General features: G+C 39.2%; 2 protein-coding genes across 2 annotated transcripts; one reads left to right on the top strand and one right to left on the bottom strand.

The window, feature by feature from the left end:
• The first annotated feature begins 9,091 nt into the window (after positions 1–9,091).
• Positions 9,092–24,803, top strand: CMAS (cytidine monophosphate N-acetylneuraminic acid synthetase). The gene is made up of 8 exons (XM_065940499.1): positions 9,092–9,443; positions 16,395–16,537; positions 16,696–16,851; positions 19,350–19,483; positions 21,217–21,311; positions 21,691–21,862; positions 22,984–23,137; positions 24,199–24,803. The coding sequence occupies exons 1-8, from the start codon at positions 9,184–9,186 to the stop codon at positions 24,387–24,389; spliced, it is 1,305 nt and encodes a 434-aa protein (XP_065796571.1). The 5' UTR covers positions 9,092–9,183; the 3' UTR covers positions 24,390–24,803.
• Positions 24,804–49,429: 24,626 nt separating this feature from the next.
• On the bottom strand, positions 49,430–71,680 carry LOC136165673 (sulfotransferase 6B1-like). The gene is made up of 6 exons (XM_065932037.1): positions 71,536–71,680; positions 69,643–69,827; positions 65,664–65,790; positions 55,761–55,855; positions 55,422–55,608; positions 49,430–49,558 (listed from the first exon to the last, which is right to left on the bottom strand). The coding sequence occupies exons 1-6, from the start codon at positions 71,678–71,680 to the stop codon at positions 49,440–49,442; spliced, it is 858 nt and encodes a 285-aa protein (XP_065788109.1). The 3' UTR covers positions 49,430–49,439.
• Between the last annotated feature and the right edge of the window lie 409 nt (positions 71,681–72,089).

Here is a 72,089-nt window from a genome sequence, read left to right as displayed (position 1 = left end):
GTTCTATGTAACCTGGGACTAGGAGCTGTCTTCTGCTCAAGGCAACATCCAGGGACAAAGATCTGATCAGATGATTCCCCCTTTTTATCCTCTGATCAAGGGACCACCCTGTGTTTCTACTCGCTATGTGGCTCCTTTTAAGATCTCTCCTTCCCACCCTTTTCCAGCTGTAGGGCCCCTGTACCAAGGGAGCTGTGGAGATTTCTGCCAGGAAGTAGTTTGTGAGGCAGGCACCTGATGATACCAGCACTGCTCACTCCTAAGATCTCATGGTTTCCACACGTTTTCCACCATCTTGGCCAAGAACTCTATTTGTATGAGGATTAGGCACACTGCAAAATCATCTGTCACCAGATCCCATTTATTCTGGAACTGGATGTGCTTCCCTCTCCCCATCAAGTCAAGCTTTAACTACTAAATCATTCAAAATGGGTTCTCATCATATGAGGGTCCAGAACCCAGATTCTAGAGTTCAAGATTCTACATGCAACCTTTAGACCATGAAATTTTTGATCCTTGCTTTACATCCTGGGATATGCTCCAGTGTCTCCTGGTTTATAGTCTATAGGAACTTGAATAGAATTTGTATCCTGCTGGTGTGTGAAAATTATATAAATTTTAATTATGTTGAAATGGTTCATAGTGCTTTTCAGGTTTACTATATCCTTCTATTCTCCCATCTATTCAGTCTATTAATTATTGAGAGTCTGACATTGAAACTCCAACTAAAAACCTGAATTTATCTACTTAAAAAATAATTGTAATATACAATGAAACTATATGTAACTTTGTTCTGTATTTCCCAAGTCTTTTGTAAATGTGTTATCATACTTTCATAATTTAAAAAGTAAAAAGGAAGGAAGAAAAAAAAAGATTCTGCATTCAAATCTCACCTTGACCACTTGCTAGTACTAGGGTTTTGAAGAGCTCTTAAAGTTCCTTAAAAAGCCAAACGGGGCTCAGTTTGCTTATCTACCATTGGAGATGATGTTAAGGGTTGAGGGTCCAGGTTAAAAAAAAAAAGGGTTAGGGTTGTCATGACCATACCAGACCACCTTACCTGCCTCCTGAGAAATCTGTATGCAGGTTAAGAAGCAACAGTTAGAACCAGACATGGAACAACAGGCTGATTCCAAATTGAGAAAGTAGTACATCAAGGCCGTATGTAGTCACCCCGCTTATTTAACTTATATGCAGAGTACACTATGTGAAATGCCAGGTTGGATGAAGCACAATCTGGAATCAAGATTGCCAGGAGAAGTATCAATAACCTCAGATATGCAGATGATACCACCCTTATGGCAGAAAGTGAAGAGAAACTCAAGAGCCTCTTGATGAAAGCTAAAAAGGAGAGTGAAAGAGCTGGCTTAAAACTCAACATTCAAAAACTAAGACCATAGCATTCGGTCCCACCACTTCATGGCTAATAGATGGGGAAACAATGGAAACAGTGACAGACTTTATTTTCTTGGGCTCCAAAATCACTGCAGATGGTGATTGCAGCCATGAAATTAAAAGACGTTTGCTCCTCGGAAGGAAAGCTATGACCAACTTAGACAGCATATTAAAAAGCAGAGACATTACTTTGCCAACAAAAGTCCCTCTAGTCAAGGCTATGGTTTTTCCAGTGATCATATATGGATGTGAGAATTGGACTATAAAGAAAGCTGAGAACCGAAGAACTGATGCTTTTGAACTGTGGTGTTGGAGAAGACTCTTGAGATCCCCTTGGACTGCAAGGAGATCCAACCAGTCCATCCTAAAGGAGATCAGTCCTGGTGTTCATTGGAAGGACTGATGCTGATGCTGAAACTCCAGTCCTTTGACCACCTGATGGGAAGAACTGACTCACTAGAAAAGACCCTCATGCTGGGAAAGATTGAAGGCAGGAGGAGAAGGGGACAACAGAGGATGAGATGGTTGGATGGCATGAGTTTGGGTAAACTCAAACTGACTCAATGGACATGAGTTAGAGTAAGCTCCGGGAGTTGGTGATGGACAGGGAGGCCTGGAGTGCTGCAGTGCATGGGGTCTCAAAGAGTCGGACACGACTGAGCAACTGAACTGAACTGAAGGATTGTCGAGAACCTGAAATGAGATAACACGTATAAAGACTAAGCAGGCTGCCTGGCACCAAGTTCTCTGAAAATCACTATACTTATTAATAACTACACTTAAAAATACATCCTTCTGTGCTGTGCTAAGTCACCACAGCTGTGTCCAATTCTTTGTGACTCCATGGACTATACCCACCAGGCTCCTCTGTCCACAGAATTCTCCACGCAGGAATACTGGAATGAGTTGTCATGCCCTCCTTCAGGGGATCTTCCCAGCCGAGGGATTGAACCCACATCTCTTATGTCTCCTGCACTGGCAGGCTGGTTCTTTACCACTGTCTTTCTAGAAAGTGGTCATTCTCTATTAACATCAAAAAAGTGGTGTGAATTTTTCATTCACCACATTGCACAGTGTTGTTCCAGAAACATTCTCCTTTCAGGATCTTCTCTAGTTGCTGTTGTTGTTCTTGCCTTAAATCTAGTCTCTGAGGGTTGGGTTCATAGCTTCATGGAACATAAAATCTTGGTGTCTTTCCGACCCTTCTCGTGCCCCTGCCTTGGCATCCTCAGTAACAGTGGACGGCTCCCTTGGTAGTTATAATTTACCTGCTTCCCTCCACCTTTTAGTCTCCAAAACAAGTCACAGAACCATGGTTGTGTTTGCCTGTAAATAGCTGATACTTGGCCTAGCAGACAGTTCTTATCAGATGTTTTGAATACCACAGGCAGCTCTCCCACCCTCCGGCCTCACCCTTATCGACTTCTTCCTCCCATAGAGTTCAAAGTCTCTAATAGCTGGAGGCCTGACTGGTTCTGAGATCAGGAGTTCTAAGGCACCTCCTTTTCCTTCTCCTAAAATTCTTAACAGATAAGGACCCAGGAAGTCCTTCAAGTCCACTAAATAATCTGAGCTTCCACAGTAACATTTCTTTACAGATGAATGCTTCTTCTTCTTGTTTCATGAAAGTTTTCAAGTTTATTTTCTATAGCTTCTTTCCAAGTTGCTTTTTGAGACCGTTTCCTTAGCATTAATATATCTATGTTTTTAAAAAACATTTGTCTTGATATAAATTGAAAAATTCATCTGTTCACTCCAGGTGTTACATGCCAGTTCAAATCTAAAGAAATATAAGGTCTCAAATACCAAATCATGAGCAGTTTTGTGGCCATGGAAGTCCTCTTGGTCAGGATTTTTCACTCTGTTTATTACTACTTCTGCTTGACAGATGTGTATCTTGGGCTGTTGTGGTTCAGTTGCTCAGTCATGTCTGACTCTTTGTGACCCCAGACCCCATGGAGTGCAGCACGCCAGGCTTCTCTGTCCTTTACCATCTCCTGGAGCTTGCTCAAACTCATGTCCATTGAGTCAGTTTTGCCATCCAACAATTTCATCCTCTGTTGCCCCCTTCTCCTCCTGTCCTCAATCTTTCCCAGCATCAGGGGCTTTTTCAATGAGTCAGCTCTTTGCATCAGGTGGCCAAAGTATTGCAGCTTCAGCTTCAACATCAGTCCTTCAGCATCTTGGGTTACATCCCAGCAAAGGGTCTGGCCAAGTTGTAATTTCTCCCCCACAGGTACTGTCGTCACATCTTCCAGGAAAACCTATGATTTGGTGACCATGTAGGGCTCTCTCATGGGCTGTAAAAAAAAATTCTACCAGATCTGTTATCTATTTGGGGTTATCAGTTGGGCTTCCCTCGTATCTCAGTTGGTAAAGAATCTGCCTGCAATGCAAGAGACCTGGGTTCGATCCCTGGGTTGGGAAGATCCCCTGGAGAAGGAAAAGGAAACCCACCCCAGTATTCTTGCCTGGAGAATCCCATGGACAGAGTCTTCGGGCTTCCTAGGTGACGCTAGTGGTAAAGAACCCGCCTGCCAATGCAGGAGACATAAGAGATGTGGGTGCGATCCCTGGGTGGGAAGATCCCCGGAGGAGGGCATGGCAACGGACTCCAATATTCTTGCCTGGAGAATCCCATGGACAGAGGAGCTTGCTGGGACACAGTCCATAGGGTCCCAACCCAGGAATCGAAGCAGCCTCTGTCTCCCTTAAGTCTCCCGTATTGGCAGGTGGGTTCTTTACCCCTAGCGTCACCTGGGATGCCCTTGATTGTGCTGTTTTTCACTCTCTCTTGAACCACTTGCTCTGGGAATGCAGCTGCTATACTGTGAGCTGCCCTGCGGAGGGGCCCATGTGGCTAGAAGCTGAGTGAGGCCTTAGGACACACAGCCAGCCAGCAAGGAACAGAGGCCTGCCAACAGCCAGGTGAATGAGCCACATTACAGGTGGATTCTCTAGCTCGGTCAGGCCCTGAGATAATCATGGTCCCAGTTGAGAACTTGACTGAAACCTCATGAGAAACCTGTAGCTAGAACTACACATTTCAATCCTTCCCTGAACCTCAGAAACTGTGAAATACAAATGTCTATTCATTTAAGCTGCTAAGTTTTAAGGTAATTTATTGTGTGGCAAGAGATAACTTATACATGAATGGTAATGTGGCCAACCTACCCAGATAAAGCACTGAATCTTAATTTGGATTCAAACGAAAATAATCACTACATTTTAATCGGGTAATTTCATTTATAGAAATCTGTTCCAGAAACTATTGCCTACATCATTACAAATTTATACACAAAGTTGTTAGGGATTATTACCTCACTTAAAATGTCTAGCAATAGGGAATTGCTAAATAAAGTATGGTCTGTCCATTGAAAGTAATTTTAAATAACTTCTAACAGAAAATTTAAAGACTTTATACTGTAATGATACAAACAACAAAAGAATATAAAATTGTATGTATATTATATTTATATATATATACAATTATATATATATTTATATATATAATTATATATATATATGTATATATATATACACACACACACACACACACACACACACATACAATTTTATATTGTTATATTTATGTCCCAGCTCCCCTGGTAACCCAGCTCCCCTGATAACCCAGCAGTAGGGAATCTGCCTGCCAATGTAGAAGATGCAGGTTCAATCCCTGGGTTGGAAAGATGCCCTGGAGAAGGAAATGGCAACTCAGTCCAGTATTCTGGTCTGCATAATTCCAGGGACAGAGGACCCCAGCGGGCTTCAGTACATAGGGTCACAAATTGTTGGACTGAGCAACTAAACAACAACAACAGTATACACATACACAAAGACATATAGTACTTACAACTCAAAAAAAAAAATCCATGTGTTAAAAAAACCAGTAAGAAAGTCTTAGCTGTAGCTCCAGAGAGAGAAGTAAGTCTGTGGGTCTCTAGCAACTGCAGTCACTGTAAGTCGCATCCAGGACTTTCATTTTCATGGGCACATGTAAGAAACTCTTGAGGACTCCCAGAAATACTAAGAGTAGGGCACTTTCTGCAGAGATGGGACTCTTACATCACCAGAGACTGACTGATCCCTAGATTCAGACACTGGTGCAGCTTCATTCCTACCCACTTGATGGTGAGATTCACCAACATTAAAGAATGCTAATGGTCAGAGCCAAACACCCTGCCACCACTCTTGCCTTCCTTCTTCTCTCACACCCCTCATTTGACCTGTCAGCAAATCCTATTCACTACACTTCTAAGATACACTTAGAAATTGAGCACTTTCCAGCACCTTCCATCTATTTCCAGGGCCCGGCAAAGTACCTGATACACAGTAGTTATGCGGTAATGCTTTGTTGGAAGAATGGAGTGAGTCTTATGCTCTTCATAATGTCCACAAGGCCTGGCCCCCAATAGCTTTATGTGCTGTAATCTGGCCCACATGATCCCCTCTATTATCATCTTTTATCACAAACCCACCAGTGTCATATGCTCGAATTATAGTAAACTACTTCTAGTTTCCTAGTTTCTCATTGGGAAGCTGTTTCATTCTTCTGTGACTTCTCCAATACTATTTCCTCAGCCTAGAAGAGATTCTTACACTTGGACAGTATTGCACGAGTCATCTTAGCCAGCAAAAACTCACTCTACTCTAAATACTTCTCCCATGTTCTTTGCCTACACCAGCACATGCATGCCTATCAAAGCACAAACTGCACTCTCCTGAGGTCTGCCTATCTCCGCATCCGAGTGCTAAGTTCTGTGCCTTGGCCTTCTTGCTTTGGCATTCCTGAAGTGTCACGCGACGCCTGGCTTGTGGAATGCAATAAATGCCAGCAAATCAATGAATTAAAGGACTTCTCTGTGTGTTGTGTTTGTTCACATACAGAATCACAAAACAAGAGGCACTACAAAGATATGTTCTTTCACTATAAATACAAATGAATTATTCTTTGGCAGCAATATACTTCACACTCATCTTTAAAGGAAAGATGAGTCTGAATATTCACTTTGAAAGCAGTTTATTTTTAACTCCTTCAGAGTAACCCAAAGACAAGCTAACATTTCCTCTTCTTGGCACAATCATTATCCTTCTCTTTTTTCAAAATTCCATTTATTGTGTTATGAATACATCTACCATCTTAAATTTTAAGTGTGCAATTGTTGACTACAGGTTATACAACGTTGTACAGCAGATTGCTAGAATTTATCAATCTTATTTGTGTGCGTGCTCAGTCTTAACTGACTCTTTGTGACACCATGAACTGTAGCCCACCAGGTTCCTCTGACCATGGAATTTTCCAGACAAGAATACTGGTGAGTTGCCATTTCCTTCTCCAGGGGATCCTGAAACGTTATGCCCATTGACCACACATAAGGGAAATATATTAAATGAGTACGGTCTTAATTTTATTGAAAAAAAAATACTATCAAACTTCCCTGTGTCATATATTGAACTAGATAACAACCTTCCACTTTGACTATCCCCTCCCACATTTCTCTCTTTCTTTCTCAAGGTTGGGAATCAACCAGCTGTCAGGTCTAACCAAAATTGCCCTGTGAAAATGCAAAGAATTCAAGGTACTTTATTATCGTAAGACTGCAACGGGATACAGAAGTATGTGTGGGCAGAGACTGGAAAAGTAACATGAGATGGAGTTCACTACCTATTACCAAGCAGATACTGCAACCCACACGCTGTTCCAGACGCAATTACAAAGAAGGAACAGTCCCTATCCTGGGGGAGTCCACAGTCTCAGAGCTTTTACGCAAATCGCTGTAATCTCCTTTGATAAGAAACAAGGGTGCCACTGTGTGGAGGACACCACTCTGCCCGAGGAGTTAAACCACTCAGATATCGGTGGTCCACAGGGTTTGCGGGCCTCTAGGGAATGACCGTGGAGCGTGGCAACTGTCTTATCAGTGGGAGCTAAAGTAATTATTGGAGTGGAGAAGGAAAGAGAGGTTTCGTGTGTCACAAGCAGTAGATGTCCTCCTCACATGGTTACCAAAAAAATCAGTGTGACTCTTTCTCACCACAATAACTGGGAAGGTCCCATTCAAAGAGCCAGCGCATTGAGGGCAAAATGACCATGTGGCCCGCAGGGCTGGGATGGTTCCTGGGGCCTGGCCCCTTCTCCAGGCCCCGCACTGATATCTGTTTATAGTCATCCTTCCCCATATCCAACACCTTCTCTCAGAACCAGACCCTAGAAGGGCTGGGCTACTTCACAGGCAAAAAGATGAGATGTGAAGTTTCCAGTGACCGTCTAGGACTCAAAACACTCCAGGCTTACTCTGTCTCCTTCAGAAAGGGCCAAGACCTGGGAAGCACAGGCACCTTCCGCCACTCCTGGGAAAGGAAAGGCAGTACCATCACCTTTCATTCATTCTGTCTGTCCTCCACCTAGGACAGACAAGCAGACTCTCTACTTCCAGATACAGGCTTGTAAAAGTGGTAAAATGCAACGTGTATGTTAGGTAGGAGATTTCTTTCTAAAAAATCACACAAAAAAGATATATGTGTGTGTGTACGTGTGTGTGTGTGTGTGCCTGTGTGTGTGTGTGTGTATGCACCTTTGAATCTTTTGTCTGGATCAAGAGCTTTTCCCTTCTCCCTGTGTGGCTTGACCCTGCTTTCTTCCATGTAATCATAAGCCTCCCAGTCAATTTCAGAACAGAAACTCTCCTCATCCCCCTTCCCTCATCCGGCCCTGAGGATTCAGGTTTAGAGGGTCCTTAGCATCCAAACATTCAGCAAGAAAAAGATCCTTTTTTCCCCAGAGTCTCTGGAAAGGACTCCAGGGGGATCTGCTTGATCATATTCCTGTCTCTGGGCCATGACTGTTCTCAGGAAGATGAGGTACTTAGATTGATCAGCCTGGGTCATACATTCAGTGCAACACTGCCAAAGATTTGTGTGAAATGCCCACCAGGTAAGAGAGCTAACAATTCCTGAAAGGAAAAGATTTCAGTAGTCCAAAAACAAACAAACAAACAAAACCGAACAGATGTCCGTTGCACTTAGAAGGGGCTAAGCAAGGTTGACTTCCAAGTATTTCCATCTAGGTGGATGGTGATGTTGGTAGAAAATGCAGACAGAAATATTCCCAATGTAGTGATCATATCTCACTATACACAAACACAGAATCACTACATTGTACACCTGAAATGAACATGTTACATGTCAATTATATCGCAATTTTAAAAAGGAAAGAAAGAAAAGGTAAATGCAAATACAGAAGCAGTTTGAGCTCATAGGCAGAGCTGTTTGTAAAATGCTGAATTTAAAGGGCCTGGAGGACATTCGAATGAGGTCATCTCTTAGAAACAAGGAGTCGGTAGCATAGCAGAAAAACGGACACTTAAATTTTTAAATGAAAATTGTTTCGAGTTAGGGTGCACCCTGAGGTGTGATGTGGGAAACCCACTACAATTTCTAATGGGGAAATTCTTCAGCAGAAGAACTGCTTGTTGTCCAAGTTGCCTATTTTATTAGTGTCCATACAATATCAAGCTCCGCGGAAGCCTTCCGGTCAGGACGGGGCTCTCGATGCCGGACTTTGGCTTGGGGGTCAAGCAGGCGGAGCCTACTGGCCCCGCGAGCGACCCACGGACTACAACTCCCGGCGTGCCCCGCGAGGGGGGGGCGGGATCGGAGGTGGGCGGGGCCGGGAACAGCCACCCCCGCGGGCAGTCGGGCGGGGAGATCGGGCGGCGCCGAGCTGAGGTGGCGAGACAAGAGCTCCCGGATGTGGAGAAGCTGGGGAGAAGGCGTGGGAGGAAGATGGACTCGGTGGAGAAGGGGGCCGCCACCTCCGTCTCCAACCCGCGGGGGCGACCCTCTCGGGGCCGGCCGCCGAAGCTACAGCGCAACTCCCGCGGCGGCCAGGGCCGAGGGGTGGAGAAGCCCCCGCATATGGCGGCCCTCATCCTGGCCCGGGGCGGCAGCAAGGGCATCCCCCTGAAGAACATTAAGCACCTGGCGGGGGTCCCGCTCATTGGCTGGGTCCTGCGTGCGGCCCTGGACTCGGGGGTCTTCCAGAGGTGCGCATGTGCGAGAGTGGGCGGCGCGGCCTGGGCGGGGGTCGAAAGGGGGAGCCGGGCCGCCGGAGGGGCCAGGGCTCAAGGGGCCGCGGCCCCCGGAAGGGGTGCACAAGATCCGGAGTGCCTGGGGCCCGGCTGCCCGCGGGGGAGGCGGGGCTCCAGTTTCTTCCTTGTTCCGTAACTGCTAATAGCCATGAACTTGGGACTGTTCCTGCCCCAGCCCTTGAGAATTGACACCCATAAAAAGGGAGATTTCCTCTTCTCAAAAGTCTCCGCGGCCCAGGTTGACCTCTTAGGGTAAAGGCAAGGAGGCCAGCCTTGTGAAACGTCTGCGATAATAACTCCTTTAGACGGAGGCCACTAGCTTTCCCCTGTTGCTCAGCGTCTGCTACCCACCTGGTGCTGATCGATTAAGGAGGCGTCAGGCTCATGAATGGAGTGGGATGTCAAGGCTTTTCTCATTTCCAGCTCAGCTTGGAGATCCTTTCCTGACCTTTGGAAAATACTCTAAGCCTGTTGTGAGTCAGCACAATCTAGAAAGCTGCCCACATTTGTACCTGGGTGCGAGACAGTGGAAAAGCGTACCGCGGGGCTGTTTCATGAAATGCTTCTAAAAGATTTGATCATACCTTTGGAACCTCGTTTGCCCTAAGGACGGTTTTAATTGTGCATCATTTAAGAGACATGGCCATATGCCATGTTAGTCATGAGTTATGTCATTCATAAAAGGGAGGAGGCTTTCTGTGCCAAGAATGAATTTACACATGGTAATTTCAACCTAATTGTGCTTGAATTTGTTCCCCGTGAAAAGTAAATTATCTTCACCTTTTGATTTTCGAGTTTTGGTTTTTAAAGAGATGGCTGTCTCTGGAGCATATTAATTACATACATTAATATGTGGATAAATGATTTTCATTTAACCGAACATGTTTACAAGGGAGATACCAAAATAGTATAAGTTTACTAATTTTCTTGATGTTTTTATCCAAAGGAAGTCTTGGGTGGTGCTGGGTGAATAGGAGCCTGCACACAAAGATATTAATAACAGTAATGTAACAGGAAGTGTGCAGAGGAGAGATAGGGAAAGACTTGGGGATTTCGTTCAATTCAGTAAACAATGAGGCTGAGTTTCTGCCATACACATCCAAGGGGATTACAAGATGACTGTGACGTGGTTCTTTCCCTGTGAAACTCACAGACTTTGGGACATTTTTACCTCCTTACAAAAGGTGCACACTGGAAAACAAAAAGGATCGAGAGAAGGTGCATCTAAGTAGTGATGTAATAAAACCCTATTTCTGTGACATAAACCAGAGATCAAAATCACATTCTTAATAGATTTGAGAACAGAACTCCTTTACAACTCCGATTGCATATGTCAGGGAACGCTTTTCAAACTGGCTTAACCTTAAAAAAGGTAGGGTGTGTTTGAGATACAAATTGAAGAGCAAAAATGATTCATTCATTCTGCAAATATTTATTGACTACTTACTATGTGACAGGCACTGTTATGTTTACTTAACCAGGAGTTTAGCAGCAGGGTCCATCTATAGACGGAGCTGCCATTATAATAGGAAGAAGATAGTTAATATACTGTACTGTATCAGGTAGTAATTCATATTTTTAAGAAAAAGAAAGTAAGGGGATGGTGCCCTTGATCACCATAATCCTCTATTTCTTGGTTCCTCTAAGGCTCTCCCTTTTATGGTATGGGGGTGGTTTTGCTGAAAACTGCGAAACTTTCTACACATAACAACTCTATCCAAGCCTCTGTGGTTAACCAAACTCCCTCATGGTTTCTAACGACTTAAAGCCCTTGTTCTTAGGATGATTCTAGCCCCATAAAAGGAGTGCTCAATGCTGCCAGGAGGATTTACCTTCTTTCTGGCAGGTAGCCCCTATACACCCTCCTTCAACAGTTAATTTAGGAAGCTTGTAATTATCCATTCATTCTCTTCCCTTTGAGGTCTAATCTACCACCCCAAAGGGGTAGGTTTGAATATAATTGACCTGTTCTAAAGCTGTAGTCAGTTTGGAGCAGCCTTCCTGCTTCTCACCTTCTACTTTCTTCAGAAATTCTATCTACCCTGTGAAGGAATTGGAGAAAACTGTAGCTCACCCGATTTGTATTTCAGGCCTGGAGATTACTTTGTCCAAAATCATTTTGACTTAATTGAGTTTCTAGCCTCCTTAGAATCAAAGTTAACAATACTTTCAAGGTTGCTAACTTTGCCCATTAACTTACATAGTTAACAGTCAAGAAAATATTGCTGAGATATTATTTTCATTTAGTAAAAAGTCATTGTGAGAGCTGAGTTTGTAAGAGCTTGGTTTTCAACAGTGGTTGAATGCTGTGTAAGTAAATCTTAGAGTGAATCGATTTTTTTACATGTTGCCTAATATACTTGTGAAAAATAAACATAAGTGTTGGTTTCACTTTAGGGTGTGGATTTATGATTAATGAAAGGCCTGGGCTGTGTTGTCCTTGAAATGGCAGTTTATGATTTGAAGTTTCTGTTATAGGGATCATGGTTGATACTCCTGTTCATCCTGTTAGATGTAGTATGACTTCATTTGAGGCTAAAGCCATTGGCATTCCACTTTGACGTTTACTTTATACTTGATTTTAAATTTTATTAAAAAGGCCTGTTTGTTCATTTGCTCATCCTTTCCTCTTGCGCTTGCTAATGTAATGATGCCCCTGTGGAAATGATTGACTTCCTTATGATGATGTAATAAATGATGATTATTGTATTTAAAGTGTACATGTAGGGTGGTGTTTTCATATTCATAGTGCCATTGCCTTACATAATACATATAAATTAAACGTTTGGCCCTTTGAAGGTCTGAAAGCAAAACTTCAGTTTTCCTTCAAACAGAGCTAGTGTGAGGATTAAATGAGACTGTCAACTGTTCCTTTATCACCATTCCTATTATTTTCAATAGCTATTACTTACTAAATATTTATTCTATATTGTGGTTTAGATTGATTTTTCATAACAGCCATATTTGGTAATTGCTGTCATTGTCACCTCTGTTTTAGTGAACATTTAGGCTTAGGGAGATTTGGCCTCAGGTCATATAACTAGCTTGTGGTAGAGCCAAGACTTGAAGCCCTTCCCTCAGAGTCCATGCTCTTAACCCTTTACTGTTTCATTCATTCAGCAAGTATATATTGAGCACCTGTTATATAGCAGGCACTATAAAAATACTTTGTAAGAAGTAAAGCATTATAGAAAGGCCAGTTATTGTTTCCTGGCCATTCTCTATTTCTACTAGTAGGTTGAGAATTTCTCATGTCTGAATTTTGCATCCCTGGTGTCCAGGGAAGGGCCTATAACAGACTATGCAGTCAGGAAATGTATTTCCATTTCATGAAAGAAGGAATGAATGAATAATGAAAGAAGAAACATAGGCAAACCTCTGTTTTTATTTACCTTTAAGCATTTCCAAAAGATCACTGAATCCTGAGGTGTTGAATGTTTATTGCAGTAAAGATCAGGATATTAAAGTAAATGGCTTCAGTAATTTATTTCAGTTAGTGATTTAACTAGATGTCAAAAGACTAGTCTCTTTTACTGTTAACTTTTTACTTTATTACCATCACCACCCTCCTTTTATCCTCTCTTTAAAAAATTTACTGAGTTTTCATTGGCACTTCAGTTTGTTATATACCTTTGTGACATTTTCCAGTAAAAAACTTATCCCAAAACTATTTCCTATTTTGTAGTGGAGGGAAATGAGGGCTTCTGTATTCTGCCTTTTGCAGAATGACATGAATAGATATGACACACTTGACCTCTAGTCAATGGCTCATCTTGTTTATTAGGCTTCCTCTGAAAAAAATTAAGGGGCAGGCTAGGGGTTTATTGACTTTATCTCTAGATTTAAATCTTCCTTCTGCCAATAGTAAAGGGAATTTCTTAAATCTAGAGGTGTTAGGAATTTTTCTTGAGTTTCTTTCTTTTCACTCTTGACAGTTGAGCATAGATGTTTGAAACATGCATTTTCTCTTTCATTCAGTAGATGTTGAATGAAAGGGGTGAAAGAAATACAGTTGACCCTTGAACTATATGAGGATTGGGGTGCCAACTCCCCTCCTCAGCCAGGGCAGTCAGAAGTCCCAGATCAGCTTTTGATCTCCCAGAACTTAACTATTAGTAGCCTACTGTTGACCAAACCCTTCCTAATATCATAAACATATTTTTTTTTGGGTTTGTTTTTTAATTTACGTCTATCCTGGTGGCTCAGATGATAAAGAATCTGCCAGCAATGCAGGAGACTCGGGTTTGATCCCAGAGTTGGGAAGATCCCCTGGAGAAGGGAATGTCCCCTGGAGAAGGGAGTGGTTACCCACTTCAGTATTCTTGCCTGCAGAATTCCATGGATAGAGGAGCATGGCAGGCTACAGTTCATGGGGTCGTAAAGAGTCAAACACAACTGAGCATCCAACTTTTTAAATTTATTTTTTTAATTGAAGAAATAATTCTTTAAATTCTGTAGTGCTTTACAGTTTTCAAAAGTTTTACACACATGATTTCATGTAATCTGATTTTTTTCTCCCTACCCCTATATTGGCCCTGCCTCTTTCCCTCTCCCCACTGGTAACCACTAGTTCTCTATATCTGAGACACATTATGCTTTATTTAGTTTTATTTATTTTCATTATTTATTGACACATTTTATATATTTATTATGTAGTATGTTACAGTAAAGTAAGCTAGAGAAAAGAAAATGTTATCAAGGAAATCATAAGGAAGACAAAATACATTTACAGTACTTGGCTATATTGATATCATAATTTTACTTTGTTTACAAGATGAATCATCTATCAGTACCTACATCAACGTTGTCTTATATGATACAAAACACTGTAGATATTACATATATTACTAACACTGAACATCAAAAATGAAAAGATATTGTGAAAAAGAAATTCATATTTATCTACAGGCATAATGATTTAGGCATTGATAACAAAGAAGCAGCTATATGATTGCTTTGTTGTAGTCTAGGGCTTCCCTGGTGGCTCAGTGGTAAAGAACCCAGCTGCTAATGCTGGAGACTAGGGTTCGGTCCCTGGGTCAAAAAGATCCCTTGGAGAAGGAAATGGCAACCCGCTGCAATATTCTTGCCTGGGAAATCCCATGGACAGAGTTGTCTGGCAGGCTACAGTCCTTGGGGTCACAAAGAGTTGGACAGGACTTAGCAACTAAACAACAATAATGGTGGTCTATTTTAATCAGTATGATTGCTTCATGGTAGCCTAGCCCACACACACTAATGAATGAATCATTATAAAAACTTTATGGTATACAGTATTACAGTCATATTCATAATACAGTGTCAGAAACATTGTTTCATTTTTTAAAAGCCAAAAGTGCAACATTACTGAAAGTGATAGTGAAGTAGCTCAGTGGTGTCTGACTCTTTGTGACCTCAGGCTTCTCCGTCCATGGGATTTTCCAGGCAGAGTACTGGAGTGGGTTGCCATTTCCTTCTCCAGGAGATCTTCCCATCTCAGGGATTGAACCTGGGTCTCCCTCACTGTAGGCAGATGCTGCAACATTATTAGCTTTATATTAAGTATCATTCATCTTATACGTATGTGAGGGTAGACTTTGATCTACATGAAAGTAAAGTAAAGTGAAAGACTCAGTCATGTCTACTCTTTGTGACCCCATGGACTGTAGCCTGCCAGGCTCCTCTGTCCTCAGAATTCTCTAGTCAAGCATACTAGAGTGGGTTGCCATTTCCTACTTCAGGGGATCTTCCTGACCCAGGGATCAAACCCAAGTCTCCTGCGTTATGGGCACATTCTTTACTATCTGAGCCACCAGGGAAACCCATTATCTACATATGTTTCATGCATTCATAGCATACCTAACTTTATTTTTTCTGATAGTACTAGGCTGCACAGTTTGCAATTTAGTTCACACTGTTGCAGATCTCCTTAAATTTTCCCATACATTTATTGAAAAAAATTCACACAGTTAGGTGTAGGTTAAGGATCAAACCTGTGTAGGTTAAGGATCAACTGTTTGTGCATATACCAAAGAAGGCATTCAGATGTCTTTGTGGAATGTCAGTCTAAAAGCACTGTGGCTAGAGTAAAACATTCTGTTTCTAGCAATGGAAATTTATAAAGGTTGAGAAAACTTCAGTAGAGACTAGTGTGCATCTCCCAAATAATGTTTTATATTTTACTGTGAGCTATCATCTTACAAAGTGCAAAAGGTCAGCTATGTAAGGTGTGGGTAAAGGAGCTGTTACACTAAGCTCTCCGGAGCCAGTCAAGTCATTTTCTCCACGACTTTGATTGTTATTGGTGGCTTCACCCAGTTGATTCTGTATTCAGATATTTATGTACCCATTGTTAGTTGCCGCCATCCCGCCCAAAAAGAGTTGGCTTGTCTGACTGTTTTGGGCATATGTCTTTACTAAGCTTGAAACTCAGCCTTGTGATTTGGCTAAGCCACGTCCATTTTTTTTCTCAGCAGGCATATTAACTATACAGTGTTTCGGATTTTGATGGGAAAAAAGAAATAGTATCTTCTTTATTTCCTTTAGATTTGAACTTCCAGTGTTACTAGTATTTTTAATAAACCATTATCCTTAAAAAGGTCCATTTTTTCTAATTTTATAAAATATCTAGGGCTGTGTAAACAGTATGTATATAAATGTTATATATAATATAAATATAAATATTACATCTGGGACCACATTTATATTTCAAGCATTTAAAAATGTGGTCTCCATAGAAAATTCTTTATTTTTCTCTAAATTTTATATTGCTTTGAATCTGTAACATTATTTTGATGGTACAAAAACTATTCTAACATTATGTAAACTGTATTTTGGGGGTTGCAGAGCTCCTTTTTATCTTTTTGGTTTTTTTTTTTTTTTTTAGTGATTTGGCTTTTTTTTTTTTTTTTTTTAATATCTGTACAGTGTATGGGTTTCAACAGACCATGATGAAATTGAGAATGTGGCCAAACAGTTTGGTGCACAAGTTCACCGAAGAAGTTCTGAAGCTTCAAAAGACAGTTCTACCTCACTAGATGCCATCATAGAATTTCTTAATTATCACAATGGTATGAATTTGACTAATAGTTTATTCAAAATTTTATGTAATTTCCAACTTGTTACTCATTTCACAAGACTTGTTTAACATTTGAATTTAGATCTTAGTATTACTTGCTTGCAAAGAACTTCATTTTGATGTTCTTTTCATTTGTCTTGTCTTGTTAAGAGGTTGACATTGTAGGAAATATTCAAGCTACTTCTCCATGTTTACATCCTACTGATCTTCAAAAAGTTGCAGAAATGATTCGAGAAGAAGGATACGATTCTGTTTTCTCTGTTGTGAGACGGCATCAATTTCGATGGGGTGAAATTCAGAAAGGAGGTAATCTATTGTATTGATTTTTATTTTAACTCATCTTACAGAAAATTAATTTTTCTTATGTAAATATTCTTTGGGAGTAGGAGAGTTAAAAAGGGAGCAGTAAAATAGAACATGGGATTTTTATCGCTATAGTAGATAATAACATTTATAATCAGTTCTAAATCTTGTGATTGTTGAGACAAAGCAATGGAAACCAAATTAATTCTCTTTCTTTTTACAAAGGATTATTTTAACCCTCTATTTGTATTTTGAGGCAAATATCCCATTTTTCTAGAGCAGATACTTTTTGTTATTCTACCTATGAATCATATAGAATGGTGGGAATAGAAGTCTTCCACCAAAAAGTTCTGGAGAACCTCAAGAATGAATCTGTAGAATTGCTTTGTAAAGTTCACAACTTCTTATGCCAAAAGAGTACTGTAACATTTAGTTAGACCTTATTTCTCTCCAGACAAACTAGCAAAATATGTCACAAAGAATAGAATTACCAACAAATAGGTAAATGAAACATACATGAAGAAATGCAGTATGATTTCTGTTCAGTCCTGACATTTGTTGAGGGTAGGAAAACTGGGCCAATTGTCTCTAACCTGTGTTTGATTTAAAGGAGATAGTAAGAAAGATGCAGTAAAAATGGAGAAGGTCCACAAAAGAGCTATTAAGATAAGAAGAAAAGTTATAGGCAGAAAATGATTTTCAGTCTCTAAATGTGAATGTCATCAAAATTAATAAAATATATCAGTGACTAGTTTATTGATTTCATTCAATAAACAATTGTTGAGTATCTTCTCTGTAGCAAATTCATTGTTTTATATATATAGTATTTTGAACTTATTCACTAAATATCAAGGGGCTTCCCTCGTAGCTCAGTCGGTGAAGAATCTGCCTGCAATGCAGGAGACCCAGGTTCAATTCCTGGGTCAGGAAGATCCCCTGGAGAAGGAAATGGCAACCTACTCCAGTATTCTTGCCTGACAATCCCATGGACAGAGGAGCCTGGCAGGCTGCAGTCCATGGGGCCACAAGAGTCAGACACGACTTAGTGACTAAACCACCACCACTAAATATCAAAAATAAAATATAGGAAGAATTAAAGCTTGAAAAGCACACTTTTGAATAAGTCAAGGAAACCCAGTGTTAAACTGAATGTTGAGCTTTATATGATAAAGTTTTATATGATTAAAGTTTAAAAAGGTTGGAAAATACCTATACATATCAACAAATACAAATTTGCAAAAAGTTTAGCGAAAAGGCAAGGGAATTCCAGTATGTACTATAGTATGCTATTAATAAAATGTACATAGGTTTGACTCTGCCAGCCCCCAGGTTGCATTTCTAGGAAAGAAATTATAGAGAAATATGCCAATAATGGAGAGAAAAAATCCACTTAAATACCCTGCAAAACTAGATTATCCATAAAATCAAATACTTTACAACCATTAAGAACAGTACTGTAATATGTACTCTGTGACATAGTCAGATGTCCCAAGCTTTTCACTTTAGAATTAAGCAAGTATTAATGTATTTGTCAGGTATCTCCTCTATGCATGCTTGAATCTGGCTGCTGGGACTTACTGCTTACAGAGTGTATGGTCTAATGATGTCAGCATTTTAAATATCAGTAATGAAATGTTATTAAAATACATAATAACTATAAACCGTGTATGAGATACATATCTACTAGGACAGTTCGGGCCTAAAAAGAAAAGTATAAGGATACTATGGGAGGGTGTGATCTGGGGACTTCAGGAACAGCCTTGGAATCACATGTAAGATTCAGTGGAGAAAAATACTATAGGACCTTTAACAGAAAGGCTTCATTTATTATATCATGGTGTAATTAATGTTGATATTGTTTGGCCTTCATTATTACTAATGATAAACATAATTTATTGTTATGTATATTTTATATTAGTAGTTTTTAAATTACTGGTAAGAATGTTTCATACATTATATAAGCATTTCCCATCAATATGTAAGGTTCAATAATTTAATGAGGAAATAGTCATTTTTCAGTAATTCCATAAATGTTTCTCAACCACATTAGATAAATAATACACACATTGTATTTCTATAGAAGCACATAGTGTGCAATAGATTTAAAGGGCTCAAATATTGAATATCAGAATTTTATGACAAGTTCAGTTCTTTGGCAACTAAGGTTGCTTTTATGTCCTCCCAAAGCATTATATTTGTATGAATCCCTTAAAACCTTAATTATTCAGGATTTCTCCATAAGATACTTTATTTTCCTCTTATTATTATTGAAAGGCAAAGATTAATCATCAGAATTATTTATCAGAATTATTATCAATATATCATCTGAGAGTTGTTATCAGAGGTTTTGTTCCTTTAAAAAAATCTTCTAAATTGTTTATTTAGAAACAGAAATATTCTACATTTTGAGTTTATTTTTGTTTGCTTTTTTAAAAAAATTACTGAATGAACTATTTCAGTGTTCAGAGCACCTGGGACTTATTGTAGCTTTTTGCCTTTAGTTCGTGAAATGACTGAGCCTCTGAATTTGAATCCAGCTAAACGACCTCGTCGACAAGACTGGGATGGAGAATTATATGAAAATGGCTCATTTTATTTTGCTAAAAGACATTTGATAGAGATGGGTTACTTACAGGTTTGTGCTCTCGTTTTGGAAAAAATCTTTTAAACCCTTTTGTGTATGTACTTTGAGTTCTAAGAAAAGCAGTATGGCACTGTTCATAAAGGAAAGTATCAACCCCTAGAGGAAAAGGAGTAACTGACAAGATTTATCATCTGAGGCATTTATCTGGCACACTTACCCCAAACTGATCTGGGATACATTCAGTGAATATGCGAAGGATTCTGCTACAATTCTAACATTAAGATAAGAAATCAACTATTGAGTATTCTACTTATGTTGTGGTATTCATATTATTTCATTCAAAACTCTGTTTTTAATCCATGGTTGTATTATTGTCAAGTTGTGGTTGTACAGTTAAATAATCTTTACAGCTTTTAAAAGAGACAAAAAAAAAAAAAATGCAGCAGTATAGTAGAGGCGAAAGAGCAGCAACCTAGGCATTAGGAAAACCAGATTATAGTAATATCTCTATCTGTAACTATTTAACCTTGAACATATCATTTTATCTGTTCTGAATCTTAGTGGTCTCCTTTTACAATAAGTACTCTCATTTTATAATAAGTGGGTTGGATGCCTGTCTCAGCTTTAGAGCTTACATGGTCATATCATATACTATTTGTTCATTTTAGTTACAGGTATTGTTGATTCAACACCTACTGTTGATCATATGAAATACTACATAGGTTATCTCATATAATGAAATAAAGTGGATGTTCCTAGTTTTGTTTCAGAGGAAGAAATGGCAGCTCTGAAAAATGAAGTCATTGGCTCAAAGCAAAAACAAGTTGTAAATGGCATTGTTAGGATTTTAATTCAGATCCTTATGTTACTCAAAAAATAGCATTTTAAAACCCCCAAACTCTACTGTTTATAGTAAAAATTCTAATGTGACTCGTTCTCTAAGGGGAAGAAATTTTCCAGTCTTCTGGTCAGTAGGCAAACCGTAGGCTAGCTGTTCAGTTAAGTTTGAGTATTCAGGAAAATTAGATTTGACATCTATAGGTACAACTCTCCCTATGCTCTTTGCTAAGGGGGACTGTAATTTGACCCTTTCCTAAGCGTGGAGAAAAATAGAAGTTCCTCATTGTAACAAGATTTGTAAAGAGACTGACAACTGTGAAAAATGTAAATTTTCAGTAATTGATCTTGACCTTTCAATGATTACAATCATAAGAAGCGCCTCAGCCTTCTTGCCCTATGCATACCCCAGGATCATGACGCTCATTGCTCTTGCTTTTGCCCACATGTGATCCATTCAGTTATTGTTGACTCCTGTCTGTACCTCAGGGGTCAGTTCTGTGCAGTAGATATTACAGTTCCTTTTCCTCCCCAGTCTGACCCCTATTGCAAATAGGAACAGAAGTTCCCAAAATACTTACACTGCTACTTTTGGATGATGATGGAAGAGACTTACCAGAACAAAGGGACTACAGCTAGGGATCCTCAGAAACTTCCTTGTGGTCAGACCCCTGGAGGATATGTACTGTTTCTACTCTCGTTCAGTGTTAAAATAGAATTCTAAGAAATGGGAACTTGCACTGTGTAGGTAGCATTTGAAAAGGGGTAAGAAGTGTATGAAGCTCTCCCCTCCAAAAGAAATTGCTTGTTGTATGTCTGATATTGCTGGGTTATTCATCTTTCTTAGTACTGTAGCAGTGAATTCATTGTTCTGTATTTTAATAAATTTGTGGATAAGCGTGAATGCGTGTTGACAATAGTCCTCACGGCACTCATAATGTGTTTAGGGTGGGAAGATGGCGTACTACGAGATGCGAGCCGAGCACAGTGTGGACATCGATGTGGACATTGATTGGCCTATTGCAGAACAAAGAGTATTAAGGTGAAAACAAGACCTCACAGCCTTTGCACTAGATCATACATTATTTTTAGTAGATGCATTTAAATTCACTTTTAGACACTGATTTCTGATCCTCCAAACATCTTAGAATCTTTTGTAATATTTTGCTTACGTGAGGAAGACATATACATAAAATTTGCCTATAGATGGCTTATTCAGTAGCTTCAGAATCACATAGTTTAGTTGAACCACACTTAAAGTTCTTGCACTATAAGCTGAAGTGTGTATGTGAAGTAACTTGAAAAGGCAATGTTTGAATAATTGGATGGGAATGAATTATCAAGTTTATTGGTGTTAGCCAGATGAGAGGGAATGATTAGTTTCACACTTGGATTCAAAGGTCTGTTTTGGTTTCTTTTAGATACGGTTATTTTGGCAAAGAGAAACTGAAGGAGATAAAACTTTTTGTTTGCAATATTGATGGATGTCTCACCAATGGCCACATTTATGTATCAGGAGACCAAAAAGAAATAATATCTTATGATGTAAAAGATGCTATTGGGATAAGTTTATTAAAGAAAAGTGGTATTGAGGTATGTGCCCCCTGAACATAGCAATGTTTTTCAAGATTGTAACATAGGGTCAAGGTACATGTGACTGAAATAAAAGATTTACATTTTTATTATTATCAATTAAAGAGTCTCAAATTTAACCTTGACATGCCTAGAAAATTATGCTGTTTTTACTTTTAGGTGAGTAGAATTAGGAATCTGTCAACAAATAGATTTCTTGTTTATTTAATGAATGTGAACATATTATTTTAAATAGGTGCTACCTAATATTTCCCATAGGATCTTGCAGCCAGAAAGATTTCATAGAAAATAGGTGTCAGCATTTGGAAGAAAGCAAATATCAGATGGATTTTTTAAAAAATGTAGCTTATTCTTGTGATCCTTTGGACTGCAAGGAGATCCAACCAGTCCATCCTAAAGGAAATCAGTCCTGAATATTCATTGGAAGGACTGATGTTGAAGCTGAAACTCCAATACTTTGGCCACCTGATACGAAGAGCTGACTCATTGGAAAAGACCCTGATGCTGGGAAGGATTGAAGGCGGGAGGAGAAGGGGATGACAGAGGATGAGATGGTTGAATGGCATCACCGACTCAATGGACTCCTTGAGTAAACTCAGGGAGTTGGTGATGGACAGGGAGGCCTGGTGTGCTGCAGTCCATGGGGTCATAAAGAGTCAGACACAACTGAGTGACTGAACTGAACAGAACTGATTCTTACAATTGGATATTTTAATTCAAAGTAACAATATTTATTTGTATTTTCAAAAATGAAGTTTAAGATGATTTATTATGGTTCATTAGAGATCTTAAATACGTGTTCCTGAGCAGGTCGAAAGACAAGTTATAGACTTTCCTCTGAATAAAATGAATTATAGGGGAATCTTAGATTGCTAATAGACAATGTATGTTTTATATTTTTACCTGTAAATAGATTACTTTCCATTGTGGAAAACAGTCTTTCACCTTTATTGGACTACTAGAAATAAAATCTGCTGAAACTTCATCATTTTAAAATAAGTTAGTTGATTTTTCTTAACTAGTCCTTCAAAGGACTACTCACTTGTGATTTGTATTATTTAAAAGGTATTATTTTATTGTGAGTGATGTCTGTTTTCTCACTTTGCCCTTTTATTTTTTAGGTGAGGTTAATCTCAGAAAGGGCCTGTTCAAAGCAGACCCTCTCCTCCTTAAAACTGGATTGCAAAATGGAAGTCAATGTGCCAGATAAACTTGCAGTTGTAGATGAATGGAGAAAAGAAATGGGCCTGTGCTGGAAAGAAGTGGCATATCTTGGTTGGTATCCTTCTTTTCAGCCATAATAATGGAAAGCCATAATTAAGCAAAGAGATACTTTAATATTTATTATCTTTCACTGAAAACAATTCAAATTTCCATACATTTAATAATTAAAAATTTCAGTAGATACATGTAGAACAAATTTAAAATAAACACTCTTAACCAACATTTTATTAGTAGTATTTGGTCTATATTATAGTAATAGTTGTATTCAGAAAGGTGAATGTTAGGTCCTGGGGGTTTCTGAAGTTTATCCAATCAGAGGAAAGATAAGAGAGGAAGGTAGAGAGTAAAAGCAAGGCAGGGAGCGGGATATAGTTAGGTCAGTGTGATGGTAATTATCAAGCAGCATACAAATCAGAGCTGTTAAAGGGAGACTGAAGATGTATATCAACAAAATGCAATATGTGGACCTTTTTTGATTTCTGATTCAAATAAATCAACTATAAAAAGACAGTTTTGAGACAGCTGAGGATATTTGAGCATGTACTAGGTTATTAGATGATAGAAAGGAATTACTGTTGATTTTGTTAGTTGGATGATATTGTGTCACTTTCTTAAAAATGTATGTATTATAGGAAGTAGTGAAGTGTTTATGGCTTAAGTATGTTGTCTGGGAATTCCTTCTCCCTTTCCTTCAAAAAACTTCACAGGGAATGGATAAAAATATTGATTAATAAGGCAAAACATTAATAATTATTCCACATAAATTTGGGGTTCTTGCTTATTGGAACTTGTCCTTCATAAAAAAGTTTAAATAATTATAATTTATATGTAGAATTTCTAGTATCTGTAATAGGCATGGCACACAGAGAGGATACTCCATTCTCCTCTAATTGATAAGCATTTATGTTGAATTGCTTAAGAAAAAACACTAGACCTCAAGTATTTACTATTCATAGAAATGCTTTAACTCATTTTGTTCCATCTAATCTGTAGCATTCTTATATGCAGTGTCTGAAGTTGCCAGAACTGTTTATTGACTGCTCTTTGCATTATTTAGAAAGAATATTCCTTATCTCTTTAAATATTCAACCAGTGTTTCTTCGACTTAATAGGAAATGAAGTGTCTGATGAGGAGTGCTTGAAGAAAGTGGGCCTCAGCGGTGTTCCCGCTGACGCCTGTGCCGCTGCCCAGAAGGCTGTTGGATATATTTGCAAAAGCAGTGGAGGCCGTGGTGCTCTCCGAGAGTTTGCAGAGCACATTTTCCTACTCATGGAAAAGGTTATCAATTCATGCCAAAAGTAGAAAGTAGTGTCATGTTGGAAAAGAACATATGCAGCCTTTGTCAGCTGTTTTAACTTTTATTTTTGATTAACTACAATTCCATGCTGTAATGTTAACAGAGTGTGATTTAATTTGTGATCTGTCTAATATCTTTTAAGGCACTCAAACTCTCACTCTGAAACCTTCTATGGAATAACTGTGCTCTACTTTTCCTCTTTATGCGGAATCATTTAGAGATTGATTACAGTCTTTCTCAGATTTTTAGTCAATGCAAGTAAGAACATCATCAAAATTGACTTTGTATCGTACTCTGTAAAGTTGTGCATTTGTGTGCTTTTAATGATGCTGAAACTTTATTTATTTGGGGATAGTTTGTCTGGTAAGACATGCCCTTCTATTAATTAATAAAATTACATTTCACAAACTTGATGAAAACTGCCTTGTCGTTTTAGAAGAGATTTACCAAACGTTGCCCGATTTCCTTTAGACACTGACAGGGCAATCGGTGTGAGAAACAAGCTGAGAAATAGCAGCTGTGGGGCGTCCTGTTGTCCTTCATGTATGGATACAGACAGCGCATACATACAAACAGAGATGTCTGGGTAAATTTGTGTACTGTGAAGGTTATTTATTGATCTGTAGTAAATCATCTGCAATTACCTCTGAGGTCATGGTGATTTTGTATACTAAATTTGGCTATTATTACAATTTTACAGCCACCACAAATCACTCTCCTACCTGGTTAGATTCCAAGAATGGGGCATGAGCTCACACATGTGGACCCTTAGCTAATAAACACTAACCATTTCCTGTGGAACATTTTCATCTATTTCCACTATAAAAAGAGTTCAGGTAAAACTCTAGCAAGAAGCAGGCCACTCAGACTGTGCTATATAGGAAGTTGTTTCTCTGTCAGGGCTGAGTGAATCTGTATAGTTCAAAGACTGCCCCTATAGGCCAGACATAGAAAGTGACGTCGCTCAGTGGTGTCCGACTCTTTGCAACCCCATGGACTGTAGCCTACCAGACTCCTCCCTACATGGGATTCTCCAGGCAAGAGTACTGGAGTGGGTTGCCATTTCCTTCTCCAGGGGATCTTCCCAACTCAGGGATCGAACTGGGGTCTCCTGCATTCCAGGCAGACGCTTTAACCTCTGAGCCACCAGGGAATCCCCTTAGTGCAGACATAAGATAGAAGGAAAAAGGATCCTCTTCTACGTTAATTTCCTTTACATCTTGTCCTGGCTTTACTCCCATCTTTCTTGCTTTCCCGCAGCAACTTCTTTTCTCCAGTCCCCTTAAATTTGCACACTCCCAAAGGTTCTTACCCCTATTCTTGTTCTTCCCAAAGACCACATCTCTATTCAAAATTTCAGCTATAGACTCCATGCAAAATCTAATGACTCTAAAATCTAATGTCCATTGTGAGTTCTGGTTGCATTTCAAATTCATATTATAGGCCAGACACCTGTACCTCATCTCCCAAAGGTCTTATTTTATCATTGGGACATGTGATGTCCCAAACAAGCCTTCCTCAGTTTCTCCATTTCTAGTCAGACACTAAATCTTGAGCTTGACACTATAGCCCAGTGTCCTTTCAGTTTATCTAATACTATTTGCTAGATTGATTATATATTTGCTGTTATCTTTTACAAAATGGATATCACAGAATGTGATCACACATGTCCTAGTCTAAATGTACTCTGGACATGTAATATTTCCAGTTTTGGTTCCTACTAATCCTTGTGGGTCGCTCCACCCCAATCAAGCTATTTGATGTAATTCTCCAACAATACCTCTGTTAGCCTATTCTCAAACCCTACGTTCTAATCACCAAATGAGTTACTCGTTCCTACAAAAACTCCTGCCAAAATATCTCTCATAAATACCATGTGTGAGTATAGATTATACTGGAGTCCTTGCTTCATTTCCATTACCCAAAGCCAAATACAAGGAAACCTTCAGTCCTCGTTGTGACTCTTACTTTCTGTGTGCCCAGTAGTAGGGAATCTTAGTCAAGAAAGTATATGTTCAGCACTGACACGTTAAAAAACTCAGAAGTTGCCAAAACCCCTTCCTTATAAGATGGGCTTCCCTGGTGGCTCAGATGGTAAAGAATCTGCCTGCAATGCGGGTGACCTCATTCAATCCTTGGGAGGATCTCCTGGAGAAGGAAATGGCTATCCACTCCAGTATTCTTGCCTGGAGAATTCCATGGACATAGGAGCCTGACGGGCTATAGTCCATGGGGTCACAAAGAGTCAGACACTGAGCCACTAACACTTTCACTTTCCTCATAAGACAAAACTGCCCAAACAAAATCAATGCCTTTTCTTAGGTCTCTCAAGAGAACTGAGATAGGACAAACATCCAGAATCTGAAGAGGTATACACTTGATAGTGGTTTGCCTGGAGCAAAAGCTGCTGGATGCCATAAATGAACAGGAACAGTTAACTACTAATTTTGAAAGCTGTTGGAGGTTGTGTGAACCAATGTGAGATAGTAGTCATGGAGACTGTAATCATGATGCGTGGAAGTGTAGGACACACTTTCCCTGCAGAAATCACAGAACGGGTCTGAGGATTCAGGAAGACTCCCCATGTGGCCCTGATAGGAGAATAGCCATTGTGAAACCCTTTCTCCCTAGGAAAGGGCTATTCTAGTAGGAAGGACTTCTGCCCCAGAGAGCAATACTAAATGACAGGGAGAAGGGAACTCTGCTCCACTCCAACTTTTCTGTTTCATCTAAGGGGGGGAACTCTCCCTTAGTCAACAGGGGAGATGACATCAAGGAAATGTAGTGAATGCTGCAGGCAGAAAGAAAGTAAAAGCAGGAGGAAGAAAGCTATATACCATGTAGGAGAGACAAACACTTGTGAAGGCCAAGAGAGAGAGCCCGTATTCCCGAGAGCCAACTAAAAGATCAAGACTTTGAAGATTTTAGAATGTTCTCTGTCTTCCACACCCTATGCCACACACCAACATATTGCTAGCATAACAGTGGATTACACCTTTAAAAGGTACAAGACACAGATGTCCTCTGAGAAGCAATACAAAAGGAAGTCTCCAAACTAAATACAAGGACATCAGATGAATTTGAGGTCTCTGATACCTCTTGCTACAAGAAACAGCCCAATTCCTAGCAAGATTAGCATGAATCTTCGCACTAAAAACCTGTATGTTTCAGCACCTATTACTCAATAACATATCTAGCTTTACAAGGCATAACAAAAGATGAGAAAAAGCAGAATCTGAAGAGACAAAGCAATCATCAGATACAGACTCAGATATGACACAGATATTAGTATTATCAGACAGGCAATTTAAATAGCTATGATTAATATGAAAGGCTGCAATGGGGAAAGTACACAATATGGAAGACTAGCTAGGTAATGTCAGTAGAAAGATGGAAACGTTAAGGGAATCAGAAAGAAATGCTAGCAATCAGTAACAGAAATGAAGAATGTCTTTGAGAGTGGGTGAGTATGCCTGAAACAGCTGAAGAAAGAATGGGTGAACTTTAATATTAGCCAATTTTATTTTTCTCTATATACCTGAATTACATGTTTATTTTATTATGCTTTATTATTTTCCAGGTTTATTGAGATTTCCTTATTGTTGTTCAGTCACTCAGTTGTGTCCGACTCTTTGCGACCCCAAGGACTACAGCACACCAGGCTTCCATGTCCTCCATCATCTCCCAGAGCTTGCTCAAACTCATGTCCATTGAGTCAGTGATGCCATCCAACCACCTCGTCCTCTGTCATCCCCTTCTCCCCCTGCCTTCAATCTTTCCCAGCCTCAGGGTGTTTTCGGCTCTTCACATCAAGTGACCAAATTATTGGACCTTCAGTGACAACATCAGTCCTTCCAGTGAATACTCAGGACTGATTTCCTTTAGGATGGACTGGTTTGCTCTCCTTGCAGTCCAAAGGACCCTCAAGAGTCTTTTCCAACACCACAGTTCAAAAGCATCAATTTTTCAGTGCTCAGCCTTCTTTATGCTCCAGCTCTCACATCTGAACACAACTACCAGAAAAACCATAACTTTGACTTGAGCTATGCTTGACATATAACATTGTGTGTGTTTAAGGTATTCGACATGATGATTTGAAATACGTATATATTGCAAAATGATTACCACAATGATGTTAGTCAACACATCAATTACCTCACACAGTTACCATCCTCTGTGTGTGTGTGTGTGTGTGGTGAGAACATTTAAGACTTACTCTTTTAGCAACTTTGAAGTTTCAATACAATTTCAATACAATACAGTATTGCTAACTACAGTCACCATGTTGTACATTAGGTCCCAGAAACTTATAACTGAAAGTTTGGACCCTTTGGCCAACATCATCTATTTGCCTTACTCCCTAGCCCCTGGCAACCATTAATACACACTCTATTAATCCTTGTATTGTTGTTTATTTTAAGATTCCACGTGTAAGTGAAATCGTGTGGTATTTGTCTTTTTCTCTTGAGTGTATTTCACTTAGCATAATGCCCTTACGTTTCATTCACGTGGTTGCAAATGGCAGGATTTCTTCCTCCTTATGGCTAAATAATATTCCACTGTATATATCCATGTAGGACTACCCCAGTGACTCAGCAGTAAAGAACCTACCTGTAATACAAAAGACACAGTAGGAGCCATGGGTTTGATTCCTGGGTCAGGAAGATCCCCCGAAGGAATTACAACCCACTCCAGTATTCTTGCCTGGAAAATCCCATGGACAGCCCATAGAGTAGAAAAAGAATCAGACACAACTTAGTGACACACACACACACACACATATATACATTTTTTTCATTCATCACTGACAGGTTGTTGACATGTGTTATGAATTTGTCAAATTAACATTTATAAAGTGGATCACATAGACACGCATGTGCATGCTCAGTCCTGTCCGACTCAACCCCATGGACTGTACCTCACCAGGTTCTGTCTATGGGGTATTCCAAGCAAGAATAGTGGAGTGGGTTGTCATTTCCTCCTCCAGGGGATCTTCCCAACACAGTAATTGAACCTGCATCTCCAGTGTCTCCTGCATTGCAGGTGGATTCTTTACCACTGAACCACCAGGGAAGCCCATCACATAAGATGTGGAATCAACCAATATGGTAACACAAGATACTGCTGAACTCCACACAGACACAACAGATGTACAGCAATTTTCTTTAAAAGAAATTCAGAAACTATCTGAGTGATTCCTAAACATCAGACAAGTGGGAAAATACCCATGCTGAAACTGGTAGGAAAGGCTGAGACACACTCTCACTATAAACTCCACCTCCATCACAGTACCGAACAGCCAAGAGGAAACTCGCAAACACCAGCTTCTTCCTGAAGAGTGAAGGGTTTGGACTTCACATTTAGCACCCTCTCTTTTTAGACTCCCGCCCAAGAAATGGGCCCCCAAAACACCCAACGCTGAGAGCCAATCGGGCTTGCATACCTCAGACCCAAAGACTGTAGCAAACAGAAAAGAAATTGTTAACGGGCAGGTGAGCACTTGCCAACCCTATTCCCTCAGGACCCAGTGCAGAGGAAGCTGGCAAAACAGCCTTCTCACAGATTCTCCTTAGAAACAGTTAAACTACTTTCTTTACCAGCTGCTGCTTGAGAGTCCAATCTTGATAAGATATTTGTTTCCAGGAATTTATCCACTTCTAGGCTATCCTATTCATTGGACTATAACTTTTCAAAGCAGCTTCTTACAGTCCTTTGTATTTTTGTGGTGTCAGTTGTAATGCCTCTTATTTCATTTATAATTTTATTTGAGTCCTCTCTTTTTTTCTTGGTTAGTCAAAAGTTTTCCAGTTTTGCTTATTTTTTAAAATAATCAACTCTTAGTTTCACTGGTATTTTTCCTGCTGTCTTTCTAGTCTCTTTCATTTATTTCTGTTTTAATCTTTATTATTTCCTTCTTTCTGTTAACTTAGGGCTTAGTTTGTTCTTTTTTCTAATTCTTTGAATTTAGGTTGTTTGAGATCTTTCTCTTAATGTATATGTTTATCACTATAAAATTCCCTCTTAGAACTGCTTTTGCTATGTTCCATAAGTTTCAGTAAGTTGTGTTTCCATTTTCATTTTTCTTGACATATTTTTTATGTCCAGGGGTCTGTTAATTTCCACATATGTGTGAATTTTCCCATTTTCCTCCTGCTATTAACTTCTAGTTTTATACCACTGTGGAGAGAACAAATGCTTGACATGATATCAATATTCTTAAATTTGTTAAGGCTTGCTTTGTGACCCAACATATGATCTCTGCTGGAGAATGTTCCATGTGTGCTTGAGAAGAATGTGTATTTTGGTGGTCTTGGGTGGAATATTCTATATTTTGTTAGGTCCATTTGGTCTACAGTGTTATTCAGGTATGCTCTTTCCTTATTGATTTTCTGTCTGATTGATCTATCTGGGGTGATTATAACATAAGGATAATGAAATGACTGACAGCATTATCACAAGGTGTGGCAAGGCTGACTTGAGAATATACTCTTATAAAGTGGAGCAGTGTAGTGTTATTTGAAAGTGGACTTAGATTATTTTAAAATGTATATTATAATTCCTAGGGCAACAATGGAAAATGTGTTTTTTAAACATTGAGATCAAGAGGAAATAAAATGGAATCAATCAAAATTCTCAAACTCATGAAAATCAGAAAAAGATGGGTGGGATAACAATGAACAAATGTAATGAATAGAAAACAGTTACAAAGATGATATATTTTAATACAACTATATCAATAATCACTTTAAGTATGAGTGGTCTACACACCAGTTCTGGAGAAGAAAATGGCAACCTACTCCAGTATTCTTGCCTGGGAAGCCCATGGACAGAGGGGCCTGGCAGGTTATAGTCTATGGGGTCGCAAAGAGTCAGACATGACTGAGCACACATGCACATGTTAGTTAAAAGACAGAGACCTTCAGACTGGATTAAAGAAAACTAGACCTAACTTTAAGCTGTCTACCAGAAACATATTTTAAATATGTGGTTTTTAGCAGCTAAGCCATGTCCAACACTTGTGACCCCATAGACTATAGCCCACCAAGCTCCTCTGTCCATGGGATTTCTCAGGCAAGAATACTGGAGTGGGTTACCATTTCCTTCTCCAGGGGATCTTCCCACCCCAGGGATTGAATCCGGGTCTCCTGCATTGCAGGCGGACTCCTGCACTGTAGGCGGATTCTTTACCAACTGAGCTGCAAGGGAAGCCCCCACTTAAAATGTAATGACTCAGAAAAGCTGAAAGTAACGAGATGGAAAAGAAACACCATGCTAGTACTTATCGAATGATAATATCATATACTGTACCACTTGTCTATTGCTGTATTCTGAACTACTTCAAAATGTGTTTGCTTAAAGCAGCCACCATTTAATTTCTCACAGTTCTTTGGGTCAGCAGCTTGAGCAGAACACAGTACGGTTGCGCTTCTGGTCTCTCCCGGGCTCACTCTTGTGGTTGCAGCCACCTGGTGGCTAGAATGACTGAATGATCCAAGCTAGTTTCACTCACATCTGGCTGTTGTCTAGGTCTTTCTCTTTCTGTAATCTTTCAGCTTCAAAGAGACTGACCTAGGCGTCTTACCATGGCAATCCCAGAGCAGCGAGATTGAAAGCCACAGCACCTCTCAAGGGCTCCCTTAGAAGTCATCCAATATCACTTCAGTCCCAGTTCTACAGGAGAAAATGAGGCAGGTTGCTGACTACCCAGTCCAGATCAAGAAGTCAGGAGGAGAGGGTCTGTTTCCCAATGGAAGAAGTTTGATTTTTAGCCCACTATCTATGCTGATATGTTCAGGTTTGGGGAATTAAAGAAGCTGGAAAAAGAGATACGTTTAAGGGCTTTCATTATAATTACTGGGTTTGTCAAAAAGTTAGGAAAAACCCAAATGATCATTTTGTCCAATTTAGTCAATTTCCTTGTGCCCTACCTTCCTCATTAGAATAGTATCACCTCATAACATTGTGAAGATTAAATGAGATAGTATATTAGTAGCATCTTTACAGAAGTACCTGGTTCATGTAGGGCCCTTAAACATTGATGGTGATAAGGATGATGATGATGAGTGATGAACTGATTGAGCAATTGTGACTTCTGGATTCTAGATTCAGCTTTGTTACTAACTAGCTAGGTGGCATTTTTTAAATTATTTGACACTCTCAAGTTAGTTTGACTATGAATTGAGGGGCTCATCTAATAGATTACCTCTACAATCCCTTCTCATTCTATAATTGCAAATGTACTGATGTTTAACTGAGAAGAAATGTTTCACATGGAAGAAATATATGCCAAATATATGGTAGATATTTAGGGCTCTTGGATGACCGGACACAGAATTGCAGTGCAGAAGTCTTTTAAGTTTCTTTTTACAAAAATGATCCTGGAAAAGAAATACTCTTGATTAGATTCTGTGGTTCTTTGAGGGAGAGCAACTATCAGCAAAGTAACTTAATCCGTTCGGACTATTTACTTTTCTTCAATTCTACAATGGAGCATTTAGTCTATTAAAGATATCGCTATAGTCCCTGAAGATAAAAAGACAAAAAAGACACCAGTTCACCACCTAGGCTGGTTGATAGATACAGGAGAATGAAATGAGAGATGAGTCTGGAGTGGTAAATAAAGAGAACCAAATCATACATGGCCTTGTAAGTTACATTAAGGAATTTCTGGGGTTTTTTTTCCTAAGACTAAAGGTAGAGAGATGTCCTTAAAGATCTTGAAGTAGGAAAAACTATTCAGGTGAAGGTGCAATTTTTCCTGAGCCTTAAAGACTATGGAAATGTATTAGATGTCAAAGAATAACATGAGAGAAATGGGATTTAGAGAATAGAAGAGGCCCACTGTGTACATGACCTAGAGAATCTAGAAGGAAATGGTGAGAAACGAGACCAGAAATCTAGGATCAAATTGGGGGTGACCTTTAAAAGAAAATAGTTGAGACTTGTGATGACTTGGAAATGCCCAAAGTTCTTCCAAGTCAATCTATTGTACTACCAGCTTGTTTGTCTACTTAGCGCTTGTGATTCTCTTTGTAAAATCTCACAGAGACTCAAGGGACTTCCCTGGTGGTCCAGTGGTTAAGAATCCACCAGCCAATGAGGGGACACAGGTTTTAACTCTGGTCAGGGAAGATTCCACATGTTGAGGGGCAACTAAGCCCTTTTGCCACAACTGCTGAGCCCATGAGCTGCAGGTACTAAGCCCATGCATCCTAAGCCCATGCACTGGGCTTTGCAACAAGTGAAGCCACCACAATGAGAAGTCCACGCACTGCAACTAGAGAGTAACCCCACTTGCAGCAACTAGAGAAAGCCTGCACAACAACAAAGACACAGCACAGCCAAAAATAAAATAAAAAGACTTACAGTGACTCACAGCTGCCCACAGGAACACTTCCCTGTCCAAGTCTGATAGTTCTCTATATCCTTCCTGCTCTGCTACCCTGATGCAGAAATCGGCAAAGAGCCAAAATTAACCTTCCTCTCCCTACTCCACCTGTGTCCATTATTCTCTTGAAGTTCACTCTTCCTTCATAGCCCTGAGTATTAATTTGGGTGTTCAGGGCTTCCCTGGTGGCTCAGATGGTAAAGAATCTGCCTAAAATGCGGGAGACTCAGCTTTGATTCCTGACTCAGAAAGATTCCCTGGAGAAGGAAATGGCTACCCACTCCAGTATTCTTGCCTGGAGAATTCCATGAACAGAGGAGCCTGGTGGGCTACAGTCCATGGGGTCACAAAGGGTCAGACAGGACTGAGCAACTAACAGTTATGTTTAAGGTCAGAAGGCCAGTCTGTTCTGTGGGCATTGTATGATATCAGCTTGGTAATTCAGAGGATGTTGAGATAGGCCAAGCAGCTTATCTTGAGAATGAAGGACTTACTGCTGGGAGTACTGTCAGCAGATGAACCTCAGTTGTCAGCCCTCTTAAGTGCTGCTTCAGCTTAAAAGAGAGTTGCTTCACCCAAGGTTACCTCCTCTAAAGGGTAGCCCACATCCAATGATTGGATGGGCTCAGAGGATAAAAGTTCTCCCCCGTCCCCCTTTCTCCAACAAGCGACAGCACTAGTGGGCCATGCTAGCTTCAGAGCTCCCTGCAGAGAAAGCGGACAGCTTTGTTGCGACTGCATAGCAGTCCATCTCCTCCCTCTGCTCAGTCCTCTCAAGATCACTTCCCTGTAAGCCTCCTGGACACTCCTCTCCCTCTCAGAGCCTGCTCCTCAACTGGCATTGGGAATACTTCCTGAATGAGCAAATGAATGAATACACAGAAGGGTAAACCCTATACCAATTAGGGAGGGGAACTAGACAGAGGGATTCCTGTTGCCCGAATTGTTAAATATTTCCTAATTAGTTAAAGGGCTGTATGTGAGTTCGATGGACAAGAACTTGGGCAAACTCCGGGAGATAATGAGGCACAGGGGGGCCTGCTGTCCTGCAGTCCATGGGGTCACAGAGTCAGACACGACTGAGCGCCTGACCAACAACAGTGTGAAGTCTAAATAACGCTGCTACAACTCTCCAGTGTCTGGTCTCTTATTTGTTTTCTACATACTGACCCAAATTGCTTTCTCCAAGTGGAAACGTTTTCGTTAGGAATGTCACCTTTGATGACCCGCTGCTCTCGTTTGCCTGAACAGGTTAGAGAAGTTCTACCGCTAAAAATATATGAAAGAATTCTGGTTTGTGTTCATTTCATTGATATTGTTGTTTTTTTTTAATTGGGTAAATTTTTATTTTAAAAAAAATTTATTGGAGTATAGTTGATTGATAATGTTGTGTTAGTTTCCGCTGTACAGTAAAGTGAATCAGTTATACATATGCGGGTGTATGTGTTCAGTCACTCAGTAATATTCGACTCTTTGCAATCCTATGGACTGTAGTCCACCAGGCTCCTCTGTCCATGGGATTTTCCAGGCAAGAATACCAGAGGGGGTTGCCATTTCCTCCTCCAGGGGATCTTCCTGACCCAGGGATAGAATCCGCACCTACTGCATTGCAGACAGATTCTTTACCACTGAGCCACTGGGAAAGACCCATATAAACATATATCCACTCTTTTTTAGATTCTTTTCCCATATAGGCCATTACAGAGTATTGAGTAGAGTTCCTTGTGCTATACAGTAGGTCCTTTTTAGTGATCTCTTTTATATATAGTAGTGTGTATATGTCAATCCCAATCTTCCAATTTATACTTTCCCCATCTCTTGCCCCTGGCAACTATAAGATTGCTTTCTATATCTGTGACTCTATTTCTGTTTTATAAATAAGTTCATTTGTACCATTTTTTTAGATTCCACATACAAGTGATATTATTGATAATATACTTAATTCAGGATTATTAATTCATTATTATTTCATTATTACTAAATTGCTCCCAAAATATAAACACTAAGTAGATTCAATATTAAGTATTTGTATGCTGAGGAAACTCAATATTCAAAAAACTGAAATCACGGAACCTGGTCCCATCATTTCACAGCAAATAGATGGAGAAACAATGGAAACAGTGACAGACTTTATTTTCTTGGGCTCCAAAACACTGCAGATGGTGACTGCAGCCATGACGCTTGCTCCTTGAAAGAAAAGTTATGACCAACCTAGAGAGCATTTTAAAAAGCAGAGACATTACTTTACCAACAAAGGTCCATCTAGTCAAAGCTATGGTTTTTCCAGTACTCATGTATGGATGTGAGAGTTGGGCAATAAAGAAGGCTGAGCACTGAAGAATTGCTGCTTTTGAACTGTGGTGTAAGAGAAAACTCTTGAGATTCCCTTGGACTGCAAGGAGATCCAGCCAGTCCATCCTAAAGGAAATCAGTCCTGAATATTCATTGGAGGGCTGATGCTGAAACTGAAACTCCACTTCTTTGGCCACCTGATGTGAAGAACTGACTCATTGGAAAAGACCCTGATTGAAGGTGGGAGGAGAAGAGGACGACAGAGGAGGAGATGGTTGGATGGCATCACCGATTCGATGGACGTGAGTTAGAGTAAGCTCCGGGAGTTGGTGATGGGCAGGGAAGCCTGGTGTGCTGCAGTGCATGGGGTCTCAAAGAGTCGGACACGACTGAGCGAGTGAACTGAACTGACGCTGAGGAAAATATACATATTTTTAAAATCTCAGTGATAGCTCAGTTGGTAAAGAATCTGCCTGCGATGCAGGAGACCTTGGTTCAATTCCTGGGTTGGGAAGATTCCCTGGAGAAGGGAAAGGCTGCCAACTCCAGTATTCTGGCCTGGAGAATTCAGTCCACGGAGTCGCAGAGTCAGACACGACCGAGCGACTTTCACGCACTAGTCAACATTTGGCCACTAGGTGTCATCACAGTTCTAGCTTTAAAACAAAAAATATATATACTATATATATGATATATATGTGTGTGTGTATATATAATTATCTCCTTAATTTCTCCTCATGATGGTTCATTTTTAGTGTATATAAATGCAAGAAATTTCTCTGTGTTAATTTCCTATTATGCAACTTAATCAGATTCATTTATGAGCTCTAGTAGGTTTCTGGTAGCATCTTTAGGATTTTCATGTCATCTGCAAACAGGGAGAGTTGTTTCTTTTTTTTCCAACTTGGATTCCTTTTATTTCTTTTTCTTCTCTGATTGTTGTGGCTAGGACTTCCAAAACTATGTTGAATAAAAATCATGAGAGACATATCTTTGCCTTGTTCCTGATCTTAAAGGAGATGCTTTCAGCTTTTCATTGTTGAGTGTCATGCTAGCTGAAGGTTTGTCATATATGACCTTTATTAAGATTAAGGTAGTTTTCTTTTATGTTCATTTTCTGGAGAGTTTCTTTTTTATTTTTATTTTTTAGTATTATTTCTAATTATATTTGTTTTTTAAATGGATCATGTATTCAAAGGATTCAAAATACAAAAGTAATTTAAAAGATACAAAAAGTCTCCCTCCCATTCAGTTACAAGATAATTTTGTATCATTTAGCATCCTGTATTGCAAGTAAGTTTAGGGCTATTTTGATTCCTGTCCCTCTGCAAATGGCTTATTTTTCTTTTTTCTTTCTTTTTTCTTTCCTTTCTCTTTTCTCTCTGAAAGCTTTAGGATCTTTACTTTGTCTCTGTTTTCTGGAATTTCATAATGCTATGCCTTCACATGGGGCTCTTTTCTTCCACTGTGGTAAATATTCAGTGGGCCCTTTCAACCTGGCAACTCATATCTTTCAGTTCTGAGGTGTTTTCTTTTTAAGTAATTTCATTGATCATTTATCCTTTTCTGCTTTCTCTCTCATCTCTTTCAAGATCATCCACTATTCAGATTGGTCCTCAAAGTTTCTTGCCTTTTCTCTTTTCTCTTTCTACCTTTCTCTCTACTCTAATTTGGGGAAATTTCCCCGATTTTCATTTCCAGTGCTTTTGTTGCCATTTTTCACTTCTGACTTCATATTTTTAATTTCTAAGAGGCTTTTATTTTCTTTGTATCCCCCAGTTCTTATACCATGGATGGAACATATTCTTTTTCAGCTGTGAGGATATTAATAATGCTTATTTGTTAAATCTTCTCCTTGCAGAGTTTTTGATTCTTCCAGATTAATTCTTTTCACTCCATTTTAGAGGATTTCCCCAAGTATCTGCTAATTCTTGGCTGAAAGTGAAAGTGAAGTCCCTCAGTCGTGTCTGACTCTTTGCGACCCCATGGACTGTAGCCTCCTCTGCCCGTGGGATTTTCCAGGCAAAAGTACTGGAGTGGGTTGCCATTTCCTTCTCCGAGAGTTTCTTTTTTAATCCTAAATGAATGTCGAATTTTGTCAAAAGCTTTCTTCTGCATCTGTTGAAATGATCATATGTTTTTTAATCCTTCAGTTTGTTGATGTGGTTATCACACTGATTGATATGCGGATATTGAAAAGTCCTTGCATCCTTGGGATAAATCCTGCTTGATCATTGCGTATGGTCTTTTTAATGTATTTTTGTGTTCAGGGTGCTAATGTTCATCACTTATATTGGATTGTAATTGTCTTCTTTTTGTGGTATCTTTAACTTGTTTTTATATCAGGGTGATGGTAGCCTCATAGAATAAGTATTCCTTCCTCTGAAATTTTTTGGAATAGTTTCAGAAGAATAGGTGTTAACTCTTCTCTAAATGTTTGCTAGAATTCACCTGTGAAGCCAACTCTTTCTGGACTTTGGTTGCATGGGATTTTTAAGTCAAAATTTCAATTTCAGCTGTTTATATTTTCTATTTTTTCCTGGTTCAGTCTTTTACTTTTCTAGGAATTTGTCTGTTTCTTCCAGGTTGTCCATTTTATTGGTATATATTTGCTTGTAGTAATTCTCTTATGAGGGCTTCCCAAGGGCTCAGTGATAAAGAATCTGCCTGCCAATGCAGGAGATGTGGGTTCAATCCTGGGTCAGGAAGATCTCCTGGAGGAGGAAATGGCAACACACTCCAGTATTCTTGCTTGGAGAATCCCATGAGCAGAGGAGCTTGGCAGACTACAGTCCATGGTGTTGCAAAGCGTTGGACATGACTTAGTGACTGAGCATGCACACACTGTCTCTTATGATCCTTTGTATTTCTGTGGTGTCCATTGTAACTTCTCCTTTTTCATTTCTAATTTTATGGACTTGAGCACTCTCTCCTTTTTTCTTGATCAGTCTGGCTAAATGTTTATCAATTTTGTTTATCTTTTCAAAGATAAATTGGGTGTCATTACAGATTTACATTTTAAAAAGATGGAATTAACCAACTGGCTGGAAGTAACTAATAAAGTATTTGTTCAGTTCAGTTCACTCGCTCAGTTGTGTCCGACTCTTTGAGACCCCATACACTGCAGCGCGCCAGGCTTCCCTGGTCCATCACCAACTCCTAGAGCCTGCTCAAACTCATGTCCATCGAGTCAGTGATGCCATCCAACCATCTCATCCTCTGTTATCCCCTTCTCCTTCTGCCTTCAATCTTTCCCATCATCATGGTCTTTTCCAATGAGTCAGTTCTTCACATCAAGTGGCCAAAGTAGTGGAATTTCAACTTCAGCATCAGTCCTTCCAATGAATATTCAGGACTGATTTCCTTTAGGATGGACTGGCTGTATCTCCTTGCAGTCCAAGGGACTCTAAAGAGTCTTCTCCAATACCACAGTTCAAAAGCATCAATTCTTCAGTGCTCAGCTTTCTTTATAGTCCAACTCTCACATCCATACATGACTACTGGAAAAACCATAGCTTTGACTAGACGGAGCTTTGTCAGCAAAGTAATGTCTCTGCTTTTTAATATGCTGTCTAGGTTGGTCATAACTTTGCTTCCAAGGGGCAAGCGTCTTTTAATTTCATGGCTGCAGTCACCAGTTGAGGTGACTTTGGAGCCCCCAAAATAAAGTCTCTCACTGTTTCCCCATCTATTTGCCATGAAGTGATGGGACCAGATGCCATGATCTTAGTTTTCTGAATGTTGAACTTTAAGCCGACTTTCTCACTCTCCTCTTTCACTTTCATCAAGAGGCTCTTTAGTTCTTCTTCACTTTCTGCCATAAGGGTGGTGTCATCTGTGTATCTGAGGTTACTGATATTTCTCCTGGCAATCTTGATTCTAGCTTGTGCTTCCTCCAGCCCAGCATTTCTCATGATGTACTCTGCATATAAGTTAAATAAGCAAGGTGACAATATACAACCTTGATGTACTCCTTTTCCTATTTGGAACCAGTTTGTTGTTCCATGTCCAGTTCTAACTGTTGCTTCCTGACCTGCATACAGATTTCTTAAGAGGCAGGTCAGGTGGTCTGGTATTCCCATCTCTTTAAGAATTTTCCAGAGTTTGTCGTGATCCACACAGTCAAAGTCTTTGGCCTAGTCAATAAAGCAGAAGTAGATGTTTTTCTGGAACTCTCTTAATTAATAAGAAATTAATTAATGTTAAATCTAATGAGTTTATTAGATCTCATGATTATTCACTTCATTAGAGATTTAACAATGTATTTTCATTGTTCAACTGTCATACATTAAGCATTAATATCAACTAGAGGAAATTCTTTGTAAAATACAATTTTAGGACATTTAGTTTTTCTTCACAGCAGATCACATGGAGAGAAAGTTTCTTCTAACCATGACTGGAGAATCTTGTGCTAAGTCATTTCAGTTGTGTCTGACTCTTTGTGACCCTATGGACCATAAGCCACCAGACTCTGCTGTTCATGGGATTCTCCAGGCAAGAAATACTGGAGTGGGTTGCCATTTCCTTCTCCAGGGGATCTTCCTAACCTAGGGATTGAACCCACGTGTCTTATGTCTCCTACCTTAGCATGTGGGTTCTTTACCACTAGTGCCAGCTGGGAAGGCTTGGCAAATGGAATGGGAGGCTAAGGCTGAAAGAGGACACAAAAGCAGTTGAATTATTGCCTTTTTAGAGGCCTAGAGCCAACTATAGAGATTCCCAAGATTTGGATTTGGATATAGGATTCCCAAGAATCCCAAGGTCATTTTTATGACCTCTCTCTGTCTTAACTTCTTTTAATTCTCACAATTTCTATAAAGTAAGTACTTTTATTTCCTCCATTTTACAGATGGAGAAGCTGAGACACTGAGAGGTTAAAACTACCCAAGATCATACATGAGCTGGCAGAGCCAGAATTCAAGACAGAGAACATCCCCGAGGGTAGCATACTACATCTTTGATGAAAGCCTAGGCAGTGTTTTCAAAATGTCATGGTACCTTAACACCTTCCTCAAAATTGTTTATAATCTTTTTTTTTTTTAATTGAAAATCACTCAGTCAGGTCCGACTCTTTGTGACCATGTGGACTGTGGCGTGGACTGTAGCCTGCCAGTTTCCTCTGTCCATGGAATCCTCCAGGCAAGAATAGTGGAGTGGATAGCTGTTCCCTTTTCCGGGGGATCTTCCCAACCCAGAACCTGTGTCTCTTGCGTCTCCTGCATTGGCAGGCAGGTTCTTTACCACTGCGCCACCTAGGAAGCCCAGACAGTCTATGGGGCCCCTTTAAGGACCCCATTCCTGAGCTCACACACAGAGATGCAGGCCTGCAGAGCTCTGCCACTGGGCTTTTTAATCATCACCCTCCATTTCTGGCTATAAGCACTGAAGAAGCAATATCTTCTGGCTTATTCACCTGTATTTTCTAGCACAGCACCTGGAATTCATTCTAAGGGATTCAGAATCTTTCTTCCACCACCTGTAAAAATAAGAAAGCCGGAAGTAGTGGCAGGAAGAAAGGAACACAGACTGAAGTAGGAGTAAAGACACGACCGGATGTGGCTGGGGAAATGACAACACATTATTTCTGTCCTGCTTTTTCCATCCTCTATCCGCACCTGGCACCCACATGCCTCATCTTTGCCACTCCTTAGGGGAGAAGGTGGGAAGAGAGAGACCCTGAGGGGGATGGATTAGGGCGTGAGGAAGATGCTGAGTTACATGGCCCCTCAGGGGTCTCTTTGTCTCATTTTATAGAAGTAAATACCACTGCCCAAGTTCTCTTTCTTTGAATTTCAGATTTCTCATTTCATAGCGGGGACCCAGGCCTGGCCCAAACTTGAAGAGCCAACACCTCTACATCTGCATCTCTATTCCTACCCAACGGACCAGAGGACACCAAGCGGGAAGGAGACGGTGGGATGAATTGAGAGAGTCGCGCTGACATATATACACTATCGTCTGTAGAGTAGATAACTAGTGGGAAGCTGCTGTGTAACACAGGGAGCCCCACCCAGCTTTCTGTGACAATCTAGAGGTGGGGAGGGGGAAGGGGTGGCGGAGGGTGGGGAGGGGGAGGGGTGAGAGGGAGGCTCAACAGGGAGTGGGGTATATATATATATATCAGATATATATATTTATCAGCCAGAACAATATATATATACACATATGTATGATTTGTGCTGTTGTACAACAGAAATCAATTGCCCAGCTGGGCTTCCCAGGTGCCTCAGTGGGTAAAGAATTCACCTGCAATGCAGGAAGCACAAGAGACGTGGGTTTGATCCTTCAATCAGGAAAATCCCCTGGAGGAGGTCCTGGCAATCCACTCAAGTATTCTTGCCTGGAGAATCCCTTGGAGAGAGGAGTCAGACAAGCTACAGTCTGTGGGGTCACAAAGAGTCAGACAAGACTGATCAACTAAACGCGCACAGCAGAAATCAACGCAACATTGTAAAGCAATTATCCTGGAATTTAAGAGACAGAGCGAGCCAGCACTTCTGACTGAAGCCAGGAGCTTAACAGTCTAAGTATCAAACAAGGCCTGGCCAGTGAGCTTGTCAGCTGTCCTTCCTGTGACCCTGGGCCCTTTGGTTTGATTGGCATCATAGAAAGAGCACTGTGACAGTCCTGTCACTGCAGCTCAGCCCCCTTGGGCCTTGATTTTATTTGCCCTCTAAAGAAGACTCAAGGAATTCCTACATCAGCTTTGTGAACGTCAGGGTGGAAATGGTACTTTACCTATTATTGCCTACAGAAGCCTTATAACCTTAGTTATGAAGCAGAAGCTGAAATCTCACAAAACAGGATACAGTTGACCTTTACCATTTGAGAAAAAGAAGAATGAAACAAGACATTGATTGGACTGGTTTGAACTGACTTTTGGAGCAAATGTAATATTAACAGTATTGATTTGTGTGTTTACCAGGCTTTTAAATATTTGTCAGGAGCGAGTAAACTTCTCTGTGTCATTTTTTAACTCAGCTATCTACTACCTGGTCAGATTTAGTTGCTCACATTTATTTTAGTTAAAATTTCCTTTGGGCCAATTACTTAGAAATATGCCCTCTCTCCCTAACCAGGCTGGTTATCACAACTCTGTTCTCCCCCTCTGTGCCTGCCTGAACCTGTCATCAGGGTCCTTAGCACAGATCCTGGTAGACTATGAAATTCCACAAAATGAAGGTGCCGTCTATATAACTGAGAACATTAAAAGACCTACATTTTCTCATTTCTATTAAATTTGATAATGTAAATTAATATAAGCCATTGAAATAAATAGCAAATTTGAATTGAGCAAAATCATACTTTTAGAAACGCATATATCCAAGTCTTTGATGTATATGCTCAGTTGCTCAGTTCAGTTCAGTTCAGTTCAGTCGCTCAGTCGTGTCTGACTCTTTTCGACCCCATGGACTGTAGCCCACCAGGCTACTCTGGCCATGGAATTTCTCAGACAAGAATACTGGAGTGAGTTGCCATTTCATTCTCTAGGGGATCTTCCCAACCCAGGGATTGAACCCACATCTCCTGCATCTCCTGCTTTGGCAGATGGATTCTTTACCTCTGTGCCACCTGGGAAACCCCACTATGATATATGATATTGATGATGAAATATCATCAACATCATATCTATATTCTGTAGACATAGACTGGCTCATATTTCTACTCCTGTTATTAATTACAGTTTGAGATTCTCCTTTACCGTCCAGGGATAATGATCATAGAGCCAGTCAACAATTAAAGATTAGTAAACCCTCCTAGTTACATATCAATAGTCATGAAGATTTTGAACTACTAAATGATTGTATTGTAAATAAACTGGAAAAAAATGCCCAAGTTTATTTACCCAATTCTGTTATAGTGGTTATAGTGTAGATTACTTCACACTTCAGATGGGTAATAAAGAGAACTGTGCTTATCCAAATAGGACACAACCGCCAAGTAACCCTACAGTGTCTAATTAGTTTTCAGATTGCTACTGTTGGTGGCGAGGGGTGATGATTAGGTGGATTGAAGACTCCTGAGCTATTGATGTTTTATGTAGGTTTTCATCCAAAGTAACCACTGGGCCATTTCCTACTTCTTCCTCTGCTAACTCTTTAGAAAATTCCATCGAGGTCTGTACTTGTGCATTTAGATAAAGGATCAAGATTCTTTCAATAAATCAATGTCAATATTATAGTTAAAGGTTACAGAATTCCTCTTTGACACTGATTTTCAATTACCTGACTTGAATTGATATTTTGTTAATGTGTGAAAGAGCTGCTAAAGACAAAAGTATTTCTTGTCTTACACATGACAAGGAAAAATTGCAAAAAAAAAAACAAAACAAAAAAAAACCAAGGGAATGCTAAAAGCATACACACATTGTCTGTATCTCCACAGACCTCTCCAGGAGATTTAGTTACCCTGTAGGTAGTAAGCTGTTCTTATCATTTATAACTTATCTTTGCTTATTTAATGTTTGAAGGAAGATTGACAAAGTCTTTCATTGCATGCAGAACAGATTAAGAGAGACTGAAAAGCAAGAATCAATAGTATTTTTTGACTGGTTTGAGGTGGAAGGTGGTGGAAAAGCAAAGAATTAAATGCGACTCTAAGTATTCATGCCTACTGCTGAGCAGGTAGATAGACAGGAAGGTGTTTTCACTCCTTAAATCATTCATTCACTATTTCATTCAAACCACCCTTACTGAATAATTTCTGAGATCAACACTGCATCAGTTACTGAAGAAGCTTTTGACAAGCTCTTTGTAAGTCTACCATAAAATTGAGAAGGAAAGACTTGCTTAATGTGAAACCCTTAAGTAATAATTGAAGGAAATAGGTGTAAACAAAATTGACTAATGCAAGCATGAAGTAATAGAAGAATACAAAAATAGGACCAAAGTGGATAACGGTACTGTAACTGAATTTCCCGGAAGATGTAAAATTAAACTGGCCCATAAACCCAATTGACAACCAACATTAGTTACACCTTTATGATGAGTGATGTCACAAGCTAGGTATGGTAGAGGATACAGAAATGGACAGGCCATGGACTCTAACTGGCAGGAACCTTATAAACTGCAATATAATTTACCTAGTAATACAAAGCTTGAATTATTAAGTGTGGGGAGTAATATGTAAGTAAAGGGTCACTGAAGAGCCAATGAGGAAGAAAGAAAAAACAATGGGGCAGGAAAGGGGAATTTCAGAGAGAGTTTCTCAGAGCTGGTGTTAAATCAACAATGAAATGAAAAGCCTTTAAGGCACAAACATATACCTGGAAATGAGACAGTGCCTCCTAACAAACCTGTTGTTGTTCAGTTGCTAAGTCATGTCCAACCCTTTGTGACCCCATGGACTGCAGCAGGCCAGGCTTCCCTGTCCTTCACCATCTCCTGGAGCTTGCTCAAACTCATGTCCATTGAGTCAGTGATGACATCCAACTATCTCATCCTCTGTCTCCCCCTTCTCCTCCTGCCCTCTCAGTCTTTCCCAGCATCTTCCCCAGGGTCTTTTCCAATGAAACCTGAGAAAGATCATTAGGATCCAGCAGTGCTGTGTTAACTACAGAGAAGAAAGGGTAGAGCAGAGAAATGGAGGAAAAAGAGCAAAAAATTAAAAAAAATAATAAAAGACAAGGGAATCCATAAGGGAGCAGTAGGGAGCAATTTGGATGAGGAAATGGATATAAGTTGTTTTGCCAGATTCAAGAAAGTAAAGAAGCAATGTGGTGTGGGTCAGAGTTCAGGGGGAGAGATCCAGAACTTCTCTGAAATGGTGAAACCCCCAGTGGCAATTAGCCGACAGTCCATCTCCAGCAATAGCCATCATCATGCAGACGCTCATTTACGAGATGCTCTATAAATCTTCTAAATGGGCCCAAACTTCCATGCCTCCCACCTTCTTCTTCTTCTTCTTTTTTTTTTTTTGCAATGCTTTAATGTTACAGTTTTGTCAGATAGAGCCTTTCACAAAGTATTTTGAGGGAGCGGCAGAAGAGGAGGAGGGACATGGGGGGAAAAAAGCTCAGCTCACTTGTCTGCTCCACTAGCACTCGTTCAGTGGGACCAGGGTTTGGTTTTTTTTTTTTCACATTCACTTAAATGGTATATTTGAAACTGAAGGGGCTGTCACAGGATAGGCGTTTGCCTTTGCATCTCCCACACAAATCTGGACGGTGGGATTTTTTCCCCACTTTCTTAAATCACCCAACTGGCCCCTGGGAACAGCACCACAATCATCAGAGAGATTTTCTTTACTGTTGCTGCTCGATCATGTCCAACTCATTGAGACCCCATGAACTGCAGCATGCCAGGTTTCCCTGTCCTTCACCATCACCTGGAGCTTGCTCAAACTCATGTCCATCGAGTCGGTTATACCATTCAATCATCTCATCCTCTGTCATCTCTTTCTCCTCCTGCCTTCAATCTTTCCCAGCATCAGGGTCTTTTCTAATGAGTCAGTTCTTTGCATCAGGTGGCCAAAGTAATGGAGCTTCAACTTCAGCATCAGTCCCTCCAATGAATATTCAGGACTGATTTCCTTTAGGATGGACTGGTTAGATCTCCTTGCAGTCCAAGGGACTCTCAAAGAGTCTTCTCCAACACCACACTTCAAAAGCATCAGTTTGGTGCTCAGCCTTCTTTATGGTCCAACACTCACATTCATACATAACTACTGGAAAGACCATCGCTTCGACTAGATGGACCTGTGTCAGCAATGTCTCTGCTTTTTAATAAGATGTCTAGGTTTGTCATAGCTTTTCTTCCAAGGAGCAAGTGTCTTTTAATTTCTTACCTTATCCTACCAGTTACCTGGTATCTAATAGACATTTCCAAAAGCATAGTCCAAGCAGAGGTCTTGATCCTTATCTCCCCCATTGCCACCACCAAAATCATGCTGCTATCAAACCTTCATCTAAATAAAAAGTTCCTCATATACTCAGCTGGTTAGCCAAAAATCTAGGCTTCATCTTCTATTCCTTTCTGTCTTTCATTTCTATAACAGGTGAGCTATCTCAATACCCATATTATGTCCTAAAATTGACCATATCTCACCATTCCCACTGCTACATTATCCATGAGTCCCTCTTCCCTGACCTACACTCCTACACCCCTACTAGGCATTTGTACCTGCCTCTTACCTTGACCCTAGTTCCATCCTCCATCTAGTCATCAGATTGATCTTATGAAAGGGTCCATCAGGATGTTTCACTCCTCTATGGGAAATCTCCCATCTAGCACAAAATACAATTCCCTGCCATGCTGCCAAGCCCAGGGAGCCCCACTCATCACTCGCATTGAATCTCCTACATCATCTCCTAGGGGTCCTCAACCCAACACGCAGCTTAGGCCTCTCTGCAGTCACTGTTTGCTACATTGCCTCATTTTTTTTTTTTTTTTTAATCTCCTTTAGAGAACATATTGGTACCTGGCATGTCTCAAATGTTTACTTTTAAAAAAAAATTATATATTTATTCTAACTAGAATGTAAGCATCTTGAGAGCTTTTTCAAGTTCATCATGTGTCCCTATAGTCTACAATAAGGCCTGGAACATAGAATATGCTCCAAAAACTTTTTCTGCCTGACTGATAGTGATGAATGAATCAAGACTCTTGGTTATAACTTTAAATAATTGATCTTAAACAATTTCCTACCAAAACTGGATTACAATGATCCCAAACATATCAAATAAAGTCCTATTTCAGTTCTTTCCATCTCAATGATGGCTATTTTTTGTTTCGCTTTTTTGATGTGGAACATTTTTAAAGTCTTTATTGAGTTTGTTGCAATACTGCTTCTGTCTTACGTTTTTCATTTTTTGGCTACAAGGCACATGGGATCTTAGCTTCCTGACCAGGGATCGAACCTGCACCTTCTGCATTGGAAGCTGAAGTCTCAATCATTGGACTTCCAGGGAAGTCCCCCAGTGACTATCTCAACGTGAAAAGATGATACAGCCTCATGGAATTTGGTGCCTTGAATACCACAGTCATTGTCTTCTCCTCTTGCCAGTCTCATTAGATTTTCTTTGCCTTATTCCGATTACTTAGTCATTCTCTGTACATCAACATCAGGGAAAAAGTTAAGTATGAATTTAGTTCCAACATGAAGATAAAGACTTGACCAAAATCATACCTGATTGCCTTTCTCATTCATATGAGAAATAACCTTATTTATTTAGGAAAGGGAATTGTTGAAGTAGATTTCTGTGTTTAATTTTGAAAAAAAAAAATCTGAGTTGCATAAAGTCCAAAGGAATACATTTTATTCATAACAAGTATGTCTATAGAGAAGACTGATCAAAATCTAATGGTTACTGAATTGTGATAAACTTGCCACAAAGACTCCAAAAGTTACCAAAAATGATTAACAATACATTGAGATACACAATCAAAGTGTTTGAATTAGCTAACTCAATTCCTGGCTTTGCATTTATAGCTCAGAGTCATATACAGTACACAGTTTTGATTTTCCATTTAGCCTTGCATTAGATAATATGGCCAAGGTGTAAACAACATACCATAGATATTCAAAACTTGTCTTTTGCCATTTAGGTAATAATCCTAAAATAAGTTCACTGAAATTTCATTAGAATGTCCTCTAGGCTAAACCTACAGAATAATATTCATTACAGGAGAAAATTATGGAAATTGTATTAATGCTAGAAATGCTTCTGGGAGAAAGCCTACATATTCAAAATACTGTAAAAAATCATAAATAATTCAAGGAAACATGCTTTTCAAAACTGAAAAGTAAGACATTTTGTAATTTGACTTTATTAAAGATAAAGAAAGTAATGGAATGTCAAGCCAGTGTGAATTTAAAGGTAAAGAATATTTCTTCATTCTTGATCCTCCCTAATATACCAGACTATCATTTAATATAATCTATTAGGAGTTCTCTCCTTAATAAAATAATGTCTGTCATTGTATGACACTGGAGAATATTTTTACACAGACACTGGAGAATGTTGAGATAAAAAATGTTTGTCTAGAGGTCATGATGGTCTAAATAGGCAGAAAATAATTTCTTGTCAGACATTTGTTATTTTGGTTAACCCCACACCTCTTTTGCTGTACTTTAATGCAGATTATAGAACAACCACAGTAATATTCTATCTCTAAATAAAAGTAATCTCCTTGTCTTATGAATAGCCTGAAAGCAGACATATAATTCAGCCATGAAAAAATTGTATACTTCCTTTTATTAGTAATTATCTATCCCCAAATAGGCTAATAATTGTCTCTCACACATGACACTTTTTCATAAGGTGTCTGTTTTTCACTGCAAGAAATATCTGCTTTCCACACTGGTGAAAAATATTTATGTATTCCCCAAGCACTGCCTTGCATAAAATGGAAATTGGTTTCATTTCCCATTTATATTAAGAGTAATCCCCAAAGTGTTTTGCTAGTTCACTATGCTTCATTTTCTCTGTGAATAGTTCATCAAATACTCTCTTCTGCTTTGAAGTGAAGTAGTTTATCCAATCACCCACTGCCCCTGAAAAAAATCAGAAAGAAATCAGACAAGAACCAATTTAAATGTATAGCATGTACAAAAGGAAGCTGTCAGATTTATAAGAAAATGTGAATAATTTTATCTTTTGCTGCTAAGATGGTGGGGAACTATTCTTTTCTTCACTTGCTTATCTGTTGTTTCTAACTTCTTCAGTAATTGCATATTAATTTGTATAGCTTAAAAAGTTATTTTTTAGAAAGGAAAATAAAAATATATAAATATCCTAGGTTTTACCATAGCAGGCAAAGAAGGATCTCACCTAAATTTAATACAAACAGAAAGCAAAGTGGACACAAAGATGTTTCATTTATTTTTCTACCTTTTCACCTCTGCAGTCATAACAGGGCTGATAACATACTATAGGGGTAGTTCACTGGTCTCATTTTAGGAAATTTTCTTTTACAAAATTGGTTACAGAGAGTTAAAAACACAAATACCAAGTTACTTGTATGACACCCTTACTTTCAACATAAGGTGTCCTGAAATTGAAATTAGACATACACGTCACATGGTCCTTCGGCCTATCCTGATTGTTGAAGTCATCCTCAAAGCCTTGGCCACTGCATCAACCCCATAAGACTGTCTTTCTCACCTCCACCACACACACGACACCAAACCTCAACCCCTGACCTAGTGGATCAGGGTCCTTTGTCACTTTGGCCCCAGGCTTCATCCCTGAGGTCTAGTCTAGGTGCACTGGAGCTCAAAATACATCATTGTATCCCTTCATTACAGATTGTCTTGGGCTTCCCAGGTGGTGCTATTGGTAAAGAACCTGCCTGCCAAAGCAGGTGCGATAAGAGACATGGGTTTGATCCCTGGGTCAGGAAGATCCCCTGGAGGAGGGCATGGCAACCCACTCTAGTATTCTTGCCTGGAGACTCCCATGGACAGAGGAGCCTGGCAGGCTACCGTCCATAGGGACGCACAGAGTCAAACACAACTGAAGCGACTTAGCATGCATGTACACAGACTGTCTTATACTATTCTCTATAATCTTTTCTCTCCAACTAGCTTATACACTCTGTCAAGTTAGGGACGGTAACGCACTGTTCATGTGTAATCCTGCAGTACTGAGTCAGGTGCTGACCACTTGGTGGGTGTCCAAAACCCATGGCTTGACTGAATGTCAGACAGTGTCACCTACAGCAAAGAAGCAGGTAACAACCTAAGAAATTTTTGGTGTTCTTCATTCCTGGTTCAGAAGATTGAGTTTAAGAAGTAAAGCGGAACTCTTCTGTTTGGGGGAGAAGAAAAAGGAAAGAGAGTCATATCAGAGATAGAAGATCCCAGAGTCAGGAAATGGTACTGCTTCTGAAACACATCATCAGTTGGGGCACAGGGTCAACTTCATGAGATCAAGGTGCTTGGCCCTTAGAAGAGCAGTGCTATCAATTTACTTAATATTCTTTCATCCTTCTTGGCTCTCCTTTCTGGCTTCTTATATTAATTCACCTGAACCATTATTGTCTTTCTTTTTACATTTGACCTGATTTCTGTGTGCTTGGTTTCTGATCTATTCTTTCACTCTTTCTTCTACTTTTTTAAATAAAAAATATTTAAAGAATAATATATAGGTTTCAGAAAATACATACCTATAAGCAAAAGAAGATGAAAATCAAGGAAATACACCTAGCTCACATGGCTGATAAATTGGTTAGCATGCATTCTTCTAGATGCTTTTTTTGCAAACATATATAAGCATATAAACTGCATTTAAAATCATACAATATAATCTACTTTTCTCATTATGCTTTGACCATCTTCCAATATTACTATTTGTACACCTACAATGAAAGTTATCCTGAGTAGAAGAATACTGTTTGGATGCTAATCTTGACTCTGCCAACCACTAGTGGTGTGATATTGGATAAGTTATTCAGATGCCTGGTGTCTTAATAAAATCACATGAACAGCATTCTAAAAGTCTGTTGCCAAGTTTTAGATAAATCAAATAATGTTCCTGGCATAGAACATTATTTGTTCTATGCTCAATAAGTTATGTGTTAAGTGCTCAATAAACACTGGCTATTCTTCATCTAGCATTTCTAGTTTTGGTGACTCCATCACAAACGCCTATATTAATGTAACTTAATAGATTTAAATTTCTGATTAAGTATATTAAGTGCCATTTAAGTGCATCCAAGGTTTTCATTGTTATAAGCAATATTGCAACATGCATCCTGTCCATACATATTTCTATATTCCTGTAATAGTCCCCCTGTGTTTTAGTTTGTATGGGCCTTTGGACTTCTGACACTTACGTGAACTACTCTGCACCCTTCCTTATCACCTTATTGCTGTGGCCACCACAGTAATTTTCTAGAATATCAGCTCCATTTCCGACTTCAAAGACAACTGCAGACACAAATTCTCCTCTGAAAAGTAAGGAATGGCTCTGTTCAGCATGGAGTCTGAATCAGTAACTTCAGTCATTTGGTTGAAATGATTATTTTCAGAGGATGGATTTCCCACTCACTCCCACTCCATCCAGCCATTCAAGGAAAGAAGTGAGTGGTCTCTATTGACCCATCCTTGTGTATAATTCCTCATATAATCCTAATTTACTAATTGGCCCTCAGGGGGACTAGTCTCAGAGAGGCTGTTTCCACTGTTACTTGTAGTTTTTTTTTTAGGTATAAAATCAGGAAACCACTTTTAGGGAGAATTTAAAGGTGTTAGAATTACTGCTGCTAGCTACAGTTATGTTGATATGGTTTCACCTGGTGATATTTGCTAGGGTCACTAGTTGGCAAGTTAGAGATTAACTCATTAGAGTAAAATTTCTCAAGTTTTCAGGATAAGCCATGTGAATACTGTGTACTGCTAATCAGATCTCAAAGGGCAAAGATAAAAGACGTCAACAGAAGTACTGGACTAAGGATCAGAACTTCCTCATTTTTCAGCATTCTCTTTACCATGGTCCCTCCGAGTGATTTCCTGTTTCTCTCTACTCTTTTCTTCACGCATCCCTTTCTATCTTCTGTCTTCCCTTTATCATCTCTTCCTCTCTCCTAACTCTTCTCCCCAACCTGCTTTGATATCTTTCCAATACTGTCCTCCATTCTTCCACTTCTTAAGAGAGGTCCTTCACTTCTGCTCCTCTTGTTTAATCTCTTATCTCTTTAACCTCCACCTCAGTGTGGTTTGCATCTCCACTGCTATAGAAACTGCATTCTCAGAATTCACAAACGGTAAACAAATGGTCATGCTTGACCCTGGTTTTTCTTTCTACTAATTCTGGCTGATCTCTGTTCTTGGCTTGTCTTGGGCTGTTGATGTCAGGGTTCTTAGGCTTTCCCCCTTCTACCCATTCTTCACTAGTTCCACCCTGAATGATTTTACCTAATTCCACAGTCTGGTGCTGGCTCCTAAACTGACTTCTCAGCCGAGCAGCACTGATCAGTGGCTCACTGCCACCAACCAAATTGTGACCCTCAATGTTTCTTACCTGCACTATTACAACAACCTCTTAATTGCACTTTTTGCTTCTGCTTTCACTCTATTCTAATCAATTTTCTACTGTGGTTCTATTTAATTTTCTAGCAAACAGGTCTGACTATGTCAGGTCCATCCTTAAAACAGCAAACAGACCTCATAGTGTCCATCAGAGACTTTACTCTCTGGCCATAATATTTCTCTCTCTCATTCTGCTTTATGTATCATCTACCACTTTAGAGTCCTTTGGACAGCAAGGAGATCAAACCAGTCAATCTTAAAGGAAATCTACCCGGAACTTTTGTTGGAAGGACTGATGCTGAAGCTGAAGCTCCAATACTTTTGCCACCTGATGCAAAGAGCCGACTCATTGGAAAAGACCCTGAAGCTGGGAAAGATTGCAGGCAGAAGGAGAGGGGAATGACAGAGGATGAGATGGTTGGATGGCGTCACTGACTCAATGAACATAAGTTTGACCAAACTCCGGGAGCAGATGAAGGCCAGGGCAGTTTGGGTGCATGGGGTCGCAAAGAGAGGGACACCACTGAGCAACTGAACAACCACCACCACTTTAGCACGTGGCACTACCTGCTCCTTCTAGGAGATACCACCTAATTCCATGGTGGTTCTGAGATTTTCTTCTGGCTATTAGCTCTTGATGGAAAGTATTTTCCTCCTGGCATTTTCCTCATAAAATCTTGCATATGCTCCCAGTTTCAGATCTGATCCCTTCACCTACTTTGCTAGGCAAACACTTTCTCCTTTATCCATATAGATTCACATTTGCTCATATTTTACTAGCATAGTTGTCATTACCTTATATTACTATCTAGATTATGATCTACTGAATTACAGGTTTGTATTTTACTCAATTTTTGAAATCATCTAGATTTTGATCTACTGAATGACAGGTCTGTATTTTATTCAATTTTTGAAACCTATTCAATTAATAAACCTGATAATTTATTTATAAACTATTTTTAGAAAATAGTTTATTAATAAACATTTGGTAAACATTCGAACATAGTTTATTAGTAATAAATATTTCTTTCTCCTAACCCTCATTTTTGCAACTCTAAGGAAATGTTTAAATGAACCACCCAAGAGGACAGAAGTAATCTGCAAAGTTAAAACAGTATCTGGTCTATCAACACATGAGTTGGCCAATATTTTCTTTGGGAGTAATTATAGGCTTGGTGGTAAAAGAATTTGCCTGCAATTCAGGAGACCCGGTTTCAATCTCTGGGTCAGGATGATCTCCTGGAGAAGGAAATGGCAACTCACTCAGTATTCTTGCCAGGGAAATGCCATGGATAGAGGAGCCTGGCAGGCTACAGTCCATGAGCTTGCAAAGAGTCGGACACGACTTCAGTGACTAAACAACATACAAGGTTGAGGCAAAGAACAAATAAATGTGTGTGTTTTAGTAAGAAACCTGAATATATAGATGCAAAGAATTTTGTTTTTGTAAGTTATGAAAAACATGAAAAATGTTAAAACATTTTCTTCCCAGATCTGGATTAAAACACACAAAGATTTCAAAACAATTCCATATCCAGATGTACCCAAACTGTTTCTAAGTAAAATGTTAGGAATTCACAGATGTTTATTTCCTTCTCTCTGTTTCTGGCTTCCCAGGTGGCTCAGTGGTAAAGAATCCACCTACCAATGCAGGAGACACAAGAGATGAGGGTTCGACTCCTGGGTCAAGGAGATCCCCTGGAGTAGAAATGGCAACACACTCCAGTATTCTTGCCTGGAAAACTCCGTGGACAGAGGGGCCTAGTGGGCTACAGTCCATGGGGTCGCCAAGAATCAGACACGACTGAGCACATGTGCACTCCGTGTTTCCAGGCAGAGGACTGTCCCCAGGTAATGATCCCAGCTTTTCTCTCCACCTCTGGCTTACTTCTGCAGGGCAAGTTGTTTGATTGGTGAGGTTGGAAAAATGCCCTGGTCACATCCATCAGCTCTTTTTTCTCTCCTGGAGAAAACATGTGTCCGGTACTGCTCTGTAGCACGCTCTGAGTATCCTGCACCAGCAGGGGTCAGGACTGCCTTGGACTGGCTACGACCAAGTGAGCATGTTTGTAAAATTCAGGCTCCATCATGAGCAGTCACACTGGGCTGCAGACCTGAAGCACATTCTTCAAGTTGCTTTATCATTTCCATCTGTTTGACACCTGTGTCTCTCTCTCAGTTGGTTCTTAACTGGGCCTGGGAATCTCAACATCTGGAAAGAATGTAGCTCAAGAATTTCACTTAATAAACCTTCACTGAGGGATAACAATGCACAATCCGCTGTGCAAGGTATGGGGTGAACAAAGGTGAAATGAGACATTAAAAATGGCAAAATGTAACTACTTCCAAATATAAATCCAGGTAAAGCATCTCATCTCTGACTTACCTTTCCTAAATACCAGGTTCCTGTTAGAAGTGAGGGCGCAGATGGTGTGATTTGGATCACAGTTTTCTTTGACTGTGTTATTTTTCATTTCAGTGAACGATGTTTTCCAAACAATTTGATTAATCTCACTGTCAGTCACATTTAAACCGAGGAAAGTAGTTATTTTCTTTATGTTTTTAGAAGGATCCTGAGCAAACAGCAAATAAATAAGTATACACAAAGTGTAACTCGTTAAAATATCAAATTCATTCTCTGAAATCTGAAAATGCAATTCATTGATTGATTTCCTGTTTCAATTTTACTTAAATTTTCATTGTTGAAATGGCAGAAAAGACTTACTTTCTTCATCTCTTCATAGGATATAATTAAAATGTTCTTAGCATTTTTGTGTTCTTCCCAGCTTAAAACGTGATCAAACCAGGATCCATATACAACTAGGAGAAAAGTGAGTTGTTGTGTTAATATTAAATGTGTTAAAAAGGTTTCATTAAACATTATAGCTTTGCATCCCTGGGTTCTTTCCACTTTGGTGAAATAGTCAATGTAAGGTACACACGTACTAGACTCTGGAGTGAAAGAGTTTTCCTTCAGAGAGCTCAGTTTCACTATTTTAACTATTAATAAATACACTATTGTGAAATGAAGCTGGGTGGTCACCTATTTTAATTAGGCTGTGGTGTTTTTTTCTTATTTCTAGTAAATATTCTTTTATCATCGGAAGTGACAGCAGAACTAGAAAGATACATTTTTCCCCAAGAATTGTGTTCTGATACTTAATTTGGATCTTGGGAGAAACAGGGGGAAAAAATGAGGATTTATCATTTTCTTCCTGTAAAGTGACATGCGTTTCATAATGATAAATTCTTAATACAAAAACTTTACAAACTTCCTCAAAAAATTCTATTCACAGTTCAAGGCTGAAAAATACAGTCTTAGGAATTTCTCTGTAGCTGATATGCTCTCTTTATTGTTTTGTTAAATTGACAGCCTTTAAAAATCTCTAAGGCTTGAAAGTAAAATATTATCATGCAAAATAAACTCTAAGTGATGATGATTGAAAACTAACAGTGAGCAACTTCTCACCACAGAAAAGTTGACCAGCTTGACAATCTAAAGCATAAAATACAGTCATTTAAAATCCTACATATGGGACCTCCCTGGTGGTTCAGTAGTTAGGAATATGCCTTGCAATTCGGGGGGCAGGGGTTTGATCACTGGTTGGGGAACTAAGATTCCACATGCCTTGGAGCAACTAAACCTGCACATCACTCCTACTGAACCCACACTCCACAAGCAGATAGTTTGGGTGGGGCAATGTAAGATCCTGCACGATGACAGAACAAAGATTCCATGTGCCTCAACTAAACCTGATGCAGCCAAATAAATTAATAAATATTAAAAATAAGTGACTATGTGCTCAGTCATGTCCGACTCTTTGTAAACCCATGGACTGTAGCCCGCCAGGCTCCTCTTGTTCATGAACTATTTCAGGCAAGAATACTGGAGTTGGAATGCCATTTCTTACTCTAGGGGATCTTCCTGACCCAGGGATAGAACCCACATCTCTTATGTCTCCTGCATTGGCAAGAAGATTCTTTACTACTATTGCCACCAAATGAATATTTAAAATAAATAAATTGACAAAATACTACATATACATATTTCCATGCCTCTTATGAGATAAAATTCAGTTTTTATGACAAGACAAAAATTTTAACATAAAATGCTTTCTCTGTCTATTCGGTTCTCCTCCCTTCCCTTTAGAATATATTGTGCATCTCCATTCACCTGGCCTCCTTAGGTGGTAACATTCCTTCTTAAACATATAAAGGGTCACAACTCCTTAGGAAATAATTTTCCTCCTTAATCTTTTAAGGGGTTAATGACTCATAAGCCACCATTCACGTTGTACTTGTAGATCTGGATCGTGTCAACTGTCAATAATACCTAATCTGACATATAATCCTTGATTTCAAAACTGTGCTTTGACCTCTAAGGGGCAGAATAGTCATCAGAGCTTTCTGAAATAACTGTCTCATCAGTGATAATCTTCAGGCTGGCTTGAATGAAAATTTCCACTTCTTAGACTGACTGCTGATCAACATTTCATCAATATGCATGGTGTAGCTGGCAAGACACCAGAAAGTACCTGGAATCTACCTGAACCTGTACTTGGTATCAATGTGGATGCATTGAGCCCCTCTGGCTTCTTGGTACAGTTCAAATGTTCTGGTGCATCATCCTGCTATTCAGATCTCATTGCTTTTAAGTGGCAATCCTAAAAATGTTATTGGAGTTGTTTTTTTCTTCGTTGAGACTTGGAATCTTAAGGCATACCAGTGCATTTTTGGGGAAGGGACCAGAGGGGGCTTTGAGCAGGGAGCTCAGGAAAATGTAGGTGGCTGGGTTTTTGTTATATTTGATTTAAACTGATAAAAACAAAAACAAACAAGATGGTGATGTATGTTTTAAACAAACCATTTGCTGGTAAAATGAGAGACAGAATTATTCAGCTCCGAAGAGCAAGGGACCTCTACTACAACCATCAAGTAAATATTACTCTTCCAGGGACACATGACAAAAAGATGGGTCATCTTGTAGATGGTGATTTTATACTACTGAAGAGAAAACTGAGACACATATAAAAGTTGAACTGACCCACTTTGGAGAGCTAGACTCAGAAGCAGCATGCATCCAATGCATCACACTGTCCTCAGAAAATTAACCAGATCATATGTCACAAATAAATTAGGGTATCAAGTTGATAATGGGAAATTGTGCCTCAAAGGCCAAATAGCTCCCAAATGGACAGCCACCTGTGGGGATACCAGCTTGCAAGTATTTATTTAATTGTGAATTAAAGGAAAACCTGCCCTGAAATGATCAAGAGGGATCTCTTTGTCATTCCAAAACTGAGTTTTGTGGGCACAATTAGGAAAAACCTATAGAACACCAGTTTTTATCATGTCAGTCGGTCTTCTGGATCCCTGCCTGCAAGGTTTACTTTCTCTTTTCTAAAAATTAGGTTAGCAGGGGGAAATATTTGTAGGGTTAGGGCTAATTTCTTGGGTCCTCTGAATTGTAAAGATTTAGAGAGCTCCCATCCTATCCTTTGAATTGTAAAGACCTCCCTTGGAGAAGGGCATGACAATCCACTCCTATATTCTGGCCTGGATAATCCCATAGTCTAGGATAGGCCCCTGGACAGAAGGGCCTGGCAGTCTGTAGTCCACGGGCTTGCAAAAAGTCAGACATGACTGAAGCAACTTAGCACAGAGAGCTCCCATCCTAAAATATCGCACCTATTTTAATTGATATGCAAAAGTCCCCAAAGGATTCACAATTCCAAAATAGCTTCAATTTGAGATTCTTTATAAAAAGTTCTAGGAGAGTCACCTTAAAAGGACTTGTATGATCAATATTACACTTATGTAAATAATCAGGCCAAGTTTATCAAAACAGACTTATTTCGCAAACAATTGAGTCTTAATTTGGCTATGTTTGGTAGAAATGAGGGTAATTGCTTTAGTAAAGATAAAAAATATCATGTTTAATGGGCCATTAATTTCTACTGTTGTTGTCATTAAGGTTTTTTTGTATATACTACCTCTGAGATTTACTTCTCAGAGGGCACCTTCTTGCTATATTACCATAAAGATTGTTTTTGAAACTTACTATCACAGTAATCCATTTTAGGATGAAGAACAGATGCCCCATGACTTGTAACCAGGACATTACGCATACTGAAAAAGTCAGGTAAAGGAACATTGATAGTCACGATGGAAGGGGCCCAATCAGCCCTTCTCTCCCAAAAGAACTGCAGATCCTATTTCTGACACCTGCCTAAGACCATCACTACCAGACCAGATGAGAAGACAACATCTGAAGTAGGCAGCTGAACCAAGATGCCACACCAGGTTGGTATACTAATTACTTTGATAGTTATTCATACTTTTACTTATGAACCAAATATATTTTTTCCTTGGACTCAATTGTTTGCAAGTTTCAAAGAAATCAATCCAGTTGTTGGGTTTGTGGCCAACTGCCTATGTCCAATACTCCTATTTACCCTGGTGGCTTTCTCTTCTCCAAGGTTCTAGCTGAATGGCTCTTACAAATTTTACTTTAGGAGGAAGAGACTCTAGTACTATGCAAGCTAATGCTACTGCCAATATCACTGAGTGAGGCTCTCCTACCTGGCCAACTAATAACACTTGTTCTGAATCTGGTTGTAAGTACTCCTTTACACTAGATGTTAACTGTTGGGCAGCAGTGGATTTATGGAACACGTTTGGGCTTGGCCTTCCCCTGGTTGATTAGGAAGATGCACAGTTGATTTCCCCTGGGCTCAAGGTCACCTATAGGAAGCCTTGGAAATAGCCCCCGCCAATCTGCCTTTAATGTGAGCATGCTGGCATTAAAGCATCAACCAGCTTTCCAATGGTATGACCATTTGGCTGTGATACTCTTTCCTTCACTTGGAAGGGAAGATATGATGAATCACATAGAGGCTTTAACAAAATTTACTCAGCAAGCTCTGAATGATAGTAATCAAGTCATTAGCTTGCTCAGTTTGGAAGTTTCCACGATAAGAAAAGTGGTCCTACAGGACTGCATGGTCCTGGATATTCTAACTCCTTCTCAGGGGGAAATGTGCTATAATACTGAATATTGGGTTTTTATACCTGATGAGTCTTATGTGACTTGCCTTATGACACCTGAAGAATTAGTTTTCCCCTATAAAAGATCCTTTTCCTGATCTAAGGAAAATACTAGGAAAATGGTATGGTTTAGGAGGGTTTTGGCTTCAGTCTTTACTAATGACATTGTTACTCCTACTGGCAATTTTGACTACTGTTTGTGTAACTTATAAAGCTATCACCAGCTCCTATAAAGTTAATAATATCTAAACAACTTGAAACTGTTTTTCATATCTACAGCTCTTTATAAAGTAATGAACATACACATGGATGCACATGCAAGGCAAAAATTGGCATTAAGTACTCTGGACAACTGGGAACTAACTATTACCCTTTGCCATTTATCTTACAAGTACAACCTCCTAAAAGGAAAAACAGGACCAGGCTACTAAGATTTGATATCAAGGGACACAGTGGACTCAGGCTAGGTAAGCAACTACCCTGGCATCAAGGGACCAAATATTTGATCACCTAATGCTTTCTATAAAAAAATTAATGGTCAAGACTCACAGACCTAGAGAATGAACTTATGGTGGTCAGGAGCAAGGGATAGTTAGGGAACTTGAGATGGTTACATATACACAGCTATGTTTAAAATGGATAACCAGCAAGGGCCTACTGTATAATACATGGAACTCTGGTCTATGTTATGTGGCAGCCTGGATGGGAGGGGGTTTGGGGGAGAATGGATACAGGTATATGTATGGCTGAGTTCTCTCACTGTTCACTTCAAACTATCACAACATCAATTGGCTATATTACAAAATTTAGCAATACAAAATTTAAAAGTTCAAAGAAAAGAAAAAGATACATGTTCAGAGAAAAGCCATAAAAAAATAACGATCAAAAGCAGGACATTGGTGAAATAAAGCTCATATTTTATGGTAAGACAAGAAAACTTGAAACATAAAAGTCTGCCTGTTTGGGCCTGCTTTCTCCCATTTAGAGGGTATTGTGCCTCTGTATTAACCAGACATCCTTAGGAGACACTGTTCCTTCTTAATCTTGTATGAAATCATGATGATTCATGACTCACTTTGTACATGTAGATCTGGACCATGTAAACTTTCTATTACACGTCATTTGACATATCACCCCTTGTCTCAGAACTTATGTAACTGTGCTTTGACCTCAAGCAGGTGGAACAGTCCTCAGAGCTTTATGAAAGTCTGTCTCCTCGGATTTAATCCTCGGGTTGACTTAAGCAAAATTTTCCATTTTTTCTTAGGTAGACTATTGATTAATGAGCTTCAGCTCATGAGGAAGCAAAGGGCAAAAAAATAACTATAATCTATTTTTAAAACAAGAATTTCCAAGACTAGAGTGGTATCATTAGAGTATCAGCCCAATTTTCTACTCTATGGGCCCTGAAGACTGTATAATAATAATGGTGCTAAGAAGAGCTTCCCTGATACAATCTTCAGTTATTAGCAACCTCATTGCTATTTCAGTGACTTACATAATACTTTATCTTAGAATTACCCAAATTACCATATCAGTGATAATAGTTTATCTTCTGAGAATGGCCAACATTTTCCTAGACACAAAATACATGTAGGAGGAGATTGATTTTCTCTCAAACTTAGGAAGTCCCTGGAATCCTAGACTGTGCTTATAGATTCAATCTGTTTCACCCCTTCTCCCCAGCAGCTAAAAGCCCAGCCTTAGTGATTAATGTCACCTCCTAGAGTTGCTGGGGCTTCCCAGGTGGTTCAGAGGTAAACAATCTGCCTGCCAATGCAGGAGACATGGATTCAATCCCTGGGTCAGGAAGATCCCCTGGAGAAGGAAATGGCAACCCACTCCAGTATTCATGCCTGGGAAATGCCATGGACAGAGGGGCCTGGCAGGCTTCAGTCCAGAGGGTAGCAAAGAGTCAGACACAATTTAGTGACTAAACAACAACAGCAGAGTTGCTGAGGCTATGAAAGCTCCCAATACTGTCAGGAGAGCCTATACTTCTATTACCAAGAAGCTGAGAAGGGACACAGACCCAGCGTCATACCCAGTGATTAGGTGTAATTGACCTTGTCCATTATGGTTTTTCTGTGGGAAGCGTATTCCAACATGCCCCAGATAGACTGAAGAATCAACTTTGCATAATAGCCTGATCATAATTTGAGAGCCAACTATTCTACTATTGACTAATTAATTCATTCTCCACCTTGTTCCAAAAGGATGTAAGGCAGCCAAAAGAATCTAAAGAAATTGGCTGCCTGTGGCATTGTTACTAATATAGGAAATTACAGTTTTAGTTTATATTTTAATCAGAATCCTCATTGTCTAGGTCATTAGCAGACCTCTGGCTTTAAAGAAAATACAGTTTCCAAAACACATTTGAAATCTTCCTTAATGGGAAATGTTTTTCTGCACATTCTTCACATAATACAGAATTATTCTATCTCTTCCTGGCCTTAACATACGCCAGGATGGCCCTTCTGCTATCCAAAATTACTCACTCTTCTAAAATGCTCCCGAATAGAAGTTGCTCTTTCTCAATCAATCCAAGTGTCTTAGGGTCTGGAGAGTGAGTCATAAACTTCACTGCTTCCTACCAACTTCTAGAACTTCTCTCTCCTAAAGAATCCGAGCTCCTCTGGGACTCATGTTTTTTAATATACTGCTCTTTCCATCCTTGTCTCAGTCAGAAATCAACCTTCCAATCTCTCTCCTACAGTTACTCAAGATTCTGATTTTAGAGCAAAACCTTAATGGGTAGCTTTTACAATCCCCTACTCTGAACTTTTTTTTCTCTCTTCATTTTCTTGCTTTTATTTATCCCCTCAATAACTGACTTGCCAATACCTTCAACTTTTTCGCCCCCTTACTGTTTATTTCAATCATTAAAAAACACCTAGTGTTAAAATGAAGCAATTCCTCTTCTTGTATTCTCTCTTTGCTGCTGAGTTCTGCTGGAAAATTTACACAACTCTGTTTATAGCACTGCAAATTTATTTTTCCAGCCTTAAAGTCCCCAAGTTTGCCCAGCAAACCTATTTGTTCTGCATTAACACATTCTCTTATTCTTCACCCTAGCTATTTCAAACCTCCCACATTCCCTGCAAACCTTGTGCCCCACTCTTACATCCTGTTAAAATGAGGCTCTTGGTTACTAGTTTCTAGAAAGCACTCTGATGACAGATAACTATGGAAAATGAAACTTGCCTAGATGAAGTGGCCTAGGAAATATAAACTTCTAATATAAAACTGGAGAAGGGGCTATAGGGGAAAAAAGTAAAATACTAATATTGCATTGAGATATTAATCTGTTGGGATATTGCCAGAACACAATTTATAGTTATTATGTAATTTGAAAACCTAAAGCATATTTATAAACTGAAAGAGAAAATTTAATGATTAGACAAATGTGTAGTTATGTATATCTCCACTATCCTATCTGCTCATATCATGTGTATTTATATTTATGGTTTAGAGTTGGGTCCAGGGTATTTTGATGCCTCAGCTATAAATTAATCTTTCTAGGTAAATATCTACTTGTAACATTTCCACCCTAATGTGAAACTACATGAGTATTTGTGTGTTTAAATGTCTATGTCTAATAGAATAAGTGAAAAGATTTCTACAACAAACTTTAGCCTCTAAATAATTCTACAAAATAGATAATTTTAAAAATCCTATTCTGTGTTAGGAGTCTGAACCTCAGAATAGCTAAGCTACTTGTGCAAAGTTACATATGGAATAAAATATAGTCAGGACTTGGTCCCAGTTCTACTGTCTCCATAGCTTGTTTTTTCTACTACATCATGTCATTTGCAAGAGAAATAACCCTCTCCTCAAAAAGTAACTGAAGAACATCCTTGAAACACAGTCACATACATATAACCACTGCAAAATGATAGAGGTGTCACCAAATGAGCACTCACATAATGGTGACAGAGGTGGAGAACCACAGTCTACAATACTTGGAGATGAACACAGCTTTTCTTTTCTTAAAGAAATGCAGACTCAAGATCTGTTTTTCAAAAATTATTTATGTATTTAAACTCTGCTTATTCCAAAAATAGAGTTGGGGCAGAGTGAGGCATGCTAACAATCTTCAAATATTTAGAGGGCTATCAGGTGGAAGATGAATTAATGATCAGAGAGATAGTTTTTTTTTTTTTTCCAGATGAGTTATGACACAGTGGTCAGAGCAAAGATTTTCGGAGTTGATGCTTGACTTAAGTCTCTGCTCTCCTTCTTATTATTTATGCATCTGTGGGAAAGGTATTTGGCCTACCAAAGTCTTCATTCTCCTCATCTGTAAAGTGACATCTATCTCATGTTTTCTAGTGAGGATGACATGAGATTGTGTTTGCAGAGTACCTAACCAAGTGTCTGTATCACATGGTATGTGCATAATCTATATCACATGGGAAAATATTTAAAAACATCTCAGCAATACCAATATTGAATGTGCTGCTTTGGAGCAGTAGTAAGGGGTACGAACTTATCAAGGTTAAGAAGTTCAAACTTAGCCTCTACAATTTTGGGGGGTGTTGTAAAGGTGCTTCAAATATCAGGTGGGTTTTTAAACCAGATGACCTTTACTTTACCTGTCAGTTCTGAAATTTGATGATTCTACCAAATATGTGCCAATAGATAGGGAACAAAATAGAAAGAGGAGTTGAAACAGTGTGAGCATAATATGTTCTTCCATAGCAATTATCACAAAACAAAATATTAAACCTTGGTGCTGGTGAGTTTCCTATGTCCTCATGTTAAGTTACTCTTGCTGTGGCCTCTCTTAAATTAACAAGCAAAAGCTTGACGATTCGCAAGTAAAATAGTGAAATTAGTAATTAAGCCAAATGAGAGATAAGATCCTCAGGGACTATACCATTTCTAAATTGTGTCTCTTCTGGATTCTTCATCTTCTTACTATATTATTCTTGTTTAATCAAAGGCCTGGGAATTTAGAAGAATTTTTTTTAAGTGTTCCAGACACCACTGAGTCAGGGAAAAAAGAATACATCCAAGGGTCATGCATGGTGGCAGGCCCAACACGTGCTATGCGGCTCAACAAGTAATGTATCCCTGAGATGTTTTCAGAATAAATTACTTTCTTCCAAGTGTCAAAATGGCAAATTCTTTCACATGTATTATAGCTGGGGCATTGGGAGTGTGTGTGTGTACTGTTTGACATGATTTATTTTCCATGCAGGTATCTGTAAGGCATGTTTCAAGCTACCTGTCTAGATTTCAGCTGTAAATCACTATACTTCAATCAGTGAATAATTACTTCAGGGAACAGACTGAGGGTATATGAGGAAAAAATGCTTGATCAGAATTAATTTCTGTTTCTGAGGACATGAAAATCAGCTAATAAGTCATTGCTCATATGTTCTATCCCTTGGTAATAAGGAAAACTATGAAGAAACAAAGTGAGAAAGAATTTGCATAGAAGAAGCAAAAGAATAATCTATTCAAATATATTTCTGAAAGTAGGCTGTTAGGATTCACTTGAACTTTTGGAAAATGCTTTCATCTTGAGTGAAGATATTCTCTGTATATTATGAATAAAAATCACTGTTATATTTACCATCTCCTTTTAGGAACAGCTCAAAAAATTCATGCCAGGTTTCAATGGTAGGGAGATTAGGGTTATCCCTGTAGTAGTGGAAGAATGAAACAGCTATATCTTTTGGATTCCTAACGATGTAGACAATCTGTTAAAAAAAAAATCAATTTATTTTTGTAAGGAAGTAGCCCCAAGACAAAGCATTTCCTAAAAGAAAGTAGCAGCCACACTGACCCATGCAAGTCACAACTTTTTGGTAGCTTCAGCTGATTATTAAATACAGACTTAGATACCAGAGTGTCTTAAAACTGAAAGTGCATAAAAATCATCAAGGGATCTTGTTAAAATGCAGATTTTCACTCAGAAGTTCCAGGATGAGGCCTGGCATTGTGTATTTATAGCAAGCTCCCAGGAGATGCTGATGCTGCTGGCCCACTGACCAGACTTCTTGAATTTATGTGCTAAAATTTGGTCCTATCTTTTCAGGGGTAGACTTGAGAAAGTCCTCCTCAGGTGAAGGACAAGATTAATATTTTAATATCCATGTATGGCAAAATATGATTTACGTACAAGAAGATTTCTTACAAGTTATCCATATTTATAGAAAGTAATGTTCTGGAATTCCTTTTTCTACAATTAAATCAGCTAAAGAGTAAGGAGTCTGAGATACCTTGCCAATTTATACAAATACTGCAACTGCAATTTAATTTGATTCAATAAATATTTATTTAATACCTATTGTATGTCTGACTCAACTGGTGAAGGATCCACCTACAATGCAGGAGACCTGGGTTTGATCCCTGGGTTGGGAAAATCCCCTGGAGACGGGAAAGGCTACCCACTCCAGTATTCCGGTCTTGAGAATTCCATGGACTGTATAGTCCATGGGGTCACAAAGAGTCAGACACAACTGAGCAACTTTCACTATTGTATGTCAGCTAGTGTACAAAAACATTCCAGAGCCAAGGAATAGAATAATGAGCAAGACAGAAATGATTCCCGCCCTCTCAAAACTTGCAGTCAAGTGAGAGTGTGTCTGTGTGTGTGAGTGTGTGTGTGTGTGGTGCACACACTCAGTCATGTCTGACTCTTTGCGACCCCATGAACTGTAGCCCACCAGGCTCTTCTGTCCACAGAATTTTCCAGGCAAGAATCCTGGAAGTGGGTTGCCATTTCCTCCTCTAGGGGATCTTCTTGACCCAGTCAAGTGAGGGAAACAGATAATTAAATCCACTTTTGACAGTGCAGTGTTATGAGGGTTACAATAGTGAAATACAGAGAACTATAGGAGCATATAAAAAACCTCTGGAAGCCAATGTGAGAAGCCTGGAGATAATAGGACTGTCCCCAGTCAAGGACACCATTGCATGAGTACCAGATATTCTAACTTGCTTTTTAATTGAAAATCAGGGAGGACATATTTGACTTAGATAAGAAAGTGTTTACTGAGTCATTTTTTATACACAACTATCTTTCCCTACTGTGTTCATAGTCCAGGTATTGTGACCCTCATTAAAGCACCTGCTCCTCTTTACTTGAAAGATACACAAAGACCACGACAGGCAGGAATGAAGAGCCACCTTTACCCCCGCAGTTATCTTCTCTTCGTCCCAAGAGATAATCATGGAAGAACACAACAACTCGGGCTTCCTCTAACTGCACAGGCTTCCTGGGCAGATTCACAGAACCCCAAGGCCCAGACACCACAGTTTAAAAATTGACTGCCTTAGCAAGAAGGAATAAATGGCAGAATTTTAAGCCTTAGACATCCAGTTGGAGACTTTATTTCTTGGTAAAGAGAATAATTTTTTAGGGACTTTGGAGAACTCTTCCTTAAAGTTACATGTCAGTAGATCTAGTGGGAGGGACAGTGCAATCCATTAACACATATTTTACCAAAAAAGGTTAAAAGAAGGTGTTCATGTACAATGAAGAATATTAAACAGATAGTGCGGTGCATATACAAATACGAAATCACTGTCATACATCTGAAACTGACATACTGTTGTATGTCAATTACACTCAATAAACACACACACACATTATGAATGTATCCTAAGAAATTATAAAAATTATTAGGGGGAGGTTAAGAAATATGAACAGAAGGAAGAATAGTACTGTGGAGAAAAAATTAAATATTAACTGAATATTTTAAAAATTAAATTTCCTTAAACATTGAAAATCTATTTAAAAAATTAAATATTAACTAAATAGCATGTGACACAGTGGTAAAGAACCTCCCTGCCAATGCAGGAGACACAAGAGATGCAGGTTTGATCCCTGGTCCGACAAGATCTGTGGAGAAGGAAATGGCAACCCACTCCAGTATTCTTGCCTGAAGAATTCCAAGGACAGATGAGCCCCAGTGGGCTACAATCCATGGGGTCGCAAAGAATCAGATACAACTGAGCACACACATGGCGTGAAATGGGCTGAAAATATAAATTTCACGCAAGAAAGTTTAGAAACATTCAAAAGGAGAGTCAAATGTTAGGAAGAAAATATAGGAGGCCAAGTAGGGTTGAGAGCTGATAGAGAACAACGGGAGGAGGAACTTACTATCCGTCCAGCCCTACGGGGGCACCTAAGGCTTGCCCACCCTCCAAGCTCTTGGGGCTCAGCCATCAGCAACAGAAGACAGGTCATTGCCTTGGCACTCCAGGGAAAACCACAGTCTCAGTCCCCGTTAAAGGGTGGCAATGAAAGGATCATACCTTCAGGCTGTAGTGTTACTGTGGTGGTTTTAAATGCACCCAGCTATAAGCCTGGAGAAGGGCATGGTCCCCCACTCCAGTATTCTTGCCTGGAGAATCCCATGGACAGAGGAGCTTGGCAGGCCACTGTCCACGGGGTGCAAACAGTCAGACACATCTTACGCGACTGAGCATGCACACACACACACACACACACACATATACACCTTTTCTGAGTTTTGGCTTCTTTGCTTATAAGAGGAAAAATAGCTACCCTTGTCACTGTTGTAACATTATAAAGCACAGCTTAATCTCTGGCGGCATTTGCTATCAGTGTTATTGCATTGCCCTAAGGGTTGTTAAGTGTACCAGACTCCTTTTCTACCCAAATCTCTCTCTCTTAGATAGTCTGTTTGAAACGAAAATGCTCAGTTGAGTCAAATTGTAATCAGCTTAGTATACTTTCACCTTTTCTGATAGATTTGCTTGGGATAAACCCAAACTCCATGGCATTTACCTCTCCTTGTGTTACTTTTATTTGAACTGGAGAGTAGATGGTATACATGGAGACATTGTGGGCATAGAGTTACAATCATTGGAAGATCTGCTTTGATGTATGCACGTTTGGTAGGTTTATTTATTTAAGAATATGACTGACATTGTTTAAAGGGCATCATTACTGGGAAATTGTTTACAGTGGACACATGTGTCTTGACCTTGCTTTACAAATTTTATCCTCTTTTTTTCTGATCCTGCATTTCTCCATGAAAACAAATTTTGATAAGAAATACATGAAAATAGAAAAAAAATTTTTTAAATTAGAAGTAACTTTTAAAATAATAATGTGAGGACTTTAAAAATGGCTTGAGATAGCTATTCTTCAGTGTTTTATATTACATTTTACTTTTCATTCTTTCCCATATAATCTTTTGCAAAAATGATAGATAGAATAATTAAAATAATATTATTAAGGCAGTTTTTCTTTCTCTAGACATCAATATTTAAAGAAAATGACTCCAACTAGATTCAGAATAGAATAAGACATTATCTAGCATAATTACAGTTGGCATACTAATGTCATACTCAGATTTTTATGAACCAGATACTGTGGTAATACCTACATACTCATTTTCTTGTTTAATGTTCATCACACTTTGTGAGATTATTATCCTTGTGTTAAATGAGGACACCAAAACTCAGAGAACATCAGCAGTTTTCAAAGGTCACACAGCTTGAAAGTCACACAGCAAGAATCCAAGTTCAGTTTGGTGTACCCCCGAGCCTCTGTCCTTAACCACTGAGCTTACCTTGCACTGTTTCTGTTTAATATTCATTGGTAGCATGCTGTAGCTCAAATGCGTTGGAATAACTCTCCTCTCACAGTATGTTTTTAGTTCTTCGAATTTAGAAATGTCTCCCAATTCAATAGGAGGTGTTAGGGTAAGTCTAGCATTGGGAATGTTCTCAATGACTTTTGCAATCCAGTGAGTGCCTTCATAAGAAAATAAAATGAAATGCATTTTTAATCAAATGATACTCAAAATGAATATAGAAAATGAACATGAGATTATAAAAAACAATGAATATATTAGTTTTATTATAAATAGTTATCACCTCGACACACAGAGAAACCTGTCGGAACATTCGAGATGTTAGTTCCCTTTACAGGAAGAATCACATTTTAAAGATCGTGAAGAGTGATGAAAACTGTATATGCTGTTTCCTCAGCCTGAAACACTGTTCCACGTTGCCACTCACTTCTAGCACCTTCTCCAATTCGCAAACACGCAGATCTTTTCATTCATGATTCCTGCTGGTGCTGCAAGCTCATACATCTTGCTCTTCTAGAAACTGCCTTCTGAGTCCCCAGTTCCCTCTTCTAATTGCTCACCCTCACTGTCTCTCAGAAGCAGCACACATCAAAATAGAGTTGTATTCATGTCTATCTCCCTAGCTCCCTGCTGAAAACAGACATGGGATCTTGTTTTTGTCTGCATGCAAATACACAGCAGTTGTGCAAACAAAACATTTGAACAATGAACGAATGCTATATCCAAACATCAAGGAGATGCAAATTTACTACCACGAAGTCTGGAAGAGATACCACTTTATCTTACCGAAAGCAAATGAGGATATGCTCCAGGGGTGTAGACTATCGAAAACTGGAGCAGAGAGGTAAAAGTCTGGGTGTGGAGGATGTTTTGCTAATTTGAAAGCAATGTTCCAAATTGGTTTAAATGAGGCTTAGTTTCCATTTATCTCGTAATTCCAGTTAGATACAAGATTAACAAATTTATAGTTGAATAAATATTTAAACAGTGCTCTAACATTATGTTTTAAATTTAAGACTACTTTAGATTATGATGTTAATAGTCTTCAATATGTATAACAGTCATATAAATGTAACTATATAGTAATGATATTTGCATTATTTTAATTAAATATACTGATTTATTCTGATAAGAAGAGAGAATACACAGTTTTGTGCTGCTGAAGGGGACCTCCTGGCAGCTAATGGGAAATACCAATTTATAGGCAACAATAAATCCAGGGACTTCCCTGGTGGTCCAGTGGTTAAGACTCCAGGCCCCCAGTGTAAGGGGCCCAAATTCCATCTGGAGATCTAACTCCCTCATGCTACAACTAGATCTAGCATCTGGGAACTAGATCCCTCATGCTACAACTAAAAATATTCCCTGTGCAGCAACTAAGATTCAGTGCAGCCAAATAAATACATATTTAAAAAATATGTCCAGTGGAAGCCTTATATATAGTTCTTTGTATATGGTATAAATTAGCCACTTGTTCTTATCAGCCCAGAAGAAAACAATTATTTATTTACAGATCAATTATTAAGTACAAATTGAACAAAAACTATTTATTTATCACTATGCCTGGCTCAAAGTATGAAGAGAACTTTATAATGTTACAGATATTATGCTTATTATATATTAATATCTATATGTATTTGTGAATAAAGTCAAAACAAAGTATACAAAAGCTCTAATTTCTCCAGTTGAATTTTCTCAAAGCACATTTTTTTGACTTTCTAATATCAAATTTTTTCATGAAAATAAGCATTTAAGGTACTTTAATTTCCAGTGGAAAAATTCTGAAAAGTAAATGTTTGATAAAACTTATTACATGTATTATCATTCTTGTATATCTACATTTTAAAGATACATTGAAATAAACTTTACCAGATTTTGGATAGGAAACCAGAAACACATCATCCTCTCTCGCCTCAAAAGAATCCAGGGAATTCAGAAGTTCTTCTGAAGACATGGTAGAAAAGATGACTCCCTTGAATTTATGAAGAACACTTGACTGGCTCTTGGATGACATCTTTCGTCAAATCAGTTGAAAAGTATTTACTAAACACTATCTTAACACAAGGCACAGAGCAAGTGTGGTCCTTGATTTTAATCCCAGCTCACTAGCAGTGTAATCACTGAGCTGACATCCCAATTAGAGGATCATATATATACCTTTTGCAATTCTTGATAAGAGTAATTTTTAAATGATAACTGAGCCAAAGTCTACTGTGAAAATGATGTTATCGGAATGTTACTGATAACACGTGTTACAAAATATTCCCTCCAACTTGACTCAGACAGTTTACATACACAGCTACCAATGTAAGAGTGTAATCATTACATTAAGGGACTAAGGTTCATCAAATCCTTGGGCCTAGGTAAGGTGAGACTTTTAGTGGCTATAATGGATTATGTCATTGTGGTAATGTCTGGAAAAA

Source organism: Muntiacus reevesi, chromosome 1 (assembly GCF_963930625.1).
Source record: "Muntiacus reevesi chromosome 1, mMunRee1.1, whole genome shotgun sequence".
Taxonomy (NCBI): Eukaryota; Metazoa; Chordata; class Mammalia; order Artiodactyla; family Cervidae; genus Muntiacus; species Muntiacus reevesi.
This window is presented reverse-complemented; position numbering and strand designations above follow the sequence as displayed.

Excerpts from the sequence above, each read along its gene's own strand:
- CMAS (XM_065940499.1), top strand. The coding sequence starts at position 9,184 with ATGGACTCGGTGGAGAAGGGGGCCGCCACCTCCGTCTCCAACCCGCGG. Across the intron at positions 21,312-21,690 it reads GCAGAACAAAGAGTATTAAG|ATACGGTTATTTTGGCAAAG; the intron begins GTGAAAACAAGA and ends GGTTTCTTTTAG. Across the intron at positions 21,863-22,983 it reads TAAAGAAAAGTGGTATTGAG|GTGAGGTTAATCTCAGAAAG; the intron begins GTATGTGCCCCC and ends TTTATTTTTTAG.
- LOC136165673 (XM_065932037.1), bottom strand. The coding sequence starts at position 71,680 with ATGTCATCCAAGAGCCAGTCAAGTGTTCTTCATAAATTCAAGGGAGTC. Across the intron at positions 69,828-71,535 it reads GGTTTCCTATCCAAAATCTG|GCACTCACTGGATTGCAAAA; the intron begins GTAAAGTTTATT and ends TTTCTTATGAAG. Across the intron at positions 55,856-65,663 it reads GCTGTTCCTAAAAGGAGATG|TTGTATATGGATCCTGGTTT; the intron begins GTAAATATAACA and ends CTTTTCTCCTAG.